Source organism: Capra hircus, chromosome 13 (genome assembly GCF_001704415.2).
Source record: "Capra hircus breed San Clemente chromosome 13, ASM170441v1, whole genome shotgun sequence".
NCBI classification, from domain to species: domain Eukaryota; kingdom Metazoa; phylum Chordata; class Mammalia; order Artiodactyla; family Bovidae; genus Capra; species Capra hircus.
Genome location: NC_030820.1, coordinates 68,119,538 through 68,191,626, shown reverse-complemented (window position 1 = coordinate 68,191,626; position 72,089 = coordinate 68,119,538).

Sequence of the window (72,089 nt, the reverse complement as noted above, 5' to 3'; positions counted from 1 at the left end):
AACAGCTGCATTGTCAACATCCTCCTTTCCGTATCTCTTATTACTTTTCATTTTCCAAGGTTGATGGGAAGTAATAGCTCCTTGGAGTGATGCTCCTGAGCTTCCACAGAATTGCAAAGTGACTTAGGCCACCGGATTTTTCATTAAGATGGTTCAAATGCTCGCCGCACCTCTTCCTGTCTGTGCAATCTTGGAAATGCTCCTGAAAATCTCTGTTTGCATATCCATGTAAAGTGTTAGTCGCTCAGTCATGTCTGACTCTTTTCAACCCCAGGGAATATAGCTCACCAGGCTTCTCTTCTCATGGAACTCTCTAGGAAAGAATATTGGAGTGGGTAGCCATTCCCTTCTCCAGGGGATCTTCTCAATCCAGGGATCGAACCCAGGTCACCTGCATTGCAGGCAGATTCTTTACCATCTGAACCACCAGGGACCTCCTGCATAGGGGTGTTTTGGAGGACAAAATGAAATATTGTACATAAAGAGACCTAGCACATAGCTGGTACATAATTATTGCTCACTGCAGAGTTTATTATTATTACTACTGTCATTATTATTACTGAGTATAAATTACAAGTGAATGAGCCTACCATAGCTGCCCTAATAAAACCGGAATTGGCAACTTAAACAAAAGAAGTTATCACAGTTCTGGAGGCTGGAAGTTCAAGGTCACACAGCAGAGTTGGTTCCATTTGAAGGTTACAGGAAGAAGCTGTTCATACCTGTCTCCTAGCTTTCAGTGGTATGCTGGCCGGCTTTGGTGTTTCATAACTTGCAGATGCCTCCGCCGTCTTTGCGTTCATCTCTACTTGGCATTCTCCCCATGTCTGTGCCTGCTTTCAAATTTCCCTTCGTTATAAGGACATCAGTTCTGTTGGGTTAGGGTCCTACCCTATGCCAGTATGTTGTTGCTGTTTAGTTGCTTAGCCATGTCTAACTTTTTGGGACCTCATGGACCATAGCCCACCAGACTCCTCTGTCCGTGGGATTTTCTGGGCAAAAATACTGGATTGGGTTGCCATTTCCTTCTCCAGGGGATCTTCCTGATCCAGGGATTGAACCCTCTTCTCCATGGCTCCTGAATTGCACATGGATTCTTTCCCACTGAGCCACCAGGAAAGCCCATGCCAATATGATTTCATCTCAACTCTAATTATACCTGCAACAACCCTATTTTCACATAAAGGCACATTTCCATGCACCCGGTGTTAGGACATCAACATATAAATTTTGAGTGAACACAATTTAACCCATAACAACCAGTATGATATTTACTATACTTACAATATTAGACCTCTGTATTTATAACCATGTGTTTCTTGAAGGAGCAGCACATTCAACTTCCTTCAGTGAACATGTCTATGAAATAGAAACAGACTCACAGACATGGAGAACAGATTTCTGGTTGCAGGGGGTGGGGTGGGGGGGATGGATTGGGAGTTTGGGATTAGCATATATACAAACTATTATATACATGATGGATAAACAACAAGGTCCTATTATAGAGCCCAGGGAACTAAATTCAACATCATGAATAAACCATAATGGAAAAGAATATGGAAAAGAATGTGTGTGTGTGTGTGTGTGTGTGTGTGTGTGTGTGTGTGTAAGTACAGGTGATTTACAATATGGTGTTAATTTCTGCTATACATTCAGAAAACTAAGATCAGGGCATCTGGTCCCATCTCTTCATGGGAAATAGATGGGGAAACTATGGAAACAGTGTCAGACTTCATTTTTCTGTGCTCCAAAATCACTGCAGATGGTGACTGCAGCCATGAAATTAAAAGACGCTTACTCCTTGAAAGAAAAGTTATGACCAACCTAGACAGCATATTGAAAAGCAGAGACATTACTTTGCCCACAAAGGTCCATCTAGTCAAGGCTATGTTTTTTTTTTTTTTTCCCAGTGGTCATGTATGGATGTGAGAGTTGGACTGTGAAGAAGGCTGAGCGCCGAAGAATTGATGCTTTTGAACTGTGGTGTTGGAGAAGACTCTTTAGAGTCCCTTGGACTGCAAGGAGATCCAACCAGTCCATTCTGAAGGAGATCAGTCCTGGGTGCTCTTTGGAAGGACTGATGCTAAAGCTGAAACTCCAATACTTTGGCCACCTCATGTGAAGAGTTGACTCACTGGAAAAGACTCTGATGCTGGGAGGGATTGGGGACAGGAGGAGAAGGGGATGACAGAGGATGAGATGGCTGGATGGCATCACCGACTCAATGGACATGAGTTTGAGTGAACTCCAGGAGTTGATGATGGACAGGGAAGCCTGGCGTGCTGCAATTCATGGGGTCGCAAAGAGTCGGACATGACTGAGCAACTGAACTGAACTGATCTATATTTTTATCATCATGGGCCTTGGAATTAGCACACGTCATTGATAAAAGAGTGTACCAGGTGCAGTCCATAGCTTGTGATGGGTAGAAGAACCCCAACTAGTCCATGGACCTCATTTTCCCATCCTGCCCCCTTTACTCCAATTAATTGACTCTTAGGGGTCCAGCCACACTGTAGTATAGATCACTGTCCCAATAACTGACAGCTTTGGCACACTTTCCACAATCAATATCTTCCATCTAAATTTCTTTCTCTAAAGATTGCATAAATTATCACATATATGCAAATATGATTATGACTTAATTACTAGGGCTGATTGGTGATTAATTTTTTGATTATGATCAATCACTCCTCACGAATCATAATAAAGCATTCAGGGCAATCGGCAGGATGCTAATAATGCAGTTTTCTTCAAAAAGACCCCCAAAGCAGTCAGAATATGGTCTTTGCTGAAATCTTCATTTTGGAAAGAAATGATCTGAAAAGTGCTGTTCACATGGGGGGAAAAAGTCAATAAAACTATGAAAAGTGCTTAATATTACTCATAAATAAAGAAATGCAGTATAAAGGGAGTAATGAGCTTAACCCATCAAAGTGACATTTAAACATTTATAATAATGCCCAATATAGAAGTAAATTTCAAGGATTAGACCCATTAATGAACACCAATGCAATATTTTTGAAGAGAACCTATCAAATTTGTCCAAATTCAAAATGCAATTATTTTTGACCCAACTATACTACTTCTGAGAATTTGTCCTGAAGCATGTTCATAACGTTTACTATTTATCTACCTACCTTTCTCCATACATGAACGTAACACAAAGCTTTTTATTTTAACTAAAGACGCCTGGAAACAGACACCAATGTGGAACTGTTTAATGAAGTGTGATATATACACATGATACAGTCCAAGGTGGCAATTTGAAGATTATACAGATATATATACTTAATGACATGTAAAGGTGTCCAAAGTCTACCAAGTGGAAGAAGCAAGCTGCAAAATGTACCCAGAGTCAAATTTTATCATGTATCAGAATCATACGCTGGTTGTGTTAAAACACAGTTTGCTGGACCCACCTTAGAATTTCTGAGTCAATAGGTCTGGGGCAAAACCTGAAATGCTGCATTTCTCAGAAGGTCCCAGATGATGCTGACGCTGATGCTGCTGGTCCTAGGGCTGAACTTTGAAATCCTTTCATACTGAGTATGATACTACTGGATGTCTTTGTTGCTATTGTTTAGTCACTAGGGTGTGTCAGACTCTTTTGTGACCCCATGGACTGTACCCGCCAGGCTCCTCTGTCCACGGGATTTGTCAGGGAAGAACACTGGAGTGGGTTGCCATTTCCTTCTCCAGGGGATCTTCCAGACCCAGGGATTGAACTCCCATCTCCTAAAGATTGGCAGGAGGATTCTTTACCCCTGAGCTACCAGGGAAGACTACTGTACGTCTACTTCTATATGAATATATACATTCTGAAATAAAATATTTTTGGTTTGGGGGCATGAGACTGGCAAACAGAAGAGAGTTTAAATTTTGTTTTTTAATTTACATTGCTTAAATTGGTACTAACATTTATGACTATACCCATATTAATAATTTTGTTTTCAAAAATAATGCCTGTAAGTCACTTGAATATCACATCCTCTTTTATGCAGAAAAAATTTCATTGAATGACTTATAAATTCCAAGTATTTCCTCCTTGTCTGTAAGTAGAGAAGGCACTGTAGACAAGCACTGTTTTAGTTATCTACTGCTGTATGACAGAGGACCCCAAACTTAGCAAGTTATTTTCAGCAGCAAAGATTTATTATCTCACATAGTTTCTGAGGTTTCCCGGTCCAGAAGTTTAGCTGGGGGAGTTTGGCTCTTAAAAGGTCACAGTCAAGCTGCCAGCTGGGACTACCAACTCTTCAGGCTTTGAACTGGGGCTAGAGAATTCACCACCAATTTACTTACGTGCCTATTGGCAGGGGGCAGCTTTCTTACTTACAGTTCCTCACATAAGACAAGTCATTTTTAATTACGATCTGGGATCTCAAACAGCTTGAAATTTGTAATATGATGGCTTATCACTAGAACAAAATATTTCTTTTTTGCAGTCCATCTTAAGGAAAAAAGAGATACTAATTTTACTAAAGCTTTGCAGCATGAGGAAACCGAGGCACAAAGCCTCCTTTTCTTGCTTGTCCACATGTCACAAATACTAAAGCTGAGGTTCCATCCCAGGCCTTTAAACCCACAGCCTGTGTCTTAGCCACTATATAACACGGAAATGTGATGTTATCTTGTTTTAAACACAAATCTCCTTGGAGGAAAGGGGTAAGGGTGAGACTCTTTGTTGAGATGGCAGACAGTCTTAAACTTCATTCAAGGAGGTGCTAAGGAAGTATCTAGCTCCTCAGTTATTTTCAGAATAAAAGATGATGATGCTATTCAGAAGTCACAGATTCAGTATGGCCTGTTCTCAGTAGAGACTTGTCTTTCTAGCCCCCTTCCCACACCAATAGTGAAGATGCATTTGCTCTGAACCATTAACTCTCTCTGGCTCCGTTACCCTGGTGACCAATGGCATTTGCAAGGCAGCTGGCTAAGGTCATAGGTCAGGCTCTAGCTATAGAAAACACAACCTGGGCCTTTGTCTCTTCAATAACCAAGCTGGTCTCACCAACAGAGAGGGCTAATTGGCCCCATCCCTTTGAAACGAGGACCCAGCATAGCTGGGAGTTAATAAAATGTATCTAGAAGGGAACAGGCTCAAGTTAAGATCACCAAGGAGAGGTTGGGGACCTACAGATTCCTGAGTCCTAACCCAGGCCTCCTGAATTACAATCTCTTGAAGCTCAGGAATCTGCATATCTTTTCTTAAATTTCTCAGCTATTTTTGTGCACGGCTTTGAAACTGACTCCCCTCTTGTGTGCCTCTGAGGACGATCTAGAGGAATGGGGGCTTTGGGTGCTGAGCTGGGAAAAATATGGAAAAAGGACTTGTGTATATATCTTGTTTATCTCTCAGGAGTGCTTGTGGCGACTGGAACAGATGACAATAGTACGGGAGGGGCACAGACATGAAGAGAAGACAGTATTCCTGCCTTGGGAATATTGTAAGAGTAGTTCCTGGATTCCCTCAAGGCCCGCAGAATAAGTACTGAGATTCTAGCTATGTTTACATAAGCAGAAAAGACCTCCAAGGGAGATGCAATGCCACCCCTCAACTTCCTGAACAAGGACCCCCTTTGATTGAGGGGATGATAACTACAGCTTTGGGTGACTCTGTAGGAGAGTCAAGTGCAGAAAGGGAAGGCTTGACCCTACTGGGTGTAAGCGCCATCCTTGACTCTGGGTCATCCTATTTCCCAAGCTGCAAGGGGCCATCTGTGCAGAGAACTGGCATAGAGACTGACAGCCACTAGAACTCATCCTTGCCCTGAGTTCCTTTGGAAGGCAGCCAAGATGAAGCCTAGGTCTAAATCTAGATCTGGGTCCACCTCCCTCAACACCTTGGTTTCCCTTAACATCTCTAGATATTGGGAATCCTATTCCTGTGATGGTCACTAGCTAAGCTTGAGTTTACATTGGGACTGGCAGGCTGGCCCCGTTCCAGCTGCTCCTTCAGTCATGTCCATCAAGAGGCCATGTCCAGTATCTCTTCCATCCAGTATCTTTGCTAGGCATTTCCGTACGTTATTTCTAACTTCTGAAGGCGTCGGCCTGGGAGCCCAGCTCTTACTCTTAGGGTATCTTCTTTTCCCTGGAATCGGGGCAGACGCTATGGTAGCTGTGACCAACAGGATAATGCCATAGTGGTGCAAAGCCGGAGTCCAGGCTCAGATTGTGAGGAGCTGACATCTTCCACTTCTGTCTCTGGAAACACTCTCTCTTGGGCCATTTAAGTTCAGAGCCCTTCTGGAGAGACCACTAAATAGTCCCTGGGAAGCATGATGAGGGAAAGGAGCCTGGATGAGCTGAGCATCCTGCTAAGAGAACCTGTTTTCATGAAGACGTGCATCCACCTGGGATCTTCAGACCGAGCCAGTCACTGCTTGAATGCCACCCGGAGATCCCAGTCGCTGCCACGAGCAGCAGCAGAAGAGGCCCACTGAGCCCTCCTTGAATTCCTGACCCACAAAATCCCGAGATTTTTGTAGATATAATCAATTAGATGATTTTTGCTCACAGCCACTAGATTTGGGGATACTCATTTAGATGGCAATAGACAACTGGAACAGAATCTCAGAGAATCTGAGTGAAGCCATTCTAAAACGGTGAGTGGTTAATACCCTAAAGGCCATCTATCTCAAGAGCTATTGTCGGCCACACTTGACCAGACAGAGAGAGTCAGCACATTCTGGGAGCAGAGAGGCCATCAGCTCTGAGGGTAGGGCAGTGGTACCTGATACACGCAAGAGACTAATGAATGGATCAATCCAGTTGGTGAAACTGCCCATTTCACACAAAGGCCTCATCTCCTTCCTTTCCCTGCAGGGGGTGAGCCTTCAAGAAAAAGCTGTCAAACACTCCACTTAAAAGAGTTATTTTTGTTTCAAACGTTTTTGTTTTAACGGGGTCAAAATAAAGGAAAGTCCCTGGAAGACCAAGACACAGTGACTTGGGAGAGTAGAATGCAGCGGCTCCTAGCCTGATGATTCAGCTGATTTGATCCTTGTCCTCAGGAGTAGCCTGGGTCTGGGTGGGGGCGGGTGGGAAGAAGACAAAATCAGTGAACCCTGGAAACCCACAGCTGCAGGTAGAGGTTTTCAATCAGAAGCACTGCCAAACCCAGCTTTCAGCACCAATGCTCCCAGAAAAAAATGCTAGCGATTTTCCAGCTAAAACTCTCTCTCTCTCCCAACTCCCCGCCCCCCCCCCCCCGGCTCCTTATTGGATGAAACCAGGAGCCTCCAGATCCTCTAAAACCTCAGTCCCAGAAAGGCAAAGGCAACCCCTGACGTTACGTCCAGGGAAAACCAGATCTGTACAGGCAAAGAGGAAGTGCTGAGGCCAGGGCCCCGCTAAGATTACGGGCTGTTAATAAGGAAAGACAGAAGCCAGGAGGTTTGATGTCCAAGTCGACAAGCAGAGGTTAAGGGGAGAGCCGGGCAGGCTCATTTGCAAACTTGGTCCTGTTTCATTAAACGAGAGCCGAGACAGCCTGTCTCAGTCCAGCAGAGAAGGACCTCATTATCCACGTAGGGAGCAAGAGATAAGAATCTTTTAATAATTGCTGGGAATTTTTTTATTATGATGTGGAATGCCAATTTAGGCCTCTCCTCACAGGCTGGATATAAACAGCCTCCTTGGGAGTTAAAGCCGCTCCCCTCTGGCTGTGGTCATTAAGCACAAAGAGGAAAGAGACTGATGTTTGCTGGGAGAAAAGGGGCCCAGGGGCCCCTCTTGGCTGCCAGGAGCTGGCTTTTTCCACCAGGCAGCCTTGGGACTGACTGTGCTATCTCCAGCACCTTCGTGGAAACCTTGGCGGTCAGTTGCCCAGGTTTATCATCGGGGGTCCTCCTTCCTATCTTCACCCCGAGTCTCCTTGAGACATTCAAAATATCTGCAAGAGGCTGAGGGGTTGTTTTCTTCCACTTTGCAAAATGTCCAGTGTAAAGATTTCAACAGAGACTTTATGACGTGAGAGAGACAAGGCGTGCTTCCTGTTCTGAGCAGCTATTAACAGTCCAGTGAAAATGAAATGAAAACACGACAACATTATTATGTTTTACCTGGATGCCCTTTGCCTACCAGAGATAGGCTCTTTCTTTGTTTCATTGGGAGCTTCAAGAGGAGTTAGGATTTCTAGATTCCGTAGAACTCATCTGAGGCATTGCCTTTAAGGTAATCTAGGAAAGGAAAGAAAACTGAAAAAGGGAATGACTTTTTCTTTTTGAAATTTTATGTATTTTCGACCGTGCTGGGTCTTCCTTGCTATGGGCAAGAATTCCTCTGGGCATTCTCTAGTTGCCGAGTGGGGGCTGCTCTCTAGTTGTGGTGCATGGAATCCAGAGCACAGGCTTAGTAGCTGTGGCACAAAGGGTTAGTTGCCCTGCAGGAAGTGGGATCTTTCTGGACAGGGATCAAAACTCTGTGCCCTGCATGGACAGGCAGATTCTGTGCCACTGAGCCCCCAAGGAAGCTCTGACTTTTTTTTTTTCCTCTGGATATGAGTTCACCCCAGGATTGGTGGAAGAATCTGGATTTATGATGCTCCCCTTAGGGACCTCTTGTTGGAAGCCCCAGATTGGAGAGCTGCCTCCAGGGGCAGTATTTCATCAGGCAGGGGCTGCAGTTCACCCTCAAAGGCTTAGGAGAGGGATGATCAAGGCTCAGCAAGGCCCACAAGGCACTGATCCTCCAGCCCTGGGCTGTGCCCGGGGCTCTCCTCTGATCCCACACAGCTGGGCTTTTAGCCCAACACACCAAGAGTCCCACGAGTGGGCCCTTAATTCTTGCCACCGGCCTCTCCTCCCGTCCAGCCCTCGCCCCCCAACTCCCTTCCTTTTCCCCTCCCTCTCCCTCCCTACATCATGCCCCGCGGGCAGATACTGAATGACTGATGGTGAGCTTGAAGTCCGAGGTGCCAGGAGCAATGAGGCTTCAGAGGGGCCTTACTGTTCCCATCTCCATGAGCGAGGGCATGGTGCCCAGGGCTGGAGGCTGGGGGAGCCGTCTGAGCATTTGCTCAGTGCCTGCTTCTTGGCTGAATTTCAGAGAGGCCCGAGGAAGCCCAGTGGTGCTCGCCCCACCCCCTGCGGGGCTGTGTTGACAGCTCCGAGGCTCCCCAGGGTGCCTGGTGCCCCAGCAGCTCCCAGGCGGGCTGGCCGCCTGTGCACCTTGCTTGCCTACTCATTGCTGCCCTTCCGACATTGCCCAGAGCAATAATCCATTACTATGAACGATAATAATTATCTGACAATCACAACTAGAGGGTCCTGCGGGCCAAGGAATGTGTTGTTAGGATCAGGACCCCCTGGTTTTAAGTAATGTGTTCACTACTTCCTAGCAGTGTGGCATTGGAGGACGGGTTTAATGTGTGTGAGCCTCAGTTTGTTTACCTGTAGTAATGGGATGATCTTGGTACCTAACTGGGCCCTCAAGCAAAGGGATAAAGAGGCCAAGCTGCACACAGTGAGGTGAGGCAGGACACAGAGAAGGGAAGGATGGATCTGTGGTATAGCTTTGATGACACGCATGGGACTTTACCACCCCTCAGTTAATTGCAGAGTCTCAGTCTCTTTACCTAGTAAATGGGAAAAATCATACCTGCCAAGGTGGTTGAAAGAATTCAGTTTCACTGTGAAATGTCCTGTAGGGAGGATGGAGGACAAGTCTCATTCACACCAAGAAAGCAGAGGTGGAGGGGCAGGGTGCGCATGCTCAGACTTGACTTTCAAGGCCTCTTATTGTTGGCCTTTGAACTTCATGTTCCTGACGTTGACTTCTTTCCAGCCCAGGCCTCTCCAACCTGGCTTATCTTCATATGTGCCTAGTGGTGGTCTAGTCACTAAGGGGTGTCCAACCCTTGCAACCCCATGGACTGTAGCCTGCCAGGCTCCTGACAGGACTGTAGCCTGCAAGGCTCCTCTTGCCTGGATTTTCCAGACAAGAATACTGGAGTGGGTTGTCATTTCCTTCTCCAGCGGATCTTTCCAACCCAGGGATTGAACAAAGGTCTCTTGCATTGCAGGTAGATTCTTTACCAACTGAGCTACCAGGGGAAGCCCATATGTGCATGGACCGTTTATATGCCCTTCTAAACCTAAGGAGCTTATTTGTGTTATCTGGAATGTGTCTATTTCTCTTTTTTCACCAACTGACATTGTATACACACAGAAGTCAGCCACTCCAAGTGAGTTTTCTTGTTTGTGAGTCACAGAATGATATACCAAGAGCAGAACTCAGCATTTTCATATGAAATTGCTTGCTTCTCTCAGTAATGTGTTAAAAAGAGTTGGCCCTGGATGAAGGAAGCTGCCCTGTTCTCCCGTTCCTTGCAAACCTGAATCAGAAGCCTTGGTGACTGCAGAAGGCTTCAGAGTCACCATCGTTGTCTTAATCTGGTCATTTCCAGCTGAGGAGATTCTTGAGCAATGTGTTCTCAACTTGAATGCACACCAGGGGTAAGCTAGAATGCCGTGATCGGAGCCCTAGCTCATAGAGTTAGAGATGGAGGTGAGAATAGCAGCATGGTCTCCAGTTCATCTGGTGCTCCAGCAACATGCTATTCAAAATTAAGTTTCAGAGGCAACGTTGACCTCATCCTGATCTGAGCACCCTCACACACATGCTCTTCAACTTTTGCAGCTGCTAATTTAGTCTTCTAACTCCCTATGCCTGAGCCCTCCTTCCCACCACCTTCAGATGCCTGCCTTCTCTTTCTTCAGGTGTCTGCTTAAAAGACACCTCCTCCAGGAAGGCTTCCCTGACCCTGCTACCTAAAGTCAAACAACTTCCATGATTTTCTTCCCCTGCCTCCTGTTAAGTTCTTTGGTAATACTAGTTGCAGTGAAAACTGTTTTATTTTTACAATTATTTGCTTGAGTATTTCTTGTCTCTCCCTGTGTCATATGATGTTCATGGTTTTAAGAGTCTTCTTCTTGTTTGTCACCCTAGCCGGGTGCCTAAAATGAGATCTGGTATATTAGGCGTTTGTGTCTGTTGAATGAATACAGGAAGGTCCAAAGGAACTCTGGGTGGATTATGAAATAGAATTTGGAGACAAGGAGTTTCCTGAAGAAAAGCAACCCACGAACTGCTCGGGGATCCTTGGTAAGTGACATAACCCCCTTATCTCCCTTTATCCTTTTGCAGAGCTTTCAGATGTGAATAAGTGCCCCCCAGATCAAAGCCAGGACAAAATTAGGGCTTTAGGGTGATAACTAACTGGGCTTTCCTGGTGGCTAGGTGGCAAAGAATCCACCTGCCAATGCAGGAGACTTGGGTTCAGTCCCTGGCTTGGGAAGATGACCCAGAGAAGGAAATGGCAACCCACTCAAGTATTCCTGCCTGGGAAATCCCAAGCACAAAGGAGCCTGGCGAGCTATGGTCCATGGGATCACAAAGAGTCGAATACGACTTAGGGATTAAACAACAAAAACAACCATAACTAACTATTAATAGCTTCAATTCCTTCTGTATCTGAAACCCTTCTGCACAGGAAGAAAGAATCCTCTTTGGATGGTGAAGTTGATAAGGATGAATTGGAATTCTAAACAAAGTACTGGGCTAAGCCATGTGGGTCCTTCTCGCTCGTTCTTGCATGAAGTGCTTCAAATTGATGACATCCCAGGGAAGCAGGTCTATAAACATTGTTAGAGGCAGACACGTTGCAGATTCTGCCACAACTGCCTCTCTTACGTAACTCCTCAATTCATTGCAAGTCCAACCTCAGAGCTAGTCAAAGACAGGCCAACAGATCTGCCACAATGGGAGCAGGTATTTCTACACTGGCTAAGAGCTCTTGTGTCAAAGCTGGATGGAGTGGTCTTTAAATTCTGGCTTCCACACCGCAAGTGACTTGTCAGACCTTGGACAATTAAATTAATCTCACTAAGCAAGCTTCAGTTTGATGTCTGCAAAATAGGGCTAAGAGTACCTCCCTTGTGGGATTTATGTGAAGACGAAATGAGTAATGATGGAGAAAAACTCGCTAATATTATTATAATGCATTCTGGGATCTTCCCCACTGTAGTTGTGACTCACAGTGTTGCATACTCTTCAGTCATCTACTTTGCCGAAATCTACTTACTAAGACTCTCTGCAACCAACAATACGTTCTGTGCATGACAATATTGAACAGCCGCTGCCCTCAGAGAGGCAACACCCCAGTGCAAGGGAATGCCGCATGTACAGATGATTGGGAAACAACTCGGGGAATTTTAAAGAAAGGTGGGAAAATGTCTAAGGCACCCAGAGGGATGGGTGATCTCATTTTCTTGGACTCAACATGGAAAGTTTGAAGGGAAATGTGGCTTTTAAACTGAAGGCTAGGTCCAGAAAACGACAGGAGAGAGGGTGTGTGTGAAGGCACAGGAGTGTGTGAGAGGACCACGTCTTCCTGGCGGCGCTGAGGATTCAGGCTGTGGGGTAGAATGCACAGGGGTCAAGTCATGGCAGGTACAAGATGAGTAAAACAGACTTAGTTGTACAGCTAGATGGAGAATCTGCCAATACAGAGGGTCCACTGCAGGGGACTTGCCAATGGGCAGATTTTGGTATTCGTAGGGGGTCTTGGAACCAACCCTCTGTGGATACCCAGGGATGACTACACTTTCTTGTGAGGCCCTTGGAGAACCAAAGGCATCAGGAGGTGGGTGAGGGGAGCCTTGCTTGGCTGGTTTGCATTAGAAATGGAGCAAGGGTGACGGCAGGTAGAACATTCAAGAAGCTGATGCATTCACCCATTCTGGAGATGATAAAGACTCATCTGCTGCAGGGCACTGGGGCAGAGGGAGGAAGGCCAGAGGCCTATTGGAAAGGTTCATGGAAAAGCTTGGTAAACGGGCAGCATAGCAAGCATCTGCGTGATGGAGGTTTTTGGAGCAACAACGAAACTTAATGGAAATCATCAGAGTGGACCTGTGCGCCTATCCCTGTCAGCTGTTCGTCAGTCCCCAGAGGAGCTGAGGAAGCTGAAATAAGCTCTGCCCCATTGCCTCAAGCCTGGGAAGGTGGGGCCAGTTTGTGACCCGAAGTCTGAGTTCCAAGGAGTTTGGCTAATGTTCCATTCAGACTAATGGAACAGTCCACAGCCTGCTAGATCACACTCTCCAACAATATTGTCTTTGGGATACATCCATTCCCACTTTTTCCCTTTGGTTGTTACTTTGGCCATGACAACTCCTTTAGGGTGGGGAGGAGAGAGGCCCCAGAACCCAGCAGTTACAGCAACAGATGTCCACTGGAAATGACCTTTGTTTGCTGACCTCTCCCTGGAATTCCTGGCCACCTGTAGGTTACTCTGACCTTCCAGTGAGTCAAGGAGCCACGAAGAGATTAGGGACAAAGATGCTCCATGGCTTTGTATGGGGGTTCAAGCCTGCCAGGAAAAGCTCTGCTTTTATTTTCCCCCTGATTTTCATTTTTGGTTGCACTGGCTCTTCACGGTGGCATACGGGTTCTCCGTTGCAGCTAGCAGGCTTTCTCTAGCAGTGTGCGGGAGCTTCTCTTGTTGTGGGGCATGGGTTCTAGTGTGAGTGTGCTCAGTAGTTTGGGCACATGGGCTTAGTTACCCCACAGCATCTGGGATTTTAGTTTCCTGACCAGGGATTGAAGCTGCATCCCCTGCCTTGGGAGGCAGATCCTTAACCAGTGGACCACCAGGGAAGTCCTAGAAAAGCTAAGCTTTTTACTGTACATCTCCCATCATTAGTACCAACACAGAGCATCCAAAGATGTTCCCTTCAACTAGACTGATTCTCTGATGATCCGACAGCACTGCTGTCACAGATGAAGGGCTACAGCGTGCTTTCAGAGAAAAGGGCTGGGAAGACTGGGGCAGAGTCCTGCCTATGCCACTGGGGAAAATGCGAGAGAAAACACACACACATACATACACAGACACACTCACAAGGGAAGTGGAATGTGTGCATGGTCAGTCATATCTGGCTCTTTGCAACCCTATGGACTATATTGCACCAGGCTTCTCTGTCCATGGCATTTTCCAGGCAAAAAATACTAGAGCGGGTTGCCATTTGCTTCTTCAGGGGATCTTCCTGACCCAAGGATTCAACCCACGTCTCCTGCGTCTCCTGCATTGCAGACAGATTCTTTGTCACTTGAGCCATCAGGGGCACTAGAAGGGGGATAAAATAAGAATTAAATAAGGATAGATAGCATTTGTTGTGGTCTTAACTTGTATCAGACAATGTAGTACCAGACAACCCTACAAGGCAGGAACACTACCATCCCTATCAACTTTCCCCTGAATAGCTGCAAAGAAGCCCTAAGACGTCCCATTTCACCTTCTAGACAGTGGGCACAGCTACCCTCTCAGGTGGTAAATCCCATCATGGAGCCACTGTTCTCAGAAACCTCCTATTACTTCCCATCTTTTTTTAGAATAACACCCAAAGTCTTCACCAGAGATGTCAGAACCACCCACACTCACTTGTCTCCACCCCTCTCTCCCTTGCTCACTCTGCTCTAGTCCCCCTAGCCATGCTGCTGCTCCTTAGACAGAACGCCTCAGGGCCTTTGCACGTCCATTTCCTTTGCTTGGAACCTTCATCCTGCACGACTCTGCAGAGCTTGCTCTCTCATTTGGCTCATGTCTTTGCTCAAACTACTCTCGGAAAAGGGCTTCTCTGACTGTTTTACTAAAACAGCATTGCTCTCTGTGGCCTGGCACTGTGTCTTCATTGTAACACACACCTCCTGACGTATCACACGCTCTTTTGTCTACTGTTGACTCTGTCACCCCGACTAGAACATCACTTTGTGAAGGCAGGAGTGTGCTGCAGTGTTTCCACTCGTATTCTCGAAGGCAAAAAAAGTGGCTGGCTTCGGGAGGTTATCCAACAAATACTGCCGAATATAAGATGAGTGGAGAAATGATTGTGGGCCAAATTCAATGCCCTGAAGTTATTTAATCCTTCCATCAACCCAATGAAGGAGTATCCATTCTTCCCCCTATTTTGCAAATGAGAAAACAGAAGTTTTCAGCAGTGGGATAACTTGCTTGGTGTGGCAGGAGATGCTAGTGGGCAGGAGAGCAGGGACTGTAGCCCAGGTGGTTGGACTCTCAGATCCACAGGTAAGTCAACTGACCTGGAAGAAAATGAAGATCAATGAAGGTCACCTATCCCTGAATGATCCAGGTAAAGAATAGTTACATGCCCAGGTATTTGCCATCTGGATTGTGTACAGAGTAGATTCCTTTGGTAGGAAAAACAAAATCACAAAAACGCTTCTGCTCTACAATCCAGGGATGGCAGGGGTTGCAGAAATCGCTCCAGGAGAAGAGAGACCGCAGGTTCGCAGTATGTCCTCCGCCCTGCATCCCTGACTCACCCTGTGAGCTCAGCCTCAAAGCCAAGACCAACATAAAGCAGTTACTTCCCGACTTGGCGGTGGGCACTGGGTCTGCATTGTGTCTGATGCCGCTTAAACCTTGAGGCCATCCCTGGTGTTCCCATCGTGAGAACCTTACTTTGTGCTTGTGTTCAGACTATACAGTCTTCTAGAGCAAGTCCAGTCTAACCCTATTTCAACATCGCGAAGACGTCTTTTTTTTTTTTTTTAAAATATGACCTGGCACCTTCTACCTGCTTCCAGATTTCTCAGTCCCAACCTGCTATCTGCCTTTTTCTTTTTGCTCCCTGTTTGTACCTTCCATGATACCCTCTTGTCCCACTTTTATCTCATCCCCTGGGACCCCCTTCTTCAGGTCTTTCTCATTTCTATCTCTGGATTCCAACCAGCACACAGACCCTGATGCCATTCCAGGACCTCTTGGTGTCTTAATAGAAATTCAAATTCCATTGTTTAAGATCCTAGAATTTGGTGCCATTAACCGAAATAGCAGAACCCAGGCAAGGGGGGAGGGATCCTAAGGCGGAGCTGATTTAAAATTTAAATTATTTGCACACTTTGAGCCAGCACATATATCTTGGTATTGATCGAAGCTCTTTGGAAGCTATTTACGTTTTCAGCACACCTATAAGACTGAGATTTATACTGCATTTGGTGTTTAACTAGCCTCTTAATGCATCTTGTTGAGCCATAGTATTGGTGGGCATATTGTAAATTTTAGTGTTGGTGCTGAATTTATTTGCTTAGTGGAGTTGAATTTAGGCTATTAAAATAAATAAATAAAACAAATAAGAAGGACCTCCAGTACCTCATATCATATTAAAATCAACCAAAGGCAGAGAGCCACAGCCTCCAGAGTCAGGATTCAGTATTTTTTGTGGAACCGACTTAGAGTGCGAAGGATTTCTCTCAGGATGGCCTCTCGTAGTAAACACTAACAGTGTGGAATTGAGGGCGAGACCACAGTGTGGCCTGTGTACATGCTGATTTGAAATTGAGAAAACTTGAACTCACACCCTAACTTTATCCAGACACCCATAGCTGGATCTTCCTGTTCTTGGTTTCCAAAGGAGTGGCCCAGCCAATTTCTTAGAGTTCTAGCTTCCTTCTAGGCATCTAGACAATTGCAGCTGGATTCTGAGATGTGTCCAGCCCTTGAGGTGGAGCAAGATGGGAGCAGCTCTCAGCACCCAAGGCTGGTGCTTGGTGGCATCTCTTTATTTTGCAACCCCTCAGAATCACAGGTGGGTCTCAATTATTTTCATATTGTAGTGACTCTAATGAACCTTAGTGCATCTCAGAAACCTGAGGAGCCAAGCTAATGTCAGCACAGGGTAAATACTTTTCAAAAGATTCACTCCAGATAAGAGGTGTATTTTGTCTTCTAGAGCTGGCGGGTGGGGGGTTCTTTTTTTGTTTCCTTGAAGCTCATTCCATCAGACTGTTTTATTAGCATTGTTTTATACTGAAAAAAGAAATTTAGGGGGGAAAATTCCGAAATCAACCGACAATTTATAACTGTTGCTGTCCTGGTTCTCTGAAATGGTAGTTTCATTTCAACTTCAATCAGTGCAAGGGTGCTGGTTAATTGGGCTGGATTTTTACTGAGACTCAACACATACTGGGGACCAGGCATGATCAAGAGGAGGTTGCCATCAAAAGTCATCTCTGAAGGAGGAGCAGGTTCCTAGAGGCTGGATGTGACTCCAGGAGCAGAAACCCTCCCTCTCTCCTGAGCTGGGACAGGCTGGGTCTTTCTGGGTTAGCCTCGTCTCTTGATTAGCCCTTTCATGATTTCCCACAGATGGAGCAATCCTCTCGTTATAAAATATGAGCTACTGTCTCTAACAATACTTGACCTTGACATGAGAAATATACTTGATTTATCCACACTTTCAACGTCCCTCACTCTAACCTTGACTTACCTGCTCTTGGGTTCCATCAGAGAAGTTATGTCTTCTTGAAAGTGTTGAAGCCACAGGAAAGCAAAGGAAAAAAAAGGAAAGAATATAAATAGATGTTTGTATTTGTGTACTTCCTTCATAATCCATATTTTTTTTTCAATAGAAAATGTTTATGGGGCATCCTCTCAACAAAGTTAACTAGGTCTCTGGCAAATAGACATGTTCAACATTCAAGATAAAATATTCAGCAGGCCCTGGAGAGCTCCTCTAGCTGAAATGTAGAATGTTGGGGTCCATTAAGTGAAGTAAAGGGCTTCCCCAATGTCTCAGCAGTTAAAGAATCTGCCTGCAAAGCAGGAGACTCAGGAGACTCAGCTCTGATCCCTGGGTCAGGAAGATCCTCTGAAGGAGGAAAATACAACACACTCCAATATTCTTCCCTGAAAAAAATCCCATGGACAGAGGAGCCTGGTGGACTACAGTTCTTGGGATTGCAAAGCGTCGGACACGACTGAGAGACTAATCACAAGCAAAAGGTGGGATAGAAGCTGTTTGGGAAGACATACAAATACTGCGTTAAGGAGTTAGAGCAATATTCTACAGGACATTGGCTTATCCTGAAGGAGTTTTTGAGCAAGAGAGTGTGTTGTACAATTTGTATATTAGAAAGCTTTTGCTGATGAAATCTTTGGGTAGATAGGACACGGACGAGCTTTGAGCCACGGGGACTAATCAAGGGACAGTTGCTCTAGGAGATGGGTGAGGAGGTCCCCAAATCATGAGTAAATTGTAATGCTATTCACAGGTGAGATGACCGAAGGGGTTGTTTCCTGAAATTCATAATCACTCTGTCACTACACTCGCCCACAACACAACCACAAACACACATCCCTACCTCACATCATATTTCCATACCAGAGTGACTGCGCTCATTCATTTCTGAAATAGCATTTCAAAAACAATAGAAGTCACCATGACGCTTCTATTTCTCTTAGGATACGATCTCTTCAACACCCTGGACCCAAGTGAGGAACTGGAGAAAGAATCAACATTGCTGATTCCACGATTTTTCCGTCTTCCTCGTTGTAGTTCAGCATCCATCCTCCTCTTTCCTCTGACTGTCAGCCGTGCCAGCGAGAAGTTATCACAAGCCTCCTTTATGAACCTCTGTCCCTCTTCAAAGCAGTGATACTATTTCAATAAAATGTCTGTGCAAAAGATCGCCTTGTGGCTAAAAAACAAAAACAAAAACGATTTAAACAGGCTCTGGTTTATTTACTGTAACCGGGACAGAGAGAAATTGGATCTGAGATAATCAAAGTCAAATTCATCAACACTTTGGGGAACAGCAATTTTGGAATGGAGGCTTTCAAAAAGAGATGACGGCTGGACTAGAACAGCTAGCCTTGGCTAAATTTTGAGGAAGGGGAAACATTTCCTTGAGTATCACACTGATACTGAAGTACACAGCCCAGGGAGTGATCAAATCCAAACACCAGTTACCCCAAGTCTCACCTGTTATAATGCCATCACCTGGATTCAGGGCACTGAGGGATCAGCTGGGTTAGTAGAATAGTCTATTCTCTTGGAGGTTTCTGTGCATTCCTCATAGATGGATGTAGGGAGAGGAAATGATTTGGGGAAAGCATTCTGCGTCTTTTTTTGTGCGTCTGGTGCTTTGCTACTTTTTAAAACTAAAATTAGGTTCTAGGTGCCATGTCAATTCCAATCTTGCCAAAAGGGTGTGATGAGAAAACAGCCATTCTGAGTGGCTGCCCAGGCATTTGGCAGGATAGCAACTCTGTTCGCACCCAGAGTCCGGCCACTTAGTAAGGACCTGAGTTTAGGATTTCCCCTACAATTCCCACTTTACTTTCCCTGGGACACCTTTAAAAATAACTACTTAGTGTTGAGCCCACTAAACATTGGTGATCATTGTTCTAGGGGCTTGCTATCCCCGTCTCTATTTCCTGCTCCCTTTCGACCTGGCATAGAGGACTGCCCTTCCTGCAGCTCATTGCACCCTTGTTCTGGGATCTGTACGTAATAAATCTTGTGAGTTTCCTTCCTTTGTGTGAATGTAATGAAAATGTGCCACCCATCAAAATGGCCCTGGGATTTCCCTTCCCCAAGGTGGGAGCTCGGATGCTGAGGGAGCCCCCAGGGGCAACTAATACTTCCTCACTGAGTAGGTCATCATCTGAATATTATTAACTTCAGAGAGAAGTTTTAGGTTTTCCAACATAGAGGGATTAAAAGAGATTTGTTTCCGGCCTACTCTCCACACACATTTTCTGCCAGTGTCTCTGATCCTTTCAGTACTTCTCTGCTGCTAAGTCACTTCAGTCATGTCTGACTCTGTGAGACCCCATAGACGGCAGCCCACCAGGCTCCCCTGTCCCTGGGATTCTCCAGGCAAGATCACTGGAGTGGGTTGCCATTCCCTTCTCCAAGTACTTCTCTAGGTACTCAAAAATACCAGCAATTTTTGAGACAAGCCAAGGCTTTCCAGCTGCCCTTTGTACATACATGCTCATCTCTCAGCTCTTTCCTGCATCACCCAAAGAACTCCTATACCTCCGTCAGATTACTCCAGGCATTTTCTTCTCTGTGACTCTCCCAGGAAGAATTATATTTTTCACCCTCTACCCACTTCAGTGTTCCTTCATTCATTAATTCATGCAGTCAACAAACATTTATCAAAATGTTTAATTAAGACATAGATCTAGGTGCTGGAATTACAGCTAGGAACAAAATAACATCTCTGCTCTCACAGAGATTACACTATAGAAAGGGAAAGAGAAGTATAATATTTCAAACTAGGCAGAAAATGAAGGATAAGGGGGATAGAACATAAGGGAGTGGGTGTTACTTTATATAGGGTGGTCAGGGAGCTGTCTATGACAAAATGATATTGGAGCAGAAATGAAGAAATTTAGGGAAGAAGATTTTTCAGGAACATCTTTTGGAAAAACCCAAATGAAATGTTTGGCCAAATCAATATAGCTAAAATATATGTACATAGAAAGTATCACCTTTCTATAATTTCTCACTTACCTTTGCTACAGCATGCAGACCCCTGGAAATCAAGGACAATGATGTACTCATATCTTCCACAGGGTCACACAAAGTCTGACACAACTGAAGTGACCTAGCACAGTATATATGTACAAATATCCAGTCCCAAATGTCAAAGTGGTAGTATTTATCTACTCAGCAAATGCTTCTTAAGAGTTAGAATGAGTAATCTCATACACCTTCTGAATAATCATGGAAAAAGAGATGTACCATGACAGCTTAATATATGAGGAAACTGAGACACAGAGAGGTTAAAAACATTGACATTTGCATAGCCAAGAAATAAGCAGAGTAGTTCAGATTCTGACCCATGTCCGTAGGACCCAGAACAAAAATATTTCCATGATAGTCTTACTGACGGAGTCAGAGTAGATCCTCCTACAAGCCTGGGGTCGGGTGGAATTTACATGGCATCAACAGGCATCCATGCACTGACCCGCCCAGGTGCATGCCTCCCTTTTTGGCTATCTTCCATCATGCCCTTGAGAGTTCTAAATGCCGCATCTGTGACATTCGGTGTGCCATGCAGCCCATCGGAGGGTGTTGCATGAGCAGAGCTTGGAGAGAATAGAGCTTGCATTGGGTCCCTCCTCATAGATGACTGATGAAAAGGTCAAGGGAGCACCAGGAAATCCTGGTGAGGAATGGAGCAGGGTGCAGGGTGTAAAGAATAGAGGAAGGGTCTCAGGGACGACGGATGGAGAAATTCTCTATGTGCCTGTCTCCAGCTAACAGGGCTTTCCCTGGGGCCCAGGTTGGGAGTGAGAAGGAAAGAACAAAGACACCACTCCTGGGTGGGGCAGGTGACAGAGAACCAGAGTATTCTGGGAGCAGGGGCAGTTGGGCAGTGCCTGCTGTGTCTACAGTAAGCAGGTGTGGGCACCAGCAACCACAGTCTAGTGGGAGGCCCCGGGGCCCAGGCTCTGGTGGATTTACCCTGGGCCTGGATGTTTGCCTTGGCAGTCCTGAAGCGTTAGCCTTGGCCTTGACATGATTCCCCAGTGGCCAGAGAGCCAGGCCAGCACACCTGAAAGTCATTAGCTTGGGGTCCCATTTTGTTCTCACATTTCCAAGCAGTGACCTGCAGCCATGTGTGACGGGGCAGGCACTTTATCAACTGGCTTTCCCAGCCCACCCCACCCACTGACCTTCCTGTCTCCATCAGTCTCCGCCCAAGAACTGCTAATCCCCCAAACCCAGAGCTAACAAGGACCTTTTCTTTCCTCTTTCAAAAATATTTGTAAGATTTGACTATTATTTTTACAACCCATTTAAGTTAGTCTTCATCATTTTTCCATTAATGAGAACTCTGAGGCTCAGAGTGGTTAAGTGATTTGCCCAGAATCACACAGCTAATAAGGTACAGAATCTAGGCTGCAGTAGAGGCCTTTCTGATTTCAATAGACTATTGAAGTGTGGGCCTCACACAACTGTCCCCGCCACGCGCTCTGGTCAGTTCACCTTGCTTCTTCCCAGCTACGACATATGAACCTACCTTTTCTCTTATTGTTGACTCTAGGCTTGATTTGTCTAAACAGTAGTTACCTAAAACCATTCCTCTTTTTGTTATATTTACGGCTACATGGGTATCTTAATTTTGCATTCTTTTAAAGATATTTCCTCTAGAAACATATTTTTCTAGCTTATCTTTATATTTCTCTAAAGCAATGCTTCTCAGTCAGGAACATTTTGTTAGGGCATATTTGGCAATACCTGGAGACATTTTTGGTTCTCACAAATGGAGCCAGAGGGTAGCTCCCAGTATCTCATAGGTAGAAGTTAGAGATACTGTTAAACATTCTATAATGCATGAAACAGCCCTCCACAAACATATATATATATATATATATATATATATATATATCCTGGCAATGCAGGAGACATGAAAGATGCAGGTTTGATCCCTGAGTCAGGAAGATCCCCTGGAGGAGGGCATGGCAACCCACTTCAGTGTTCTTGCCTGGAGAATCCTATGGACAGAGGAGGACTGGTGGGCTACAGTCCAAAGGGTCACACAGAGTCTGGCACAACTGAAGTGACCTAGCACAGTATTTATAGATATGTGTGTGTATGTATATATATATACATATATATATATATTTTTTTTTTACATACACTTATCCAGCCCCAAAGGTCAAAGCACCAAGCTGAGAAAATGGTCTGAAGCCACCAATAAGTGCACATGAAGATGCTTTCTTCAAACTGTGGAGTACTAGAAATAAATACTTTCATTGACATTATGGCACTAGAAGTCGTTCATGTAGTACATTACAGCCTGCTTGCACCAGACCACTAGAGCTTTTCGTGTACATCAGCTTGAAACTGACCGTGATGAAAATGTTTACACCAAGGAAATTGGCAGATGCGACATAGTAGGATTTTTTTCCCACTGGAGCATTTACCTTATCAGTGCATTATTATGAACATTCTATGTGAGAGGATCTTACATTGTCATATTTAATCTTCACCATACTCTGAAATAACTAGCTCCATTATTCCAATTTAACATTAGTAAACTGAGGCAGAGAAAGCTAAAACAACGTGTCATGTGCAATACCATTAGTAAGTGATGGGGACAGAATTTGAAACCAGGTGGTCCCACTCCAGAGCATGCACGATAAAGTCTATTCTGCCTGGTCAAACATTAATCACAAACAACTGTAATGCACTGTGTGTTCCTGAGTTGGTCCATTTTAGATGGGAAAGTGGATATTTACATTCAATGTATCAGGTTAACAAATTTGCTAACTTGATAAATGATAGAATTTGAAGTATTTCCTTTTAGGTGAATGTATAAATTCTTAAGTAATGAAGATTAAACAAACTCACTAAAGATTTTTTAGAATCCTAAAAATAGCTTTTCTTTAAATTTTGCTTAAATGTCACTTTTCAGTAAGATCTTCCCTAATCAATATTTTAAAATTGTAACCCCACTACTTCTCCCAGAGGCCCACTCTGCCCCAGCTTCTCTCTCTGTTTTCTCCATAGCACAAATTCCTTAAGACTATGTCTGTTTCTTCTTTTTTTTTTTTTTATGTCAACAACTCTAACACCTAGAACAGCATGTGGCACATAATACACTCTCACAAAAAGATTTGTTGGATGAATAAATAAATGACAAATACAAAGGCTTCTCCAAGAATAGAAGATAATCCCATCACTCACGTAAAGTTCTATGCTTGATACATATTTATGAGAAAGGCAAAGTAAGGTGGAATATTCCCTTAGCAAATTTATTAAGCATCTTTTTCAGTCATCAAAAATGGAAAAGACAAATTGGACACATAAAACAACTGAATTTGTTTAGCTGAATTGACGCTGCTCTTCTAAAATAGATGGAGTTTCTCCCTCTGTTCATTCCAGAGCACTAAGTATTTGCCTCCAAGATCTTTGAGGGTGGACTTGGGGCCCTTAGAACAGACATCCATATATACTAAATAAAAGTGCACAAAATGGAATCTACCAGTGCTAAGGCTTCCAGAGGTCATGTTTACTGAAGAAGGCCTCCTCCATCACTGGCTCCATGAGTGACACAAAAAACAGAGTTCAAAATGTCCTCTTAGATAGCAGCATGATCTTGGTTAATGCTTCAACCTGCCTGATGTTAGTGGAGAAGGAAATGGCAACCCACTCCAGTATTCTTGCCCAGGGAATCCTGTGGACAGAGGAGCCTGGTGGGCTGCTGACCATAGGGTCTTACAGAGTCGGACACTACTGAAGCGACTTAGCATGCATGCATGCATTGGAGAAGGAAATGGCAACCCACTCCAGGATTCCTGCCTGGAGAATCCCAGGGATAGAGGAGCCTGGTGGGCTGCTGTCTATGGGGTCGCACAGAATCAGACTGAAGCTACTTAGCAGCAGCAGCCTGATGCTAGATTATTGTAGAGAAGTATATAACAACAAAAAACACAGGTCAACCATTAAAACTTGAACTTCAGCCTAAATGTTTTAACACACACACACACATATATATCAAGTCGCAAAGTTGTGTTTGACTGTGAACCTATGGACTGCAGTACACCAGACTTCTATATGTATGAAAGTGAAAGTACCAGTTGCTCAGTTGTATCTGACTCTTTGTAACCCTACGGACTGTCAGGCTCCTCTGTCCATGGCATTCTCCAGGCAATAATACTGGAGTGGGTTGCCATTCCCTTCTCCAGGGTATCTTCCTGACCCAGGAATTGAACCCAGGTCACCTGCATTGCAGGCAGATTCTTCACCATCTGAGCCATGAGGAACCCCATCTGTACATACACAGATACAGACACATACGCTTTATGTATAAAGTATTTGTTGCTCATTTTTTCTTCTGAAATTCAAGCCTAACTAGATAGTCTATACTTCACCTGACAACCGTAACACGGAGCTTAGGCAAGACTCTAGCGTTTCCCGGTAACTGTCAGGGACTCTGCCACACAGAGTGCTGAGGAAGCAAGAATAGACGCCAGGGACAGGAAACAGTCCCAGGATATGATCAGTCAACAACCATGGGCACGGGCAGTCTCTCCCTTCCGCTCCAGCAAATCATGATGTTTGAGAATCAGACAGCCCCATTCCCAGCAGTCACCTAAAACTCTTGGTTTTTTCCTTTGTTTCTGCATCTACCTGCTTCCAACTATTTCCCTCTAGTCGGTTCTACTGTGGTAGCAGTGAGAGTTGTTCTGAAGCCTGGCTGACTCACAGAATGCAAGGGACCTCCTTAAAGATAGATCGTGCAGGTTTCACCTAACAAATAAGTTAGGGGTTGAACCTGGGAGTTTGTTTTCTTCTTCTTCTTCTTTTTTTAAAATCTTTTTGAGAGATTCTGATAATTAGCCATTTTGGGGTACAACCTGTTTTGAGCCTGTGTCTGAATTATCTCAGGTCTCTTAGACACTCTACACAGTTTCACAGAGGCAATGATAAAGGCTGGAATGAAAGATGGTCCATTCATGGGATGGGAGTGATAAGGCGGAATAGAGCTCAGAATGTTGTAGAAGGAAGGCTCGAAAGCCTAATAAAGTGTTCACACAGTGCTGGGGAAATAATGAGTGGAAGGTCTAAGATGAAATAGGTTGGCTTTCACCATGAGGAATCTGGGTCACAAATTTAAACTCCATAGGAAAAAAGCAGATAGTGCCCTGGGCCTGCTGGCAGTACAAAATCAAATTATTTCAAAAATCAGTTCATCTCTCTGAATGTCTTTATATGTAAAATGAAGATTCTTTTATTTTTCCATTCATTTACTGGAATGAGTATCCGTGAGCCAGTCATCTACAGTGTCAGAAGAGCAGCGTGAATACAGTAGGGAAGATGCCTGCCTTCACAAAGCGCACAGGCTGTCAGAGAAGACACAGTAAGCCAGGAGAAGGGAACAAATAGGAATGTTTATAACTAGTTACAGTTAGTAATCGCTAGTTAATGCTATAAATGGAACAAATAGTTACAGGAGAGGATGCTTTGAATAAATTAAACACACACACACACACACACACACACACACACACACATAGAGGTGTGAGTGTAAAGGACAAGAAGAAGATAAGCATATCAGTCAGTGTGTAGCCAGGAAAGAAAAATCACAGGCCGGGTATTTCAATAGAGAGAATTTAATGCAGGCACTGGCTTTAAAAATATAAGAAGGGTTAAAACAGCAAAGAGAAGATGAGAGAAATCCAGAGATTAGTGATTGTAGAGAGCCACTGCCTCATCTAAGACTAGAGGGCCAGAGGAAGGAAGTCCAGGAGACGTGTGGAAGGTGGAACCGCGGCAGGCTTGCTGCGACCACGAAAAGATAGACTGTCCGGGGGAGCTGGTACTGCGACAGAAGTACGGTTGCTGCCAGAGGTATAGCCCCAGCTGCAGAGAGGGAGAACTTTACCTTACCTGCCTTAGGCCTGCCCTGCTAGCTCCTGCCAAGTCCTTCCACTGGCAGGAGCTAGCTGTCAAGAGAGCCTGGAAACGTAGCTTCCTGTACTACAGAGCAGGTGGAGAGAAGGGTAGGAAATGCATCTGACTGCAAAATAAATGGCCTGCGTGAGTGGTAGGTGATAGACTGGAGGGATGAAACAGGGATGGTGCCACCATCATTGGATTGTTACCGTGGAAGACAGGACGGCGTGTGTGAAATCCTTGGCCCGGTGCCAGGTGCACGATACACACTCACGTTCCTGTCAGTTTGATGACCTGCTTTTTAGTGTTAATTTTAATATTTATTTTCATGTATTTATTTGGCTGCACTGGATCTTAGTTGCAGTACGTGAGATCTTCATCTTCACTGCAGTATGCAAAATCTTTAGTTGCAGCATGCCAACTACTAGTTGCATTATGTGGGATCTAGTTCCCTCACCAGGGAACCCAGGTTCCCCGCATTAGGAGCATGGAGTCTTAGCCACTGGACCACCAGAGACGTTCTCTATGACCTATTACTGACTCCAGGAAGTTCTGACAACCAAATTCATGCCTGGGGATGGGACATCGGGCAAAGAAAACTGTCAGACTGGAGAAAGATGTGCATGAGAGCAAGGCAAGGACCCAGAGAGAACTGCGGTGCCAGAAGAACAGGATAGGGACTATGGAATAGCCTTAGCAGGTGCCTGGTTTCTTTACAGGTCCTGCAGGACAGACTGTGTCTGACATTGGATCTGAGACCTGGCTCTCAGAGCAAGGCATGAGTCATGTTCAGCCAATGGTCCTAGGTGACGTGGTCATACACCCACCTGAGTGGATTAAGTTGCACCTGGGAGTAAAAGAACTCTGTCTTGGGAAAGGTAATTGTCTCCATCCCCTTTCCCCTACTTATGGCTGGTAACTGGGCAGAGAGAGTGATATTCAGGAACTCCTGGATGTGACTGGGTGAGCATAGTGAAAATATCGCATAGAAAAGTGATCCCTCACATGAGGAATCAGACAACTAAGTTTCGTAGAGACCAGGGCAGCTAGATATATTGCTGGAGGACAAGGCACACTGTAAAGGAGGCCATAAGAAGTAGGAGGATCTTCCCCCTTACAGGAAGATTATGCTGGAAGAAAGTGGGCTTAGAAGTTAGACAAACTTAGATTTGCACTTCTTAGTAACATGGTGTTGGGAAAAGTTTCTTCTTGTTTCCTTACCCACAAGCTGGAGATAATAATATATACCTCATATATACAGTCAAAAATATAGAGGGATAAAGTATATAAAACCATCCGTTCATTTATGAACTCATTGAGCATTTATTATCCCACTACATTGAAAGAACATGGTGAACAAAATGAACATGGCCTGCTCTACAGACATTGCAAGAGAGATATACATGAAACATCGTGCTGAAACACAATTTCACTGTTATGATGAAGAAGCTGCTAAAGGAGAGTGACTATCAAGCTAAATCCTGAAGCATCGGGGAACAGGTGGGTCCCGCATAACTTTGGTGTTTTCTTTCACTGTTTCATCTTTTCCTCCTGTAGCAAGTAGTGTCAGTGCCTACCCGCATATCCTGGGCTACACCCCTTCAGTGTGCTCGGAATTCACACCAGTGTCTGCAACTCTTTGCTTGCAGCTTTTTTCCAAAGCAGCTGAAGGCTGCCATGCCCTCCTTCAGGCAGACAGGAAGTGCTAGAAATAACACCCCTGGGAGCCATCTCCCTGCCCCGCCCCCCCCGCACGTGGAGGAATTCTGAAGCATTCGCTGTCTGCTGGTGCGCCCTTAGGGGAATTAAGTTCCAGGTGCCCTCAGTGTGGTTTGCTAGCACACCTTTTTTGGCTGCCGTCCCTTTTTCTCACTTCCATGTTCCCCTACAGGTGTTTTCTGCACCTCCTAAATACACTACTTGCACCAAATTCCTTGACTCTGGTCGTTCTTATGAGGACCTAAACCAAGACAAGGGCTTCCCTGGGCTCAGTGGTAAAGAATCCACCTGCCACTGCAGGAGACGCGGGTTCAATCCTTGGGTGGGGGAGATTCCTCGGAGAAGGAAATGGCAACCCACTCCAGTATTCTGGCCTGGGAAATCCCATGGACAGGGGAGCCTGACAGGCTTCCTTCCATAGGGTCATAAAAGAGCTGGACACAACTTAGCAACTAAACACCACCACCAGCAAAAAAAAAAAAGTCTTCAGTCAAACTCTTCTGAGTCCCTAAGCTTTGCTATCCTCCCACGTTGGGCACAAAATGCATCCATAAAAGCATAAACAGACTTGTTGGAATAGATCGATCTTATCATTTAGGATCTAAACCAGGACATTCTGGAGCATGAAGTGGGTGCCATTATAAGACCATCAAGAAAATATTGTGCTGGACAAACTGGTTCATGGTCATCCAGTCTCAATGATGCTTTGAACTTACCAGGAAGATGTCCAGGCCAGCATCCCGGCGGCTGACCAGTGGGATGAGCATGCCTCAAAGAGAAGGCATCACAGCTACTTAGCTGACCTGTCAGAACCTCGGGGCCTCACAATCCCAGAGCTGGCAAAACTAAGGCACCCTGGATGCCAGGAAGCACCTTTGTACCTAGCACACTCGCACAAACTCACGGCTTTTAGGAGAAAAATAACACAGGTTTGTCGACTGTCACCTCCTTCGGGCGGCTGCAGCTTTTCAAGGGGCAAAGTGTCCCCAGTGAATGCGGATCACAACAGCACACAAGAAATGATTGACTGGGAGAGCTTTGCATGGGTTGAAGGCTTGCTGTTGGAGTCCTGCTCAGCTGGCACATATCCTGTGCACGGGGGCTGCTCTGGGTGCTTGGGGGGCAGGGAGGAGGGGTTCTCAATGAAGGAAGTTTCTATGCAAACCTTGCAAGCCCTCACCGATCAGGTTACAGCTTCTCTTTGCTAATTCCCATTGCATTTTTCTTTCCTCCCAAACATTTCAACTCAGATAGCTATATAAGTTCAAATGTTCTTTTATAGAGGGAAATAAACAGCTTTTATAGCCTGAAAACAGCAAGCTTAGGGATCAACTGCTCACCGCTGAAGCAGGCATGTTTAAGCTGAAGAAAGAGATGACATTCTTTCCTTATTGTTAGCTGTATTTCCCCCCCAAAACTAATAGGCAGTAGAGTATAAATTAGCTGCCTTCTAAGTTGCCAGGGAAAGAAGTGAGTGCACTGAACTCTGGGCATTTTGCTACAAGGCTGCCCCCATCTGGTTCCCACCACAATGCGATTTCTGGAGAAATCCAATTGTTGTAAGAAAGAGCAGTTCAGAGTTGGGGCAAGCCAAGGTCAGGGTCCTGGCTGCTGCTCACTCTTTTTCCACCTTCTAGTTACCATTTCTGTCTTCTCAACACATCCTACACTTGTTTCTAAGAGCCAAAATATATAACTGAGATTAGAGAGAATTTGGACAACCCACAGTTCCAAACTACGATGGACGGGTGAGGTTGGAAGGCAGAGGAGCGTGGAATAACAGGAACGGAAGGGACCCACACTCTCCTGGGCTAACACTGGCCGTTCCACTCCAGGAGTGCCTGTAGAGTCTATCCATGTATCTCCCTTGGCCGCTGCTGGTGTGCTGGCCACGTTTGGCATCCCTTGACGTTTAGAAGCATCACCTCGATCTCTGCCTTCATGTTCACATGGTGTTCTCCCCATATATGTCACTGTGTCCAAATTTCCCCCTTTATATAAGGACTTCAGCCACATTGGATTTGGGCCCATCCTAATGACCTCATTCTAATTTAACTGATTATCTCTGCAATGATCCTGTTTCCAAATAGGTCACTTTGTGAGGTACAGCACTGGGCTTTGGGATGTCAGTATATGAATTGAGGGGCGGGGAGTCAGCAATTCAATGCGCTTAACAGTGCCCATTCTGTAAGTCAATGCAGCAGAGTTGAGAGCTCTCCTCACCTCCCTGGGCACACATTTAATTTTTTATACAAAATATGCATTATATAGCAACAGTATCAATGAACTTCAACTGTCCAACTATCTTCTACACTGGTCTGTAAGTTACACAAGATCATGGCCCTTTAGTCCAGGGATGTTCAGGGAATGTTTCTGGAAGAACCAAGAGGGAAAGCACGAAGAGCAAAGTCATAAAAGCACTGGCGGCCATCTCCTTTCACAAAAGGAGGGCTCTCGAGGTACACTGCGAGGGCCCCTTCTCCACTGCCTTAAAACCATGATTCATCCACCCTCTTTTCCTGCTCTGTTTTTTTTTTTTTCCTTTATTTTAAATTTCCAACTCTCCTTACTCCCTGCTGCCACCGAGACACTTAGTACCTGCATCCCCAGTCTGTGCTGAGTCTCAACAGCTATTGTCAAGAGGACGAAGGAAGTACGGAAAACTGGGAGTTTATCAAAGCATTCCTAATACAATTTATAGGCTGTCAGCAGTTGTTTATGCCTTCATATTAATCCTGGATTTATATTTATTTTATTCAGATGATATCATATGATGCCTAATTGCTTTGGAGAGTTTGGAATTGCTTTTGTAGAACTATGGGGCTTGAGTCATGAATCCTAATGCCTTGCTGCTAACAGGCTTTTGTCATGCTCCAGAGGATGTTTCCTGTCTCTTCTCATTCAGAAGAGAGTGCTCACACCCTAGTGAGTTAATAAAAATGGAGCAAGAGTGTGATCTTGATCTTGCAGCAGGCTTTCGCAGAAGTTCTTAGCTGGGGCTGCATATGCCAGACACATTTAAAGTACTTGCCAGATCCCTAGCCCTTAGCTTGAAAATGCTTCTCCCAGCCCATCTTTTAAGAGAGAACATTTTAAAGAAAGACCAAGATAGTGTCACCTACAAATTGGCACTTGCCATCTGCCTCTACAAGGATGGAGGAGCCTGGCGGGCTATGGTCCTTAGGGTCACAAAGAGTTGAGCACGACCGAGCAGCTGAGTATATCGCCCATATATGCACACTGGTCTATCTGCCAGGCACACCTTGTCTCCCTACGTGTGTTCACATTGTTTCTCCAGTGTTAATGCCCCTCCTTCCCTCTCTTCCTTAAACTCCCTGCTCATACTCACCCTCCAAGGCCCTGTTTGCATGTCGCCTCTTTTCTGTTTGACTTCCCCTGATATGCTGGTGGGGCTTCCCAGGTAGCACTAGAGCTAAAGAAGCCTCTTGCCAGTGCAGGACACTGTAAGAGACATGGGTTCAGTTCCTGTGTAGGGAAGATCCCCTGGAGGAGGGCATGGCAACCACTCCAGTAGTCTTGCCTGGAGAATCCCCTGGACAGAGGAGCCTGGGGGAGTACGGTCCATGGGGTTGCACAGAGTCGGATACGACTGAAGCGACTTAGCACGCACTCAGGATCTGCTGATACCCAGGGAAAGTGTCTTGCACCCCTCCCAACGTTTCATGTATCTCCTGCCTAGCTCTCTTGTCACGTTTATTCCATTCTGTGGTTGGACCAAGAAACAAAAACCATGCTAAGGTGTGAAGACAGAAAATAAAAACAGAAGCTATGCGCAGTATTGAAGACAGGAAACTATGCCAAGTATTGAAGACAGGGAAAGGTTACATAGGTGCTGAAAAAGCTCAGAAGCTAAGGTACGTGATCTGAACCCTGGCTAAGGTGTGAATCCCTGGATTTCAGTCTCAGCCTCTGGGATAATCTTAGGAACTTCCCTAGAATCACCAACCCCAGCTCAGAACAGCACGATCCACTGAATGCTGAAATGAGCAGTTCTTAGTAATTCCAAACAAGTGATGGGAACATCTTAGACTATGTGTTCTTTCCCCAGCCCTTCAAATTACTAAGTTCTCATCTGTCACTTGGTGGTGAGTAATTCCTAGTGGTTCCCTGGAAAGACTGAATCGCAGCTTATGTGCTGTTGGGCCGGTGACCATGGCTTTTAAAGTCTTGATGCAACTTTCCATTGGTCTCTTTTCATCCTTGAGAACTAATCCTATAAACTAACATCTATTGTTGCTTATTGTTTACTCGGGCTTACCTGGTGGCTAAGCAGTAAAGAATTTGCCTGCTGTGCAAGAGACACAGGTTCGATTCCTGTGTCAGGAAGATCACTGGAGAAAGAAATGACAACCCACTCCAGTATTCTTGCCTGGGAAACCCCATGGAGAGAGGAGACTGGTGGCCTACAGTCCATGGGTCACAGAAGAGTCGGACACGACTGAGCAACTAAACAAAAATTATGTACCAGGCACCATAGTAACTTCTTTGCACACATTATTTCATTTCAAACTCATAGTACCTGGCAGAGGAGGTATCATAATCCATATTCCCATTTTACACATGGGCAAACTGAGGCACAGAGAGGGAAAACAACTCAGAGTAAACAGTGGTGGTGGAATTCGAATCAAGGAGTATCTAAATCTAGGCCCCTGGGGTTACTCTTGACTCTCCAGTTCCGATACTTGCTCACATCTTCAAGAACAGTATCACAGTGAACAATTTTTAACACCTATCATGCATTAGTCTGTCAACAACCACCTCCCTAAGGGCATGGAGAGATAGGCAAGGCCACCATTCACCCCAGTTTACCCAGTTAATGCCAGGTGTCTCAGCACTCCAATGGGTTTGGCATTTTGATTCCACTCCCATCATTCTTAAAAATCTCAGGTTTGGGACTTACCTGGCAGTCCAGTGGTTAAGACTCCACATTTCCACTGCAGGAAGCATGGGTTCAATCCCTGGTCAGGAAACTAAGATCCTGCAGGTGGCATGGCCCAAAAAAGAAAGAAAAATGTCTCAGTATGTGACACAGTATGTGATCACTCAGTATAGAGGCAATGTTTGCTGTGAAGCCTGGAACAGAGCAACTTCTTGCAAAGTATTAATTTAATTGAAAGATACTCAATTCCCTGTGGAGCAGTATCATCCCCAAACCGAGGTGGCACCTCCGACACAAAGTCTGCGTCTCTTAGAGGAGGCAACTGAGGTTCTTACAACCAGAAATGACCCTAACCCCTAGTCCCCTGCCCCACTATCCCAACACATCCTCTTCCAAGAACGACAGTGGAGCCGGAGATTGAAGCAGCCATGGTTTAACCCCATGCCTCTGAACCAGATGGCCTCCACCCTTGACCCTGGGAGCCTAATACTGTGATGTGGTGTCCACTCCTTGGTTCACCCACTTTCCTTACATCCTCTCACAGTCTGCACATGTGGTCTCTTCCCTCCCTGGAGTGTGGTCACTAATAACTCTCACTCCTAATGAACAGCCCCAGCACTGTGGGAACCGCATAGTCAAGGAATGTCCGTATCTGCCAGGCCTGGGTCACGCTGGTGTCAGTGGCCTCAGCCCTCTCTGTGGTCACTGTTGGCGCAGGTTTAAAGGCATTCGTCAGTCCCAGCTACACCCCTGTCCTTGGAGGACCCCACCTTTGATCTTTCACAAGCCTCTCTCCATAACCACACCCCAGCTCTCGCAAGTTTTAAATGGCTGTGTCCATCCTCTGCAGAGGCCACTGGTCTTCTGGGCATCTCTTTCTTCCATGGCACAGCTGAAGCCTTTGTAAACGTTGGTCCAGGCGCCTGCACTCTTCCTTCTCCTGTCCTCTGCCTGGCTGAGCCTTTCTCACACCTTATATCTCAACTAACAAGCCATCCATCGTGAGAGGCCTCCCAAGATAACCTCTACTGAAGTATCCCTAAAGTGAAAGTGTTTGTCACTCAGTTGTGTCCGAAGTTACTGTGACCCCATGGACTATAGCCTGCCAGGCTCCTCTGTCCATGGAATTCTCCAGGCAAGAATATTGGAGTGGGTAGCCATTCCTTTCTCCAGGGGATCTACTCCACCCAGGGATGGAACCTGGGTCTCCTGCATTGCAGGAAGATTTTTTACCATCTGAGCCACCAGGGAAGTGCAAGTTAAGTTAGTATATTTAGCTTCATTGTTTGGTTTCTCCATTGGAATATAAGGCCCACAAGGCCGAGTCCAATGCCTGAATTTCCAGCACTATCTCCCCTGTCTTCCCAGCACTATCTCCCCAGGTTGGGGGCAGGCTGGCCCACCACTGTGAGAGGTGACTAAGTGTCCTCTGTACCACGCTCTATCTCTCAGGCTTGTGCCTATATATATTTCTCCAAAAAGCATCACTTGGGGTTTCACTTTTGCATCCAACTGGGAAATGATTCAACTTAAAAAAAAATATTTTTCATCTAATAATTTCTTTTTATTTTATTTATTTGGCTGTGCTGGGTCTTAGTTGTGGCATGTGGGATCTAGCTCCCCCATCAGACCTCAAACCCAGAGCCTGTGCATCAGGAGTGCAGAGTCTGAGCCACTGGACCACCAGGGAAGTCCCTGATGCCATCTCAAACTCCATGAATTCTCTAAAGTTGAGGATAACAGTTCATGCTTGTAAGTGGTTATTTTACTATCCTAATTCAAATTGTTCACTGTTATGCCTGAAGGGTCTTGGGTAAAAGTGAAGTTATGGAAATTATTGTTTATTGAAGGATACTCTGTGCCATGAAACTGGGCTAGGAATGTCACAGAATTCAAAGCAACCATTAAAATATTCAGAGTATGTGTGCTCAGTGGCCTCAGTCACGTCTGACTCTTTGTGACCCTATGGACAGTAGCCCTCCAGGATCCTCTGTCCATGGAATTCTCCAGGCAAGAATACTGGAGTGGGTTTTCATGCCCTCCTCCAGGCGATCTTCCTGAGACAGGGTTCAAACCCCCATCTCCTACATTGCAGGCAAATTCTTTACTGTTGAGCCACTGGGCCACTGCAACATAAACTATAACCTGGGTTGCTTTTACACAGCAAACATTTTTGTCTCACATTTCTGGAGGCTGGGAAGTCCATGATCCAGTGTCTGGTAAGAGCCCGCTTTCGGATCTGCCAACAGTGCCTTCTCACTTCATCCTTCCATGGGTGGCACAAGGAAGCTCTGTGGGGTCTCTTTTAAAAGGACACTAATCCTATTCATGAGGGGTCCACCCTCATGACCTAGTAACTTCCCAAAGGCCCCTCTTTCTGATACTATCACCTTGGGATTTAGGCTTCAACTTACAAATTTCGGGGGACACAAACATTTGATGTACGGGCTTCCTGGGTGGCGTAGTGGTAAAGAATCTGCCTGTCAATGCAGAAGATGCAAGAGACACGGGTTTGATTTCTAGGTCAGGAAGCTACCCTGGAGTAGGAAATGGCAACCCGTTCCAGTATTTGTGCCTGGAAAATTCCATGGACAGAGGAGCCTAGGGGCTCATGGGGTTGCAAAGAGTTGGCCATGACTGAGCACACAGATACAAACATTTAATGTACAGAAGCAATTAAAATATATACATATGGGAAATTGCTTTGCTAACAGTGATGCGGTATCTAGAAAGCCGTCCAGCAATGCTGCTTTCTGTGGTTTGGTGATGGTTAGCTTTAGTCCTGGCAGCTATAATTGACCATTACTTTTGATGGTTAAAATTATGATAAACCTCAACTCATACTAGTTTAAATGACAAGGGGGAATTCAAAGGTTCATGCAACTCAACAGTTTAACGGTATCCACTCCCAGGCTATAGCCCATGGGATCATAAAAGAGTCAGACACAACTTAGTGACTAGACAACAACAATAATAACTTCCAGTGCAATATGACCCAAGATTTAAATGTGATATTAAGGAAAGGAGTTCTGTCTCACCTATTTTTGGCTGTGGTTTTTCAGGGTGGGCAACATTTTCTGAAAAGCTCTTCTCCAGGTCTGATTAGAACCACCAACAGCTTCTGAGGTTTACCTTCTTCCTCATTCACATCCAGTGTGTGCTGGGGGGAGGAAGGAGGGATACAAACATCACAAAGTTCAAAGCAACTGTCTTAGACTATTCAGAATTCTATTACAAAAAATTTAACCTGAGTGGCTTTTGATTTCATCATCCTAAGGGACCTTCTGATTTCATCCTCTGAAAAAACAGGCTGTCTTCTTACAACCTCAGAACATGTCTCCTTGGGCTGAGGATGCTGACCTGAGGATGCATGCTGGATCCTGAAGTCTTCACCATAGCCAGAATGGACTGGTTGTCTCAAGTCAATCAGATATTTTGGGCTGACCATCAATCCCATCACGAAGGCACAGTGAGAGGATGGGAGGCAGTCAGTACAATCTAGGAGGAGAAACCAGTCATGAGTGCTGGGGAGAGAACCAAGGAACATTCCTGCCTTAACTTAACTCTATAGTCATGAGGCTCTGCTTAGAGCTCAATCATTCACTTGCTCCTTGAAGGGACTTCATTCTAGCATCTGCCTTTTACCAGAGGAGCTGGAGATACAGACATGATCGTGACTGGACCACTGCTTATGTATGAAGAGCCCAAAGAGAAGGTTATTACCCACATGATTAAAGGCTACACAGCAGTGGTGCCATCTTCCTTGGATCTTAAACAATGTCTGGTTTTCCTGGCAGAAAGTGTTGGGTGAGCGTGGGGAATGGAGGGAAGTCACTGCAGGAGTCACTTGTCATTTCTGAACAAGCCCCAGGAATGGAGGAAAGTTACATGAAGACAATCCAGGAGGAAGGAATGAAAGTGACAGGAGGGAAGAAGAAAAAGAAGGTGAGCCATGTTGAGATAGGCCATATGTACCACTGTTCAAAGAGCTAGTGAGGTTTTATGTTAGTGGATCTTAACCACAGGGCTAAACAATTTACTAAACAATTAGAAAGATATAAGTTTTCTTCTTAAATTTTAACATAGAACAATATAAATTCTAGGGGACTTCCCTGGTGATCCAGTGGTTATTAACCCATCTTGCAGTGCAGAGGACATGGGTTCAGTTCCTGGTTGACGAACTAAGATCCCATGTGCCAGGGAGTAACTAAGCCCGAGCTGCAGCTACTAAGCCTACAAGTATTGTGCCCACATATCACAGCTAGAGAGTTTGTGCTATGTAATGAAGAATGCCACACGATGCAACGAAGAATGCCACACGATGCAACTAAGACCCGAATCAGCCAAATAAACAAATATTTTAAAAAATGTAAAAAAGAAATATAAATTCTATATGGCCTAAAAAGTTAAAAAGCAAAATGAATACTAGTCCATTGTATTACTCAGCCATTAAAAGTAACACAATAATGTCATTTGCAGCAACATGAACGGACCTAGAAATCATACTAAGTGAAATAAGCCAGACAGAGAAAGACAAATATTATATGACAAGACATATGTGGAATCTAAAAAAATGATATGAATGAACTTATTTACAAAATAGAAATATATTCATAGATGTAGCTGACAAACTTACAGTTACCAAAGGGGAAGGGGGTTGGAGATAAATTAGAAGTTTGGGATTAGCACATACATATTACTATATATAAGATAGATAACAAAGACCTACTGTATAGCATAGGGAACTATATTCAATATCTTGTAATCTGTAATGGAAAAAATCTACATGATAATATTTATATATATATATAACTGAATTATATATATATAATGTTGTACACTTGAAACTTACACAGAATTGTAAATCAGTTATACATCAATTAAAAAGTAAAGAAAGAAATAACCAAATGAAAACATAAAATATACTCCTGTCCTAGGAATGATGCTAGTATTGCTAAGTATTTCACCAAAGGTAAAAAAACATGAGTGAAACTGAGGCATAAATATTTGAACTCTCTCAAAATTAACAACTAAGCATCTAAACTTTGACAGAAGAGAATGAAGAAAGTATTAGCCACATACATGAAGGCAAATATTTGATATCTTCAATAATAAACAAGAGCTTATGAATTAATTAGGAAAAAAATATAGAAATGGTCAAAAACCGGAGAAATGATAGACAAGATCATGAACATATGTTTAATCTTTTTGTTCATAAAATAAATGCAAATGAAAGTAACTATAAGTTTTCTATCAAAATGACAAGGAACTTTTGTTATTCTTATTTCGTTTGTTTTACACGATGCTCACCAAGGCAGGCATGTTTTGGGAACACTGTCCCTCCACTGGTTCTTAAATATTTATTACTCACACATACAGAACTTGGCCCAGCATGCTTCTGAGCACTTCTAAATGTAATTAACCTGTCTATTCACACAAGGAAACTTCGTTACAATGCAGGTATGTGATGAAGATCCCATCTGTTAAGAAGTAGAACAGGGGACTTCCCTGGTGGTCCAATGGTTAAGACTTGGCCTTCTAATGCAGAGGGGTGCAGGTTCTATTCCTGGTTAGGGAGCTAAGATTCCCATATGCCTTGCAGTCAAGAAAGCAAAACAAAAAACAGAAGCAATATTGTAACAAATTCAATAAAGACTTTAAAAATAGTCTACATCAGGAAAAAAAAAAATAGTAGAACAGGCTTTTGAATGTGGGCATTGTGACCCTGGGAATTTGTGCTTTAACCACTACTATTCCTTACTGTGTGTTTAATCCCAAACAAGATGGATGGAAAAAGAAAGCCACGAGGATTAGGATGGAGGAGAGAGGATGAGTATAAAGTCCACACTGTGTGGATGACAAGCAACAATGAGGAGACATTGAAAAAGCGAAGCAATCACTTCCACTATATTCACCATGCATTTGTCCGATCTCTTGTATAGCAAGGAAATATTTTATATCTTCAATAATAAATGAGATTTTATTAACAAATAGGGAAAAATTATACATAAATTGTCAAAAATCAGAGAAATAATAGATAAGGTCATGAAAATTTGTTTAATCTTTTTGTTCGTAAAATGAATGCAAAGGCCAGTAGGGGTTAAAAAAAGGCTAGAAACTTTTACTTCTGTTACCAAGGAGCTGATGGAGAGAAGCAGTTTCCAGTAGTCAAGTTTGCTCCAATAATCAGGGAAGATTCTGTTTAAAGAATATTTTCTCTGTCATACATTCACAAATGATTCTGGTCTGCCTGGCTCAGAAATGTGGGGCTTGACCTTGCCAGGAGGGAGAGGTGCACCCTCAGGGCCCCGAGGCATCCCCGAAGGCAGAGGGCATGGCCTGCTGGAAGAAGCGTTGCTCCACAGAAACTGCAGAAGGGAAGCCTGGGGTCTGAGGGTCTCCAGCCCAGAGGGCTATTCTTGGACCCCCTCCCGCTGCTGGTACAATGCTCCCCTGGGTGCTTAAGGATTCTTTGCTCAGTGACTTTATCCACAGGGCAAGCCATCCTGCCACATTGCAGTGGGGGAGGCGGCCTCCGTTCTGGGACAAGAACGGCACAACTTATTTTAGGAGATGCTAAGAAAAAAATCTGCTATATTTGTTCTTTGTTGTTGTTTAGTCGCTAAGTCATGTTTGACTATTTTGCAACCCTATGGACTGCACCCTGCCAGGCGCCTCCATCCATGGGATTTCCCAGGCAAGAATACTGGAGTGGGCTGCCATTTCCTTCTCTGGGGGATCTTCCCGACCCAGGGATTGAACCCATGTCTCCTGCATCGACGGGCTTCCCTTGTGACTCAGCTGGTAAAGAATCCGCCTGCAATGCAGGAGACCTGGTTTGATCCCTGGGCTGGGAAGATCCCCAGGAGACGAGAAAGACTACCCACTCCAGTATTCTGGCCTGGAGAATTCCATGGACTGTACAGTTCATGGGGTCACAAAGAGTCGGACACGACTGAGCAACTTTTACTTTCGCTTCACTTTCTCCTGCATTGACAGGCAGATTCTTTACCACTGAGCCACTTGCAAAGCCTGATCAGCTGTATATGTTGAACCAAATGGCCTAGCAACGCCATTCCTCGAAATATATCCAAAAAAGATGAGTGCTGATGTTCACCAAAGACACGGACAAGAATACTCAAAGCAGTTTAATTCAAAAAGCCCCAAACTGGCAACAACTCTGAGGTCAACCACAGAATAAAAGAAATTATTGTGGTGTATCCACACCATGGGCCGGCTGACACACACACTGACACTTGCCTGAGCCTCACAGATGTGCTGAAGGACAAGAGCCAGACACCAAGACGGCACACTGAGTGGTTCGTTTAGCTGAAGTTTAAGAACAGAAAAGGCTAATTATATGGCCGGAGGTCTGTGAGTTCCCCCCCTAGAGACTGTATCAATTGGGAAGGAACAGGTGTTTGGGGGCTGCTAGAAACATCCTCCATTGTGATCTGAGTGGTGGTTACACAGATGGCTGCATAGGTAAAATTTCATCAACCTGTACTATTGATTTGTAGACTTTACTGTATATGAATTACATCTAAAAACTACTAAGATACTTGGACAGAAAGGCTTCTACTGTCTTATTGTGCTCCTGAACAGTATACATGGAATTCAAATGTTTAGAGGTTGAATGGTCTATTTTCATATCATAAAAGGGATTCAATTCCCCAAAAGCTAAAGCATATCATAAAACTCCAGATAATTTCACACTCCCGGTATTGCACGCAGATTCACATTTGAATATAGCGTTAAGCCAAACGAGGAATGTCTGATTAAAGGCAACAATGCAAGCTAGTGTTTACACAACCCTTACTGTGCACTGGGCATTATCTAAGCCTTTCAAGTATTGACTTACGAGTGTTCACTACCACCATGATCATTTCTAGGCTGTATATTTGAGAACAAGAGAGCAGAAAGCGTAGGTGATTGCCTAAGGTCCCACGGTTAGTAATTAGCAACACAGGGAGCCCAAATCCAGGCATTCCTGGCTCTAAGAACCATGCGCTCAACCCAACCTCATATTTCTTCTGTTCACATAGTCACCTCTTTTCAAGTACGGCGGTTGCCATCTTTATCTCAAGTGTGTTATTCTTAGGAAAGTCTCGTTCTCAGCACTAGCATTAGCCGCTGAATTTGCCTGGGTTCTATTTATGTTGAAAAGATACTATATGCAAATTGCAATAAAGACTATTTTCTAAAGACTGTTTTGAATTCTGTGTTTTAGTAACAGAATTCAATCTTTCAAATAAAAATTTATCCCAAGATAGATAAAAAACATTGACTTCTTTCAAGTGACATGGGAGATGTAGGTGGGGGCCCCTGGAAGAAGATGACTTTGGGGAAGGGGGAGGAGGCAAGGATCTTGGCAGCAGATCCCTTCCCTTGGACTGGACCACACCTGGATTTTCACCCAAGAAAACTTCAAACCATAGCATCCCAATCATACTCTCATGAACCTAAATGAAAACAGAGATAGTATTTTTCATGAAGATGGAAACATTCTGAAACAGAGTTATAGACTGGCAGGCAGTACCCCATAATGCCAGTCTGAAGTTGGCTTTCACCAGCTGGTGCAAAGTGACCTGAATTTGATTCAGAAATGGTGATATATTGCATCCCACTGTAATATAACAAAAGGTATAGTGATAAAATATTGAATATGGTCAACCCAAGGACCATGCCCACTTTAGGATTTAAAGAACCATTTTGCAGCAAAATTCTCCAGGCCTCAAGTCTTTAAATGACACTCATCTACCTCCCTCAAGGATTGCTCCTTGGACTGGGATGTAATCTGTTTTCCAAAGTGTGAATATCCCTTGGCCTTCCTGTGATTCAGTTTTGAAAAATCTTCACTTTCACACTTTATATATTGAAAATCCTGAAACAGGGGCTTACCAGGTGTTTCAGTGGTAAATAAACTGCCAATGCAGGAGAGGCAGGTTTGATCCCTGGGTTAGGAAGATCCCCTGGAAAATGAAATGGCAACCCACCCCAGTATTCTTGCCTGGATAATCTATGGACAGAGGCGCCTGGTGGGCTACAGTCCAGGGCGTTGCAAAGAGACAGACCTGACGAGCAACTAAACACACAATCCTGAACCAACTATTCTATGTCAATATTGCTTTTAGCTTTTGATTTAATTTAAAAAATTTATACATGTACATGAAAAAAGAAAGAAATTAAATAAAAATGCAAACATCAAAAAGAGTATCCTAAAAGTAAATTTTCTTCCTATCCCAGAATGGCAGGTGTAACTATAGTTATTTCTCTTTTATCTTCCCCAAATTTCCTCTGTAAGACTGGCATTCATGTCTGTGTGTATCCTTTGAGTTTCACTGAACACATTTCTCTGAATCATGCCATTGTTCTCTTCATTTGTTTGTTCTTTGGTTTTACTAGAAAATATGTCTTACAAGGTTTGTTAAAGTTTTACTAAACCCTGGTGGCACAGAGGTTAAGGCGTCTGCCTGCAATGTGGGAGACCTGGGTTCAATCCCTGGGTCGGGAAGATCCCCCGGAGAAGGAAATGGTAACCCACTCCAGTATTCTTTCCTGGAGAATCCCATTAGCTTTACCTAATTTCCCATGTATTGATGAAAGCAGCTATTCAACTAGCTTCCATCAATGGGTTTTTAGGTTGTTATCAATGCTTGATCATTATAAGCAATGTTACAATAAGCATCCTCAGTTGTTTCATGACACTCAGATGTAGGATACATTTCTGAAAATCCAGTTGCTGGAGCGAATTTTAAGTGCACTGAAAAAAATAGATGTTGGCAAACTGCCTCCAACTCACACTCCAAATAGTTAAGGCCAATCCCCAGCACTGGGTATCGTCAATTTCAAATGACAACATTTAAGCTAAAGAAGGAGAATTTAGAGGTATGGCATGGGGGTTGCTCTGTGCCAGCCATGAGTGCAAGTTCTGTAAAGGCACCATTTCATCCACAGAACAGTGGTTATTTAATCAATAATCCAGCCTGTAGACCAAACGCAGGAGTTCTCCAAGGTGTGTAAGAATGGGAAAGCTGAATCAGGGTCAGTCCTTGACCCATGCTGTCTGGTAGATATCTGGAACCTAGGTCTGTGGTCAATGTCAAAGCTCTTCTGAACCTAAAAGACATAATCTGAATCAGCCAGGATGCCAATCTGCCTACAAAACTAGATTCCAAGGTGAGAAAGGCTTAAGAGGAGGATCCAGTGCCCTCCAACCCAGACCCTGGATGTGTGCATCAAGGAGCCAAGCTATTGAGAGAAGGACCTCAGGTATCTGTGGGCAGGCCTGCTCCTCAGGTAGGTACAGAAGTGACACCTGCAAGACCAAGGCAGGCCAAACCTTAGGCATATGTGGCCTTCATTCATAAAGTGACTGCCTTAGAGATTATTCTGAAGAAAAACCTTAGTGCGAAACCTTTGGTTCAACTCACTAAGTGAGTTTACATCATCAAGAAGAGACTATGCCTCTGGTTCCCACCCCAGAGTCAACGTTCATGGAAATTGAATTCTTGGGATTTGAGTAGGCAGAGCTCTGAGTTCACAGGATAGATGATGAATCACTGAGGGTTTAGGGGAAGGAATAAAATTCACTCCGGGGCTAATTTAAGAAGCTTTCTCTGGACTTACATTAAAAGTAAGATTTGATTTGCCAGGGCAGCTGAGGTCCAAAGAATGAACCAAGACTTGATTTCCTGGCAGAGCTGCCATTTACGGGCTGTGAGACCTGGGAATAATAATACCTACCTCAGAGGCGTCAATGTGAGCCCTGAAACAGATGGTGTATGAGAGGGCTTTGGGAAACAGGAGGGTTGTAACAATTGTGTAAACTCAGCTTTCCAGGCCAAGGCAGCCCCGAGAGGAAAAGTTGGTCACATACACAGACCCACATCAGTCCAGAGTGTGGAAAGGCCAGCCCATATGCACACTCAAGCAGGGCCGTACAGGGGGTCCTCAGATTCTCACACACATGGAAGTGAAGTGAAAGTCATTCATTCAGTCTTGTCATACTCTTTCCTACCCCAGGGACTGTAGCCCATCAGGCTCCTCTGTCCATGGGATTCTCCAGGCAAGAGTACTGAAGTGGGTAGCCTATCCCTTCTACAGGGGATCTTCCTGACCCAGGAATTGAACCAGAGTCTTCTGAATTGCGGGCAGATTCTTTACCAGCTGAGCTACCAGGGAAGCCCTTTGCACATGTGGGATTCTCTGTTACCCCACATCATTCATTCTTGATGTACAGGCTCCCAGTGCCCTCAGATTATGGGGAATATGGGTGGTGCCCATGATGAAGCTGCCAGGGCCACCTCCTCCTCAAGCCCTTGGAAAGTGATTTCTTCTTGGTCCAGTCATGGAGCTGGCTGACTTGTAGAGCTGTGCCCTCCCCAGGCCAATATAATCCCTCAAAAGGAAATGCTTTCTTTCTGGTTCCTTGTAGCTACATAAAATATCACCCCACAGACCTGAAACTAAGTAAGACCCTGTGTGGCTCCTGGGCTTGGAAGCCCTTCAGTGTCCCCTGTTTCCTGTTTGTAGGAAGTAGGCTCCAGTCTCCATGACCCTCCCTGAGTTCCCAGGAGCAGATTCAAATAGTTGCTACTCAGAGAAGGGAGGGGATACAGAGACAAGGAAGGAACAGCCAAGGAATCCTGAATACCCATTGGAAGGACTGATGCTGAAGTTGAAGCTGCAATACTTTGGCCACCTAATGCGAAGAGCTGACTCACTGGAAAAGACCTTGATGCTAGGAAAGATTGAGGGTAGGAGGAGAAGGGGGCAACAGAGGATGAGATGGTTGGATGGCATCACCAACTTGATGGACATGAGTTTGAGCAAACTCTGGGAGATAGTGAAGGACAGGGAAGCCTGGTGTGCTGCAGTCCATGGGGCTGCAAAGAGTCAGACACACTTAGGGACTGAACAGAAACAATAGAACTAAACTCCCAACAAATGGAAATGTTAACTACTTGATGAAGCATTCTTCATTCCAGAGAGAAGGTCACAGTTTGATAACCTTGAGAACCACAGAAGTTCATCAGGAGATCACTTGAGGTCAGATTAAAGGAATTGAGGTCCTGCATACACCCTGATCCTTATCAGCAATGCCCCACTTCCTTAAACCAATGTTATGAAATTCCTCACTAAATATCCCTGGGTTGGGACATACAGTTTTTGAGGGCACAAGCTCGCTGTGTCCTCTCTTGCCTGGCAAAACCATAAAGCTCCTTTACTTCACCCAAAACTCTCTCTGCGATTTGATCAGCACTGGTGCACTAGTTTTGGCCTCAAACCTAGTTAATTAAGCACTGACATCCATTTTGCTAATGAATCTGCAGTTTGAACAGAGCTCAGGGATCAGGTCACCTTGGTTCCTCTCAACATCACAGGGGACTGGAATCACCTGGAAGGTCATTCACATCCATCCCTGACAATTAAGGCTGAGGATTAGATGGAATCTTAGCTGGAACTGGGACTGGACCACCTTGACGTGGTCTTTGCATGTAGCTGGTTGGTTTCTCCATGCCCTGGTATGTGGGCTCCAAGGGCAGGGGCACATATACTGGGGGAAAGAGAGGAGGAAGACAGACAGGGATGGAGCTGTATCACCTTGAATGACCTAGCTTTTGAAGCCACACATTGTCACAGAAACATCAAATATTTATTAGAAGGAAGTCACTTCTAAATATTAAGACTGGCACATAATCAAGGGAGCAGGGAATTAGACTCCACCTTTTGGTGGTAAGAGTGTCAAGAATTTACAGACATATTTTGAAAATGCCACACCCTCACACTCAGTCCTGTAACTATTACATTCTCCAATAAGGGCTAAAACCCTGCTTTGCCTCGCATTAGCAGGTTCTGAATCTTTATTATGATTTATTAATGAAACACCTCTTGCCATTTTATTGGCAAGTATTTGTTCTCAGTCCCCTTGCCGTGGGATGAGGAAGTGACAGTCTTCTGTATTCAGAATCACACTTCCATTTTGCAGCTAAGGTTTTTGTTGGTGGGACTGTCTTGTAGACTTCTGTTGTATAACAAACTATCAAGACATACGCATCACAGAGAGGCTGGAGTTCAGTTGATCTGGTTGGGCTTGGCTAGAGAAGCTTGGCTGGGGCAGCTCTGTTCTATCTCTCGATGTCCTCCTGGGACCAGGGTGTTAGCCAGGGCATGCGTCATCCATCGTGAGGGCAGAGACATAATAGGGAGAGTAGAAACAGATAAGGCTTTTTAAGTCCTAGTCTTGGAATCAGCCAATTCTCACTTCTACCCACATGTCACTGGTCATTCCAGATCTTGTGGCCAAGTCCAAAGTCAAGGGTGACAGGAATGCATTCCACCTATGATGAGGCCAGGACACATGGCGGGACAGAGAACGGTGAAGAATAAAAACTATGATGCTATCTAACCCATGAATCAACATTGTTTTTTAGTTGACTCTCTTGTCGTTAAGGGAGTTCCCAGGTGGCGCTAGTGGTAAAGAGCCTGCCTGCCAAGGCAGGAGACTTAAAGATGCGGGTTCGACCCTTGGGTTGGGAGGATCCCCTGGAGGAGGGCATGCAACCCACTCCAGTATTCTTGCCAGGAGAATCCCATGGACAGAGGAGTCTGGCGGGCTATGGTCCATAGGGTCACAAAGAGTTAGACAGGACTGAAGTGACTTAGCACCGCATGTACACTTGTCCTTAAGGCAGAGATTGCAAATGTGCCCATGGCCACTTCCTACCTCTGTGACGTTACGGTTCACAGCACGAGCATGCTTGATGGAGAATTTGAAACACACTTCAGAACCCCTCTCCACACAGTGCCCCGCAGTAAATTGATTGGATCTGGAGAGTGAAATAAACCACATTTTAAGAAAATCCTATCCCAAGAGGCTGCTTTGTCTCTGATCCGAAGTCCTGATCCCCACCATGCAAAACTCTCACAGCTTGCCTAGACGTGTCAAGGTGCTAAGTTGAGAACAGGAAGGCCACTGATGCAAAGGTGTATGAGAATTATAATTTGAACCACACATGTCCCTTTCTGTTCATTTATTTCTTCTATAATAAGGAAGGTCAAACGTATTATCATGTACACAAACCATGAGCCAAGGAAACACTGTCCTGAGTTCCACAGTAAGTCTATTCTTAAATAAGAGGTCTCTTGAAATCATCTTTTGTTATGAATGGGAGAGGTCAGACTCTGCTTAGGATGGCTGACAAGCCAGAAGTAAGATTCTAGTCCTAGTAAAAAACTCATGCATACACTGACACGCATGGTACACACTCAGGAAAACACCTAGATTTAGGTACTCAGAGGTGATTCCAAGGAATCATTCATTCCTATTAAAGATGCTGGTGGTGGACACTGTCCTTTGTTCCTTTTTCTCAATTTTTATTACCACTCAGTGGATATTACACACTGAATATACTGGCAAAAAAAAAAATAATAAGAAATTTGTTTCTTGACTATTTGTTATTACTGATCAGAAGTAAATCATTTCCTCAGATGAATGAATAGCTCTTAAAACGTACAAGGAAAAATTAATGAAGCAGAAGATACTTCAGGGGACATCCTCTCCTCCTCAGCCACAGGCCAACCGCAGCCAACAGGCGAAGATGGGTGGAGGCAACCTGCACCAGTGAAGGCAAAAGGCAGAGTTTCTCAGGGAAGAAAGCAGTGAGGTCAGGTGCCTATGATTTATAGAAGGGGAGGGCAAGGATGCCTCAGTAGGTAAGAAAATAAAACCAGTTCTGGACTGCCTCAGAGGTGACAATGACTCATATTGATTAATATGCTGGCCAGGGAGATATTTACTTTGCAGACTTCCAGGAGAGCTTGCTTTGTTTTGCCTTTTCACTGTGGAAGGGTTGGCCCAGTCCACCTGCCGCAAAGCATGATGGTCATCTCTCGGGAGACAATTGCTATCTTCTAAAGAAGACTGAAGTGACTTAGCAGCAGCAGCAGCAAAGAAGACTAACATTGTAGGATTGAAATCTCCCTGGGAAAATGAATGTTTCTAGGGCTAAAACACCCCCTTTTCCAGAACAGATTGGATGACCTGCAGAGATAGTGGGAAGACAGGCCATAAGGCTGATTCTTATTGCCAAACATTCAGTGAAGTCCCTAAGACAGACCAGCCAGTCCAGCCCAAGTGCTAATTGGTTCACAGTTCCCTAATTAGTTTGTCATCCACCTGGATAGTTGGCAGTTGGCTGAAATCCCAGACCCTGCCCAGCCAAATTCACAGCTCTGGGATTTGGAAACGCAGTGGCAGTGACTGTTCTGCACCCCGTCCACACGTGGGCCCACCCACTGCACGCATGCAACCTCTTGCTAAAACGCAGTGGTGCTAACATGTCCTCACAATGCTGCTAACAATCTCATCAGGCTGTTTGGTATGAGGAGGAAGCAAGAGCCTTTCTAACTTTGCTCTAACGCTGGGAGCAACCTACAGAGCTGCTCAGACCTGTTTCCTCATTAAGCAAAGGCTACAGCTACAGCTGAAGGGCTTCACAAGCTCAGGGCCCCCAAATCTCTCTTGCATCAGGGCTATGAGACAGTGCTCCACAAGCTATTAGCTCATTTGGATTAAGAACTGCCTCCCCAAATATTCACTATGTAGCTGAGACATTACTTTCAGCCCCAGAATTTTGCACTTGGGTAACATAATGACTCTTTTCTGAAGGAAAAAAAAAAAAATGCATGTATGCCCAGCTTTGATATAATTTCTATCACAATATATCTTCACTGTATACAAACATTAAGCTTTGCATTAACTGTTTAACCTCATAGCTCATATACAACTATAATATAAAACCCATTCATAACTGGAACAGAAACAAAGCAACAATAGCCATTACATTTGAATTAAAATATTAATTCAATGTGGCATCTTGTACTGTGTCCCTGAAACTAAATTGCCACTTGAAATCTAAACAGGACACCACTGATTGCTCTGTTTCAATGGTATCATTTCTGTCGGGCAGGCTGACACTACAACCCACTGTGTGATGATTCAGTATCCATCCCACTCTCTCACACTGTTTGCCTGTTTGAGCTGCTACTGAAGCTTGGTTCTTACAAATGAATCAAGGGCATTAATTGACCTTCACTTGGAATGGACCCCTCGGTTATGCGGTTAAATTTCCTCTCATCTCTTTGTTTTTGGTGAAAACACAAATGGGACTATAAGGAAATAAATGTGTCTAGCAATATCTAGATATAGAGTAGGCATCTCTATGACCCAGATTATATTTGTATTGATGCCTTTTTACTATCACTATTAAAACGATAAAGATATCATTGGTCAAATAATTAACATTTTCTCACTGTGGAAAATTGCACACCTGCTTTTCCTCTGTCTCAGAAGACTCATTTACTCAGCATATAAACTGGCCCTGAGCAGTCTTCTAGGTACCCCTCAATATTAGGTTAAGCGCAGCTCAGACTAAAGCCACAATACCAGCTATTCTAGCTCAGCAATGGTCTTTGCAAGATTCCTTTTTCAAACCAAACCTCTGCAAAGCCCTGTATTTTTCTAATCTAACCTACTATTGTCTAAAGTTACTAAGAGGGTAATAACACTTTGAGAGTTTTGAAATGTCAAAATCTGTCAGTAGATCCCAGAAGAGTAAAATAGCCAACAGCAGAATTTCCTTCAATGTACAGAAAAGTCTGTAGATGTTTCTCTGGAAGCTGAATGTGTGTCCTGAGCAAGGGCCAGAACTAAGGTGAGGTAAGTAAGGTACTCAACTCAGGTGTCATTGCAGGGGATGCCAAGAAACTCGATATTCAAGATAAATAATAATTTCATGCACCATTTCTGTAAGAAATCAGCTTTAACCCAAACAAATCTATGGTGAATAAAACATCAAAAATTTAATTAAAGACTATTGCTCCATTGAGCCATATTGAGCTTGAGGCAAAAGGGAAAATACGTGTCTCTACACATGTTTTTATCTATTTTCCTACTCACTGTTTTTTTTTGTTTCCTTTTTGCAGTACTTTAGTTGGGAAAATATTGAAAATTGAAGTGTAAGTGGATTAAAACTGACATTATTTTCAGTTTAAGTATTTTATTTATGCCAGCAGAGATTTTATGGTCATTTTGCTTCAGCTTAAGTTAACTAAAAATTGTATAAGATTGTCACTTGGTGAAGAGAAATCATCAACATGGGACTGTCTCCATTGAGAATGAGATAAGCAATGAAGTCAGTTTGGAAAATATTGAAGATATGTTTGCTTCTATTAAATCCAGGGCATACATGTTTCCTTCTGTCTCAAGTTTCATTATAACTTGGTATGGCAGTCCTCTGGACAAGGCAGAGATCTGAAGATTAATTAGTGTTTGGAACAGAATAAATACTTTTTAAATGTTAATTGTTACATTGTTATCACAATTCCTTCTCCTGAGCTCCAAAGCAGAAGCAGGACTTCCGCTGACTCTGCCAAATACAGCTCTGAAGAATCCAGAGGAAGATGGTGAAAGCACGCTGGACAATAATCAGAGTGTTTCAGGAGTCTCCAGGTGCTGCTCCCACCTCACGATGCTGTGCTATCTCCATGGCAACCTCAGAAGTAGGGTCCCCACTGCTCACCTGCCTCGATTCTTCAGCCCCACTCAACCATGTAGGCAGAAGAAAGTTCACATCTTATAGAAAGAGGGGAAAGTGGAGACAGCATTGTGTTACAGAGGATTTGAGTGACAGACCAAACAGTTTCCAAAATTCTAGAAACCTGTGCTATTCCTTGTGGGCTTCCCTGGTGGCTCAGACAGTAAAGAATCTGCCTGTAACGCAGGAGATGCAGTTTTGATCCCTGGGTCAGGGAGATCCCCCTGGAGAAGGGAATGGCTACCCACTCCAGTATTCTTGCCTAGAAAATCCCATGGACAGAGGAGCCTGGTGGGCTACAGCCCACAGGGTTGCAAAGAGTTGGACATGACATAGTAACTAATACACACACACACACGCACACACACACATATGCTCATCCTTGTGAAAATGGAGACATGGAAACTCACTTCTTTAGCAGTGCTCTGTGAATTAAATGCCCTGATTTTTATAGGGTGTCTGAAGCAATACCCAGCATTTATTATACCAAGAATGAATGCTTATAAATGCAAGAAAAAAAGGAGGAAGGGATGTGTGTTGGTTTTCTACCACTATATAACAAATTACTACAAACTTTAATGCCTTAAAACAAGACTGATTTTATCTCAGGCTTCTGTAAATTTAAAAGTCCAGGTGGGCTCAATTGGTTTCTCTGCTGGATGTCACAAGTCAATGTGAAGTTAATGTGTCAACTGGGCTGTGCTCTTACCCTAAGACTCTGGAATGAAACCATTTCCAAGTTATTTCAAGCTGGTTCTATGAAAGGTCCTTTCTTTTTCTCTTAAACTTAATAATAACATTATGTGATAACCCATGTTCCCATTTTACAGGTGAATAAACTCTTCAGCCATTGAACAATTTCCCCAATGTCTCAGTGTCAGTAAGTCTAATTGATGGCTCCAAATTTTTTTGTTCGAAAATAAGGAAAAATACACATTAATGTGGAAATCGAGCACTAATTAAAGGCTTGGTTTCTTTCTTGGAAAAAATGTGGCCATTGGCAAGTTTACCAGAGACAACTATACACCACATTAACCCTACTCCCATATTTCCACTTGCCTTTTCAAAACCCTTTGGCAGCCTCAGGTCTTAGAATTTTATACACAGCAAGCTGTAAAGTGGCCTGAGTCCCTCCAACCACCTACAAAGGAATGTATTAGGTAAGCACCAGGCTGCCTAGTGTGGACCTGAGTTGCTTTAAGTTTCTGATCCCAACTGAAAGTTGCCTATTTGAATGTAGCTTTATTTCCTAGTCCTCCAGTTTTGGAAGCTAAAGTCCCAATGCCTAAATATTGGAAATTCAGGGATATGTGAAAGTTTGGGGGAGGATGTTCTAGGAAAATCCAAGAGGACATCCACTGGGTCACCTACTCTATCCCAGGCTTTGGAGAGTCCCAGGTGATTTGTCTTTGATCACCACAGGCATACCCTTGGCCCTCAGTGAGATCATGAGGCTACACTTTTGTCACTTTTCTAGAAATTGGGACCAGAAAATACTCAATAATTCAAAAAGACATCTCCCACCAAGGGGTTTCCCTAAAAGATGAAAATTGAAGAATGGTGTAGTTATCGGTATAATGGATCCCTGTCTTCTAACTTGGACCACTTAAAATATAACCTGTGATCAAAACTAAATTTGGTATGAAACTTGGGGTCTCTTTAAACTGTTTACTTGTTTAATCTTTTAGTCTCTGTTTTGTCCTTATTCTTTAGTGGAAATTCTTTTGGAGAAATTCTAATCTCTTTGGAAGAACCAAAAGGGAAATGGGTTTTTCCCCCTTTCAAGTTGGGATAGACAGGGAAGCAATGTGACCCTAGCTCATTAACTGGCTGTCCTTGGGAGAGGGCCAGCAGCCCAGAAGAGAAGCCAGCTGGGGTCAGAGACCTCAGACTGACAGATGTGGCAGCGGAGGATTCCAGGAAGAAAGATCAGAGGCTGGCCAGGAACTGGAACCATTTGCCCAGATGCAAAACCCCAGAGGGCTGAAGGTAAAGGCTTGGGCAGTGTGTTTGGGTTGAGTCATGGGAGAAGCTGGTCAGAAGCTAGGGTCAACTTTAGGACAACTGAGCACAGTCCAGGGAACTTGAGAAAAGAGAGGGAGGGCAGGCAAGAAGCTGTCTGCGGGACTCTGAGGAGCTCGCTGCACCATCTATATAAATAAATAAATCTTTATTTAACCCTCTTGTGGCCCCACCATGTATGCCTAAATGTGATGATATGTTTTTCAAAGGATGATGGGGCTGCATATAGATCAGCTCCAGTGTATATGGGTCAGGGAGAAACAAAAAACAAAAACACATGAAGCTAAGGAACAAAAGGAGTTAGTAGAAATTGTCTTTGAATTTTGCCCATTCTTCCTCAACTCTGCCATGTCACATTTCACATGGGCAATTTACTGACCTACAAGAGAGAGATGGTGCCTGGTGGGATCCGATCTTCTATCTCTAAGAGAGTCAACACCCTCCTGGGAGAGGAGATAATGAAGACTTTACCCTGAACTCTTTGCTCAGCTTGGGAAGGCGGTCTTGGGCCAGTTTATTTTGACAACTTCTGCAAAATGCCTTTATCCGTGCTAATTTTTTAAAGACCCACTTAAATTGCAATCCATTTAAACTTTATTGAACAGCACATCCTATTATGTTGACAGAATTTCCTCTTTAAACTAATGTTCTTGCTTCAAATATTGTAATGATAAGACCAAGTAAATAACTAAAAGAGCTCAGAAAATAATGCCTTCATTGAACCAGACTGAACTAGGCAAAGGGGACATGGGTGCAAAAGACATGCCAGAATTCCAGCTAATAAATAGAGAAGAAAAGATGGAATCAGAAAATCACCCCTTGGCTACCACTACAATAATTGTTTCAGGCAAGAATCATTATTGGATGCTAAAATTAGTGGGTGTGAGTACTATGAGAAACAAGATATTTATGTAGTCTCAAAGTATTTCCCCAGAAGATACTAATTAATTACAAAAAGAATAATAGTAATTTTAAGAGAAGTCTGACAGACACCATTTAAATAAAGAAATGAAAGTAAACATCACCCCAGAATGGGGAGAGATAAATCAACATCCCGTGATATGGTGCCCTAAGAAGGACAGAACATCATTTCTGTGGTTTTCCTACCAAAATTGCATGGCCTGAGTCTAATTATGAGGAAACCTCAGACAAACCCAAATTAAGGGGCATTCTACTGAATCACTAATTTGTACGGTTCCAACATGTCAAGATTATGAAAGACAAAGAAAGGCTAGAGCACTGGTCCAAATTAAAGGCGAACAAAGGGACAAGACAGATCAAAGGGGCAGAACAACAGACTGCTGCAGGGCAACCCAGATCAGGTCCTGAGTGAGTCCCTGGGTTTAGAGAGATGACTGCTGACCCCTGAATAAAGCTGCAGATCAGGCGACAATATTGAATAAACGAGCATTTCCTCATTTTGAGAACTGAACTATGTAAGAAAATGTCTCTGATCTTAGGAAATTCACACTGAAGTCTTTAGAGGTAAAGAGGTATCCCTCATTCAAACATTTCAGAATAAAGTGTGTGTGCATGTGTGTGTGTGTGTGTAGATAGACAGAGACAGAAAGGTAAATAGATAAATAGAAAAGTAGGGGATAGAAAAGAGAATGATTGACAGTAGGATAAAGAAAACGTGGTCAGTTTTAACATTTGCAGATGATCTAAGTGAAGGTCATATGGAAATTATTTATACACTTTTTGAAACTTTTCGGTAAGTCTGAAATCATTTCAAAACAAAAAGTGAAAGTAAAAATAGGAAGTTTGGGGACTTCCCTGGCAGTATAGTTGACAAGAATCTGCCTGCCAGCGCAGGGGACACAGATGTGATCCCTGGTCCAGGAAGATTTCACACACTGTGGACCAACTAAAGCTGGTGCGCTGGAACTACTGAGTTTGTGCCCAAGAGCCTGTGCTCCAGAGCCTGTGCTCCGCAACAAGAGAAGCCACTGCAATGAGAAGCCCAGGCTCTGCAAAGAAGAGTAGCCCCTGCTGGCCACAACTAGAGAAAGCCTGTGCACAGCAACGAAGACCCAGTGTAACAACAAGAAGACAGAAAGTTTGTAAAAGAAATTTTGGTCTCTCCCACCAAGTATCTCACAGCATCATGGGCTAGTCATCATCAAGAGATAAACATAGTTCAGTGAACTACTAGATAGGCAAAGGGGACGGGATTCTAATTTCTAGAATTCTAATTACTTCTAATTCGTAGAAGTAAAAGAGAATAGACATTTTCTATAAAAGACATTAAGTTTGAATCTGACTCTTTGCCTTCTTAGCCAGTAAGGAAGATATTTAGGCTTTTCATTTTGAAAACCTAAGTCAATTGTTCTGTGTAGATTCAAGAAATGCTTTAGCTTATAGGTCCAAGAGTCCATCCATAAATCTATCCAGTAATATGTTATTTATCCATCGTTGGCTCCCCCAGACTGTAAACGCCAAGTCATTTGATACCCAAACTACAGCAACACTGACCATCTCTTTCTTTGCTAGCAAAGATTCAAGTCCTTTTAAGAGTTTGTCTCTGTTAGTAGTTTTGAGATATATCATAGGGATAAGTTTCTATGGAAGAATCCTCAATTTCATTTAACTTTGTTCTAACAAATCCAGTTATGTGACCCTTCTTCTCTAGGAAAAGAGAAGCAGGTGCCTATAGGCATTAAAGCAGGTTCCTATGTAAGTAAATGGAGAAGGAAATGGCAACCCACTCCAGTATTCTTGCCTGGAGAATCCCATGGACAGAGGAGCTCAGCCTATAGTCCATAGGCTCGCAAAAAGTCAGGCACAACTGAAGTGATCGAGTATGCATGTACATAAAGAAAAGGGAAATACCTCCAAGTGATTTCACTAAATGCACAGATGTAGAGCACTATGAAATACTACCTCATATGAGGCAGAGCAATGGACATTTAGAAGTCAAAAGAGGAGAGACATTTTAGGAAGTGACACAGAAAGTTTTCTGTGGGAATGATGGTACCCGGGCAGGAATGGAAGGCCCCAGGCAAGTTTAAGCCACTGAGTACAAAAGAATTGAGGATCTGTCTTATATTTGGGGTTCCCTGGTGGCTCAAGCAGGAACGAATCTGCCTGCAATGCAAAAGACCTGGGTTCCATCCCTGGGTCAGGAAGATCCCCTGGAGAAGGGAACAGCAACCCATTCCAGTATTCTTGCCTGGAGAATCCTATGGACAAGAAGCCTGGCAGGCTATAGTCTGTGGGTTCACAAAGAGTCAGACACAGCCAAACAACTAACACATTCTTCTTGTATTCAATCCAATGACAGTTTTACCTTTCTCAGAATCATTAGCATTGACTGAGCTAGTGAATCAATTAACTTCCAAATTCACAATGGAGATAACATGGCATACAAGATTTGAAATCAAAGCTGAATCAGGTGCTGCCTGTTTTGTACTGACCGAGCTCTAGTCAGTTCCGGAATGAGACCCTCACTTTTATCGCTGAGAACTTTCATGAAAATCATGTCTGACCGATGACTGCTGCCGTGTGACACAGGATGGATGTTTCACTGAAGACCAAATGTGTGGGGAAAACATTCTTGCTTACTCATTCAGCATCCACTTATTCACTCAGTAAGAATGCAGAGGACGTCTATATAAATTTGGAGCCATGTTCTTTCACCAAGAGTGGTGAAGTGGAGGCGAGTCGGCATGTCATCCCAGTTGAGGAAAAGCTGAACTGAGAGTTGGGAGGTCTGGTGTGGACTTCGGTTATGCTACTGTGATGTCATGTGGCCTTGGATAAACAGTGTCCCCTCTCTCAGCCCTGCCTATCTTACCTGTAAGATGAGAATGTTTTTAAAAGTATCTCTTTGGTAACTTCCAGAACTATGTTGTTAATAGGCAGCATTGATGGTCCACCTAACGCCCCCCAAAATATGACCTCAGACTGAAGAATTCATTCAGAGGAAAGAATACTAAAAGGGGAAAAAATAGTCATTGTCACAAACTTACCCAGTACAGGTAGGAGTAAAGCTTTGCCAAAGGTGGGGTAAGATTCTTAGAGTGGAGATTGTAAGAAAGATACATTTAGGGAGAAGAGAGACCCTAGCTCTGGCAGAGGGAAGGGAAGATCTTCTCTGATGAGGAAGTGGTTGTCTGTTCAGATACCTGGGTGGGACAGCGACAGACAGGAGTGTGGAGATGAAACACAGAAGACACATGTTTGCCGGCAGTGGATGCAATTAGCCTTTAACATTTTTACGAGGGAAACGTTAGCCTTTGTTTATAAACTAAAGAAAAAATATTGTTGACTTGGGGGAAAAAAAAAAAAAACTGAGGGATGACTTGTAAAGTATTTTCCAGGTCTAAAATGCTATGATACAACTCACCAAGCAAGCATGTTGTTAACATTGGATTCACAGCTCCTCAGGGAAAAGTGTTTTCCTTAAAGACACCTAGGATGATTAGACGCTTGATCTGTCTCCTTTTCCAAATGTGACAAGATTTTGAGTTATTGCTTCATGAAGGAACTGGAAAACACCCTGAGATGCTGTTTATTTCTTAACTGCTTCACTGTAAGCTGCTGTCTTAAATTCTAAACAGCTTAATAAAACTTTCCAACAATTTCAGCATTTTCTAAATTTGAGAGGCCATCTTTATAGCTTTTGGAAGAGAGGCCAGGGGTATTGTCACTAGGCAATCGCAGGCAAAAATCTGATTTTAACAGATGAAATAATAACAATGGAAGTGATGCAATTGAAAACCTCCTAACTACTCAGTGCGCATGTGACTGACACCCCATTACCTCACCCGGCTGATTCAGAAAGATGAGTGTGTCAGGCAGGAGGGCTCATCTAAATGTCTATTTCATCTGCTTTGCATTTCGTCAAGAGAATCTTACTAAATCAGCTAATGCATTGAAACTATGACTGTGGACAACTAAGGGCCCATATCGCTTTGGTCCTGGAGAGTGAAGGGGATGACAGAGGACCGAAAGGAAAGCTCTCATGAGTACCTTTTCATTCTTTAAAACTAGATGTTTGCTGGGAATTCCCTGGCAGTCCAGTGGTTAGCACTGTGTGTTCTCACTGCTGAGAGCCCGGGTTCAATCCCTAGTCAGGGAATTAAGATCCAACAAGATGCCTGGTGTAGCCAAAAACAACAGCAACAACAGCTAGATGGTTGCTAAACAGATCTGGAAGCAAGTGAAGGACTCCTCAACACTTATGTGATCTTCATTACCCTGCACTTCATCCTTGTAGCAGCACCAGGTAGACATTATGACTTCCATTTCTGAAAAGAAACAGGTTCACAAGGGTAAAGTGATTTATCTTAAGACCCAGAACCTGCAGAGCTGGAGCTTGAACCCAGCTCAGACTTCAGAGTTCTTTTAGGGAACCTGGGGGTGCTGCTGCCTTCTGCCTGGGCTTCAAACTGAGACCTTGCCTCTATCAAGAGGACTCTGCCCCTTACCTCTCTTCTAGTCATCCCTACTCCTTTCCTGGGCTTCTGGCCATCATCCCATCTCCTTTGGGCTATGGTTTCTGCACGTATTCATTTCTCCTTGGCCCTGTGATAGGTCATGTGCAGAAAGCAGAAATGCAAGTAAGCTTTCAATGGCTTCTCTTGGCAACAGACCCATCACAGAATCAGCCCAGAAGCTAACCCCATGCAAATTAACAGCTAAAGCAGATAGCCCAGCAAGCTCTGTCCACTGTGCTCACTGAGGGGGATCTGGCTTTCCACTAGACTTCTCCTTCCTGTTGCAAATGTCATCACTGGCACACAAGAAAAGAGAGGCATAAAGGTTTGCCTTGTGATTAGGACTTGTCAGGGCTCAAATTCTTTCTAGTTAAATATTTAAACGTCCCCTCCTGTTTCAGAGTTGATGGTTATTTTCCTCTCGATCAAAGGCCATATCAAGTACCTGGCAAAAATGTCCACCATTACAGGAAACTAGGTCTTTCCCCCTTTCCTGTTCATAGGACACAATGCAAGTACATAATGAACCGTCCGCTGGATCATCAGCCGTGGTTTCTGCTCTCCCCATCATATGATAGAACCCCCAAATCCAGGATCAAGTCCTCCATACCATCTCCCTCATCTGCCCTCACCATAGACTAACCATGATGGATAAAGCCCTGTGGATCTTACCTCCCAAACCTTTATTAAGGTCACCTATTCTTCGCCAATTCCATTGCCAGCATCCTAGCCCCGATCACCAGTGTTGCTATATGCCTGACATAGTTATCTCCCAGCCAGTCTCTCTGCCTTCACTTTGCTCTTGTGATGACCCACTCACCATCCAGGGGCCAGAGTTCAGTTCAGATCAGTTGCTCAGTCATGTCTAACTCTTTGCGACCCCTGAACTGCAGCACGCCAGGCTTCCCTGTCCATCACCAACTCCCAGAGCTTACTCAAACTCATGTCCATTGAGTTGGTGATGCCATCCAATCATCTCATCCTATGCCGTCCCCTTCTCCTCCTGCCTTCAATCTTTCCCAGCATCAGGGTCTTTTCCAATCAGTCCGTTCTTCGCATCAGGCGGCCAAAGTATTGGAGTTCCAGCTTCAGCATCGGTCCTTCCAATGAATATTCAGGGCTGATTTCCTTTAGGATAAACTGGTTGGACCTCCTTGCAGTCCAGGGGCCTCTCAACAGTCTTCTCCAACACCACAGTTCAAAAGCTCAATTCTTTGGCACTCAGCTTTCTTTATAATCCAACTCTCACATCCATACATAATTACTGGATAGGGAGGACTTCTCAAAATGCACACTTGGGGGCTTCCCTGGGGGCTCAGTCCATAAAGAATCCACGTGCAACGCAGGAGACTGCCTGCAAAGCAGGAGATCCAGGTTCGATCCCTGGGTTGTGAAGATCCCCTGGAGAAGGAAATGGCAGCCCACTCCAGTTTTCTTGCCTGGAAAATCCCACAGACAGAGGAGCCTGGAGGGCTACAGTCCATGGGGCTGCAAAGAGTCAGATACAACTTAGCGACTAAAGCACCACCACCACCACCACCACAATTTGCCGTTCTAATGTTGACATTTTAGTGATTCCACACTTACAACGAGATGCAAACATAAACTTGGTAATGTGGCCTGCCTGGACCCAAAATGTGCAGCCTCACCTGCCTTTCCAACTCGGTCACACACTGCAGTGCTTCTCTGTACTCTCAGCTCCTGGCGCACCATCTGCCAAAATCTCTCTGAACTCAGGCCTTTGTACAAGCTCTTTCCTCTGCTTGGGTTAACTGCTGCCCACTTTGATGAGTTCTTAGCTCACCTGCTCCTTCCTTGGAGAAGCTTCCCAGATCATTCAGATGGGGCTGAGCTCCCCATTCTGCTCCTTCATCGTGCTCTAGATCTCTTTGTCACTGCCCCTGTGACAGATGTGGCTTTAGTTCTTTCTTTATGCGATTATTTCTTTGAATTTTGTCTCCTCTTGCCAGACGTTTGGGTTCAGAACTATGTCTGATTTCTTCTAACCATTGAAACCCTAGAGCTGAGGAAGATTACAAGATGTTTTAAAAATTAATCTCCTTAAGATATTTTTGAATATTTACTTATATAAATGGATGCAAGGGGGAAAGCCTTGAAAAACATTTCTCGTTTAATACGACTGTTCTTCACAAACTTAGTGAGGTTTTAGTCAGTAGATTAATAAATACAAGATAGGTACCAACCAGTCCATTCTGAAGGAGATCAACCCTGGGATTTGTTTGGAAGGAATGATACTAAAGCTGAAGCTCCAGTACTTTGACCACCTCATGCAAAGAGCTGACTCATTGGGAAAGACTCTGATGCTGGGAGGGATTAGGGGCAGGAGGAGAAGGGGTCGACAGAGGATGAGATGGTTGGATGGCATCACGGACTCGATGGATGTGAGTCTGCATGAACTCCGGGAGTTGGTGATGGACAGGGAGGCCTGGCGTGCTGCAATTCATGGGGTCACAAAGAGTTGGACACGACTGAGTGACTGAACTGAACTGAACTGAAACATACCTCAATGTTGATGACAAACTATTTAAATTGTAAGTGAATAAATGCCATTCTCTATAACAAATACTCCAGCCAACCTATAACTTTATTTTCAATAGTCAACACAAAAATCTCAAGGTTACAAGTCAGTATTCTTTGCAGATACATTTCAAACAAATCTCTCAATGTTATAGGAAAACTCTTATACTTTTTGGTAAATTTTGCATAGGCAAAAAGCCTTACATGACAATAACAAAATACAGAAAAAAGTGTGAATTTAATTGTAAATACACATTTAGTAATTGACATGGATATATTCTTTAATCTTCTTCCTTATCTTTCTAAAAACACAGAAAGGCTAGTCCAACATGTTGCATTCTCACAAATATTGTCATGTCAACCACCTCATCACAGAACATTCCTCCATTACATGCTCTTTAAATGTGAAGCTTACAGGTTTCAACTATACTTTTGACAAATATTGAATCAAACCTTTAGTATTTTAATGGTGATGGTGGTTTAGTCACTAAGTCGTGTCCGACTCTTGTGACCCCATGGACTGTAGCCCACCAGGCTCTTCTGTCCATGGGATTTCCCAGGCAAGAAATGGGAGTGGGTTGGAGCGGGTTGTACCCCACTTCCTTCTCCAGGGGATCTTCACAACCCAGGGACTGAACCCCATTCTCTAGCACTGCAGTCAGATTCTTTACTGTCTGAGCAGCCAGGGAAGCCCTAGTGCTGTGTATCTACAGAAACCAACATGGTGTTAGCCGTTTTGTTCATGTTGAATAAATAAATAACCAACCAACTATGCTGTAAAGTGGCCTGGGTGGGACAGGACCAGGTAGGTGATTGCTTAGATAGCCAAGCCTTTCCTTTATAGTAAAGTTTCTCAACTTCCATGCACTGGGGGCTGAGTAATGCGCTTTCACACAAGGGCTGTCCTACTCATTGTAAGATGTTTAGCAATTCCCTGACCTCCACTCAGAAGGAAATGGCAACTCACTCCAGCATTCTTGCCTGGGAAATCCCATGAGCAGAGTAGCCTGACGGACAACAGTCAATGGGGTCGCAAAACAGTCAGATACAGTTTAGCAACTAAACACCTGGGAACTTCTCTGATGGTCCAATGCTTAAGACTCAGCACTTCCAAAGCAGGGAGCATAAGTTCAATCCGTGGTCATGGAACTAAGATCCCACAGGCTGTGCGGTGCTGCACCCCCCAAAATTTTTTTTAAGTGTACTTGTGAAGAATTCACAGTCTCTGATGCAAAGCACAGACAGTGATTACTGTCAAGATTATTTTGATAGCACTGCCTGACACCTCCACCTTCCTTTCCTTGCTTGATTTCCTCTCCACCCGTCTCAAAACTGGCCTTTCCACTTCACCAAGTACGTGGTGCTCCACCCCTTCCCAATCCCTGTGTCTGACTCCAAGGACCATCATATTTATGCTTTGGGGAACGTTGCACATTACTTTCCTGAGGATTGAAAGATAAGGCTGTGCAATGACACCCCTGTCTTTGGGGCCCAGTAACACTCCCCGCTGCCACCACTATTGACCGGCCTCTGGTTGCAGTTTCTGACCAAGAGTGGTGTCGTTGGTGTGCCTTCTCTTGTTAAGGGTCTTCCTGTAACAGATTTTCCTCAGACTTAGCCCACAGAGCTGCCTTTTAGCAGTTGGCAATAGGCTGAGGATATCATTAAGCCAAGTGTCTCCCTCCCCAGTCACCACACAGCCAGGCTTCTTGGTCACTGCTCCTTGCACAGAGGTGTAGGCATAAAGAGAACACACAGAATAATCTCAGGATCCACAAGATCGGGGAAGAGAGTGCTCTTTGACCAGGTTCTCAATGGACTGGGGAGATGGGGCGCAGCCAACTTCACTGTGGTCCAGTGGTTACGAATCTGCCTTGCAATGCAGGGATGTGGGTTCGATCCTTGGGTGGGGGAACTATGAGTCCACATGCTGTGGAGAAGCTAAATGCAACTACTGAGCCCCTGTGTTCTGGAGCCTGCGTGACACAACTAGAGAGGTCATGTGCCACAACTAAAGACCTCACAGGATGCAACAAAGACCCGACACAACCAGATGAATAAATATTAAAAAGAAAAATCAGGCCTGACCCGAGGAACCCAGTCACTTCCACGCGGTCTCTGCTCCTGCAGTTGTGCATGGAGCCAGGTCCACAGGCCCCTCAATGAACCATCTCTTGGGGGTGAAGGAAGCGTCTGTGATGGAAACATCATAACACTTGTGTGCACTTACAGGTGCCAGGATGGTAACAGAGGCCACCATTCCGCCAACATCTGAGACCTCGTTGAATGATAAGTTCTCTCCATTTAGATGATTTAGTCTGATTTTCCATGTTGTCTCTTTAGAGAAGAGGGGCTTTCATGTTAATCATTGGTTTTTCTGAATCAAGCTTTACTGTCGGTTTTCTAAGTCAAACTTAATCTTCCAGATGAGTTATATTAATTTTTCTTCATCTCACTCTAAGTGGTAAGCCTAATTCCATTTCAGTTCAGGTCAGTTCAGTCACTCAGTTGCGTCCGACTCTTTGCAACCCCATGGACTGCGGCACGCCAGGCCTCCCTGTCCATCACCAACTCCTGGAGTTTGCTCAGACTCATGTCCACTGAGTCGGTGATGCCATCCAACCATCTCATCCTCTGTCGTCCCCTTCTTCTCCTGACTTCAATCATTCCCAGCAGCAGGGTCTAATTCCATTTAGAATCCACTAATTCATAGTTTGTGAGTGTGTAGCAGGGGCAGGGCTATATGGGGAAACATTTGGGGGAAATTGATATTTTAGGAGACATATTTAAATAAATAATAATATAAACTGTTCTCAGTGTATTAAACATGCTGTTTACATATGATTAGTAGGTAACTGTCCTTATATTATAGCTTCATGAAAGAAAGCTGTAGAGCAGCACTGTCCATAGAAATATAATGGAAGCCACACAAGTAATTTTACTGTTTTGTACTTTTTGATATTTTTAATTTACAATGCTGTGTGCAACAAGGTGATTCAGTTATATCTGATACCTTGCAATAAACTATAATGGAAAAGAATATGAATATATATGTATATGTATAAATATGTATATGTATATAAGTATGTATGTGTATGTATATGTATAAGTATGTATGTAAGTATGTATAAGTATGTATATGTATACAAGTATGTATACATATATAAGTATATATGTATATGAATATATATGTATAATATATATGTATGTGTATGATATGTAAAGAAGATGAATATATATGTATATTCATATCTTTTCCATTATAGTTTATTGCAAGGTATCAAATATAGTTCCCTAAGTTATACATTAGGACCTTGTTTGTCATCTATTTTCTATACAGCAGTTTTCATCTGCTAACCCCAACCCCCTAACTTATCCTTCCCTCACCTCCTTTCTCCCCTGTAACTGTAAGTTTGTTCTCTGTGTCGATGAGTCTGTTTCTGTTTTGTAAATAAGTTCATATGTGTCATATTTTAGATTGCACATATAAGTGGTATCGTATGGTATTTGTCTTTCTCTGACTTGCTTCATTTAGTATGAGAATCTCTAGGTCCATCCATGTTGCTACAAATAGCATTATTTCATTTTTTATGTCTGAGTAACATTCCACCTTCTTTATCCATTCATCTGTCTATGGACATTTAGGTTCTTTCCGTGTCTTGGCTATTTTAATACATATGTAATTTTTGCCCCATTTAGAAAGTGAAAATAGCAGATGAAGTTAATTTTAATAATATAGTTTAACTCACTAAATGCAAAATATTTGATTTAATCATATCAATATGAAATTAACATAAAAAATATTGATATATTTGACACTCCTTTTCTCATGTTGAGTCTTTGAAATCCAGTATGCATTTTGTTCTTACAGCTTATTTCAGTGCAGACGAGTAACACTTCCAGTGTCTCCTAGCCACATGTGACCAGAAGCTCTCATTCCGAATGGCACAGAGTTTTAGAAGGATCTATCCAGTGTGATGCATGTCTTTCTGTCTTATTCTTTCTCCTCTTCTTCCACCTTATTGCCTCATGAGTCATCAGTGTTATAGATCTTCTGGTCGTTCTCACTGATCTGTTTACAAAGATAACATATATTCACTTTGGCACATGCATTCTGTTTCTGGAATCCTCGGTGAGAGTTAGCCATAATGTATACTAAGCTACTGCTGCTAAGTCACTTCAGTCATGTCCAACTCTGTGCGACCCCATAGACGGCAGCCCACCAGGCTCCCTCGTCCCTGGGATTCTCCAGGCAAGAACACTGGAGTGGGTTGCCATTTCCTTCTCCAATGCATGAAAGTGAAAAGTGAAAGTGAAGTCGATCAGTCGTATCCGACTCTTAGTGACCCCATGGACTGCAGCCTACCAAGCTCCTCCGTCCATAGGATTTTCCAGGCAAGAGTACTGGAGTGGGGTACCATTGCCTTCTCCGGCCATAGTGTATACTAAGCCTATATTTTTCATTTCCCAAATGCGAGCTCAGGATCTGTCAACTTCAAGTGAAATAAAAGGGAAAAAGTGAATTTTTGAATTGAAACAAATTTTGAAACTAGAAAATGTAAATTTTTTTTTTTTTAGGAGTTTGGGAGTTATAGTTTGATATAACTTTATTTTTATTTTTTTTTTAATTTTTTCTTTTTTTTAAATTTTAAAATCTTTAATTCTTACATGCGTTCCCAAACATCAACCCCCCTCCCACCTCCCTCCCCACAACATCTCTCTGGGTCATCCCCATGCACCAGCCCCAAGCAAGCTGCACCCTACGTCAGACATGGACTGGCGATTCAATTCTTACATGACAGTATACATGTTAGAATTCCCATTCTCCCAAATCATCCCACCCTCTCCCTCTCCCTCTGAGTCCAAAAGTCCGGTATACACATCTGTGTCTTTTTTCCTGTCTTGCATACAGGGTCGTCATCGCCATCTTCCTAAATTCCATATATATGTGTTAGTATACTGTATTGGTGTTTTTCTTTCTGGCTTACTTCACTCTGTATAATTGGCTCCAGTTTCATCCATCTCATCAGAACTGATTCAAATGAATTCTTTTTAACGGCTGAGTAATACTCCATTGTGTCTTTGACATTTACAGAATAGAAGTTTAATCTGCTACACTGAGTTCTCCCAAAGCTTTGGATATGGGCAGCCTAAAACTTTAGCCTAGTTGGGCTTTCACTTGAGGAGCTACATTCCCAGACATCATTCACAAGACCAATAGCATTGTCCCCACTGGCCCAGCAGACCAAAGCACTAATCTATTGAGAAGGAGCAGGTTCTTAGACACCAAGAAACTGAGCAACAGAAAACAGCTTAATTTTGTCCCCTTCGTGAAGCTGATGAACACATTTCATTCAAGAAACAGATTTTTTTTTAATTTTTAATTTTTACTTTATTTTACTTTACAATACTGTATTGGTTTTGCCATACATTGACATGAATCCACCATGGGTGTACATGAGTTTGCAGATTTTTTTGAGTCTTATTTTATTCGCAGTGTTCTTAGAATGATGTTAAAGCTGAAACTCCCAGTACTTTGGCCACCTCATGCAAAGAGTTGACTCATCGGAGAAGACTCTGATGCTGGGAGGGATTGAGGGCAGGAGGAGAAGGGGATGACAGAGGATGAGATGGCTGGATGGCATCACCAACTCAATAGACATGAGTTTGAGTGAACTCCGGGAGTTGGTGATGGACAGGGAGGCTTGGCATGCTGCAATTTATGGGGTCACAAAGAGTCGAACACGACTGAGCAACTGAACTGAACTCAGCTTAACTGTGACCACTGTATAAGTGTAATTAAGCCACAGACAATAAAAATTACCAGGTGAAAGCTCAGATTACTAAGACTAGTGTTCAATCAACAATAATGAGAAATATCTGTGGTACTAATAGGTGAAGATGTCCATGATGTTACCAGAGAAGCAAATTATAGGTCACTGTGTATTGCATGGTCCTTGGCAGAATGTATGTTTGAAGATGTAGCTCAGTTAGACAGACATGGCTACATCTATAAAGCCAGGGAGATGAGGCTCCACAAACTGCCTAGAGTGGCACTAGGGAGGGTGAAATTAAATGAGCAGGTGGACACATTTACTTCTGTGTAAATTTCAATAGTACAGCTAGTCAGTTATTTCTTTTTTATGTGGTTTTTAGAATTATCAATATTATCAATCACCATTGGGAGTAAAGGTAAAGAACAGTGCTAATAGGATGAGAGTGAGTCAATTACATTCTTTAAAAGAACTCAATCGACAGAGTCTTTGGTATTAAAACATCTACCCATTTGCCCTGACCTTGCCTTGATCTTGACCCGTCTGATGCGGACCTCAAGCCCTGACTAATTCAGCTACAATAAACTAGGTGATAATTAACATCCACTGGTTTATTCAGTAAGGTCTTCACTTGTCTTCCTTGAACTGGCTTATTAGTCTCATGGAGTCAGTATTACAATTTCCATTTTACAGATGAACAAACCAAGATAGAGAAAAATTGAGTCATGTCACCAAGGTCACAAGAGTTGGGCAGAATTAGAAGCACAGTGTGGTTTGGCCCTTTGCTGATGGCAATGCTCTTTACTCTGGTATTTTCACACCATCCAAGGGCCCGTGAGCAGCCCACCCCTGGGATGTTGAATCTTCCACATACAAACCATTTGAATTAGGTAAGATGTGCGTTTCATTTGTAGGAAAAAAATCTCTGCTCAAGCTCACTCGAGGGTGGGCGATCGCCAGAATCAACAGCCTCCTAAAATTGCCCATAAAGCCAGGTGTCAGCTTGCTGAAATGCAAGCCACAAAGAATGGGGCACCAAGGGAGAGTGGATGTGGGTGTTTTCAGCACATTGTCACGGTTCTAATGACTACAAATTTTGTTTTAAAGAGGATTTGAGCTGCAAAAGGTGTCACCACCAACAGGCTGCAGTTTTAATGATTTAGCTCTAATTGCAAAAGTGAACCTTATGCTTGTGAGAAGTGTGGATTGCATAAACAGATTGAGGGAATTATCTTGAGTGCTGCTTTTGTCTAACAACTGGTGGGGTTTCTGTTTAGGAACTGCTTGTTTAGCATTGACTTTGATTAAAACTTTTAAATTAGTATTGCCACCCGAAAAGGCTTCAAGTCACAAACAAACACCACTAAAGGCAGTGACTGATGATGAAACATTATTAATGTCTTCTTTCTGTTCCCTACTAATTTCATAATATCTTCACAAGCGTCACCAGCCAACATGTATCACCCTGAGTGAGCTTGGGTGTCACGCATTTTTCCCACACTCTGAGACATATATGTTTTGAAACTTCAAATAAAAATATATGCAGTGAGAAGAGAAGAAAGATAAATAAATGGAACACAGAGGATTTTTTAGAGCAGTGAAAATACTCAGTATGATATTAATATGTTGGATATATGTCATTTTCAGTTGTCCAGACCCATGGAATGTACAACACTGAGAGTAAAATGAAAAGAAAGTGAAAGTCACTCAGTCGTGTCTGACTCTTTGCAAGCCCATGGACTATACCGTCTGTGGTATTCTCCAGGCCAAAATACTGGAGTGGGTAGCCTTTCCCTTTTCCAGGGGATCTTCCCAACCCAGGGACCAAACCCAGATCTCCCACATTGCAGGCGGATTCTTTACCAGCTGAACCACAAGGGAAACCCAAGAATACTGAAGTGGGTAGCCTATCCCTTCTCCAGCGGATCTTCTCAAACCAGGAATTGAACCAGGGTCTCCTGCATTGCAGGCAGATTTTTTTTTACCAACTGAGCTATCAAGGAAGTCCTTATTCATTAGAGTAAACCCTAATGTAAACTATGGACTTTGGGTGATTGTGATGTTCAGTGTATTGGGTTGGACAAAAAGTTAATTCATTGAGGGGTTTTTTTTCTCTTCCTTTCTTTTCTGAAGATGTAATGGAATGAACTTTTTGGCCAACCCATAGGTTCATCTGTGGTAAAAACAAAACAAAACAAAACAAAACAAAACAATATATATATATACACCACTCTGGTGAGTGATGTTAATAAATGGGGGAAGCTATGCATATGTAGGGGTAGGGGGCTATATGCAACTTCCTCTTAATTTTGTTATAAACCTAAAACTTCTCTAAAAAAATAAAGTCCTAAAAAAAAACTATATAGCTAACAATTTTAAAAGATTACCCTTGAACATTTTCTCTTAATTGTAAGATTCAGTACTTGCTAAGAGCAAAGTCAAGCTGGCCATTTCAATGCTATCACCTCCCCAGCTCCATCACAGCACCCTTCCCCACCTCCAGATTAATTATAGGCCAAATGTAACCCCCAGGCTTGGAAAACTCGCTGTTGGCATAGTTGTTAGGGATAATGGATGGTTTGTGAGCAAGTTTCTTGAACAAATCACTACATTTTAAGTATCATGGTCTGCCTACAAGTACTCCAAACCCCCTAACTGTTTCTTGATTAGTCTAAGACACTTCAGTTTCACTGCTGTTTTCTTAATGTGTTTGAACAGAACATCTGGTGGCATCTAAAATGTACCAGTTCTGCGATTTCCGTTAAGCATGTCACTTTTCTCTCCATGTCTTTCTTTTTTTCATCTGTGAAATGGGGATGATAATTCATATTCTGCAGAATATCTGTTATAATTACCGGGGGTGACAGATCTAGTGTGTGTTTAGCGCAGATCATAAATGGTTTCTTTCTTCTACTAGAATGTGCTTCAGAAAGATAGAAACTGATTCAAGAAGGAAGAAGTAGAGTATAAAAAGCAGTGTTACGAAATAAATTGGTAAACAGCATAAATCTTTTAAACTTTGCTATAAAATTTAATAGTTGTAATAATAGTGCCTTATTTAGAGGGTAGGGTTTCCCAGGTGGTGCTAGTGGCAAAGAATCTGTCTTCCAATGCAGGAGACACAAGAGATGCAGGTTCAGTTCCCTGGAGGAGAGCATGGCAACCCATTCCAGCATTCTTGCCTGGAGAATCCCCATGGACAGAGGAGCCTGGTGGGCTATACTCCATGGGGTCGCAAGATTTAGACAGGACTGAGTGACTAAGCAGAGCACACACAAACAGTGTATGTAGTAAATCTTAGAAATACCATTAAATGGTCAGGAAAGATAAAGAATTGCAGAATAATAATTGCCTTTGGTTTTGAGAAGGCAGTGATCAAAGGAAACAAAAATTTAAAGGAATAAAACAACTAGGAAGAATTCTATCAGCCAGATATATTAACATGTGGAATTAGAGTATATCCACTATCTCTTTGTTGATAATTTCAAGTTGATAAATATAAAACCCAGCATTCCCACGGGACAGAATTTTAACCCTGCCTATGAGTTAAGTTCAGACCCACTCAGACATGTCTGATGAGCTGCTTGGAACTCCCTCTTGGCTGACTATAAACACTCTGCTTAAAGGTAATAATTGCCAACAGAGAAAACTCTTAAAAGAGAATTGCCACTTCTCCTAAGGACTTCCAATGAATCAAAATCCTTCAGAAATCTCAGGAATTAAATCCCAAGATCCAAGAGTACGAAGCTCCATGCCTCGCTATTTCTAGAATCACAGCCCTCTTCCACCGAGGTTCTATTGTTGATTGGGTCCAGAGAGTTATCCTCTTCTTACTTTTATGCTGGAAATATTTGTGTTTTTCTCCTCCACTGTTGTTTCCGGAAATCTGTTTCCCAATGTTGCACCTGCCATTCCTATCTTGTGACTCTTGACTCTCTCTTGAAGACTTCATATCACATCTCTGATAGCTGCAACTATAGGTGTGTTTGGGGCTTCCCAAGTGGCTCAGTGGTAAAGAATCCAGACTGCCAATGCAGGGGAGATGGATTTGGTCCCTGGGTTTGGGAGGATCCCCTGGAGGAGGAATGGCAACCCACTCCAGTATTCTTGCTTGGAAAATCCTATGGACAGAGGAGACTGGCTGGCTACAGTTCATGGTGTCACAAAGGATTGGACACAACTGAGCGACTAAGCATGATAGGTGTGTTTGCTTTAGTTAATATGACCTCTTCCATCTGTGATGTCCCACAAAATGCTTCTCCAGGATTGCAAGAGTTAGTCACAAATTCCAATACTTTGGGGGAAAGGGGTGGGAGGTGGACATCTGGCAGTTCATCCTAAGCTAAGTTTGATCACTGTGAAATTATGGCATCAAATAAACAGAAGTAAGGCAGGGGGGTCACAGGGGACACTGATTATCAAGATGACTGGGACTCCCCAGGAGACTACATCTAATCAACCTCTTTCAGTTCTCTTGGGCATAGTCCTGGGGTAGAATCACTGAATCATGCAGTAAATCCACGCTAATTATTTTGTGGAGCCAGAGACTGTTCTTCAAAGCAGCTGCTTCATTTTACATTTCCACTCGCAGCATATAAATGATCCAATTTCTGTACATTTTCACCAACACTTGTTATTGAGTGTCTTTTTTATTATAGCCAACCTAATGCATATGAGGTAGTGTCTCAGTGTAGTTTTGATTGGTATTTCCCTAATGACTAATGGCACTGGCCTTTTTTTTCATGTGATAATGGCTCATGTATGTTTTAATATTGGATATGGATAGTTTCCAGCAAAAGGGGTAGCTCCCTCTTCAGGGGGCCCCACATGTCTGCCCAGGGATATGATACTCATCCAGACTTTGAAACTCACTAGTTACTCATCTCCACACTTCCAGGCTGGAGAGAACAGATTCCTAAGAAAGAGGAAAAAAGCTAGAGATTTATGCCTTTGTCTCTCTTTTCTCCCTTTCCTGTCAAGAGCAGCTGGGTCTCTCCTAGAACAAATTCTGTCAGAAAATTCTCCACCAGACCATCAATGCAAGGAGGATACATGAGGAGCTTGTTGTTAAGAGTTTGGGCCAAACGACCCAGAGCTTCCTGTGCCAGGTAAGCATGAATAGGGGACGAAGTCATCCATTACCAACCCCTCACCCATGACTGCCTGAGTGGTATTTCTCAGGCTCTAACCATGAAACCTGTTTCCTCTCTCCCCTTCAAGTCTTAGCCCAGAGAGGCCTGATAATATCACTCAGCAAATGGAAAATTTTTATTTTATGCTTATTCTAAGAAATGCGATCCATCAAAAATGAGCTGACAAGTCCTTTCATTTCCAAGGACAGTGTCCACAAATTCCAGGCTGCCTTTGGACCTGGAATCAGACAAATCTGAGCCAGAGGCCAGTGAGGGCCACACAGATACCTTCCAGAGTGATACTGTAGCATGAACTTTGAGACACCATATACGGATTCAGACACTCGGGTTTCAGCCCAGCTGTCTTACCCACTAGCTGTGAAAACTGGACAAGTTGCTTTCCCATCTCAATGCCATTTCTCCATGATAAAACATCCATAGAAATATTCCCTTCTTCATAGGATTGTTTTGAGAATTCAATAAGGCAATAACTGCTTGGTTGTTAGCAAAGGACATGAGACATCAATAAAGAAGAATAAGGTATTCATATGGTGATGACACCACCCTTATGGCAGAAAGTGAAGAGGACCTAAAAAGCCTCCTGATGAAAGTGAAAGAGGAGAGTGAAAAAGTTGACTTAAAGCTCAACATTCAGAAAACAAAGATCATGGCATCTGGTCCCATCACTTCATGGGAAATAGATGGGGAAACAGTGGAAACAGCGTCAGA